The 60948-nt window shown below is 42.8% G+C and overlaps 5 protein-coding genes and 1 long non-coding RNA gene across 7 annotated transcripts; 3 read left to right on the forward strand and 3 right to left on the reverse strand.

Annotated features, from left to right (window-relative positions):
• Positions 1–992: 992 nt before the first annotated feature.
• On the reverse strand, positions 993–4414 carry hinfp (histone H4 transcription factor). Its single transcript, XM_079172142.1, has 9 exons — positions 4063–4414; positions 3606–3832; positions 3332–3443; positions 3092–3244; positions 2913–2990; positions 2361–2481; positions 2115–2253; positions 1906–2030; positions 993–1807 (listed from the first exon to the last, which is right to left on the reverse strand). Exons 1-9 carry the CDS (start codon positions 4220–4222, stop codon positions 1474–1476), a joined length of 1449 nt encoding a protein of 482 aa, XP_079028268.1. The 5' UTR covers positions 4223–4414; the 3' UTR covers positions 993–1473.
• A 783-nt stretch (positions 4415–5197) lies between these two features.
• Positions 5198–9191, reverse strand: dpagt1 (dolichyl-phosphate (UDP-N-acetylglucosamine) N-acetylglucosaminephosphotransferase 1 (GlcNAc-1-P transferase)). The gene is made up of 9 exons (XM_079172147.1): positions 8756–9191; positions 8500–8620; positions 8190–8403; positions 7690–7836; positions 7417–7501; positions 7114–7302; positions 6920–7007; positions 6367–6522; positions 5198–6281 (listed from the first exon to the last, which is right to left on the reverse strand). The coding sequence occupies exons 1-9, from the start codon at positions 8920–8922 to the stop codon at positions 6216–6218; spliced, it is 1233 nt and encodes a 410-aa protein (XP_079028273.1). The 5' UTR covers positions 8923–9191; the 3' UTR covers positions 5198–6215.
• A 1051-nt stretch (positions 9192–10242) lies between these two features.
• c2cd2l (c2cd2 like) lies at positions 10243–26020 on the forward strand (the record flags this gene model as incomplete). Its single annotated transcript, XM_079172137.1, has 14 exons — positions 10243–11181; positions 19727–19822; positions 20005–20124; positions 21076–21186; positions 21734–21847; positions 21987–22086; positions 22175–22307; positions 22591–22655; positions 22889–23010; positions 23521–23692; positions 23805–23903; positions 24349–24482; positions 25015–25228; positions 25776–26020. Exons 1-14 carry the CDS (start codon positions 10807–10809, stop codon positions 26018–26020), a joined length of 2100 nt encoding a protein of 699 aa, XP_079028263.1. The 5' UTR covers positions 10243–10806.
• On the reverse strand, positions 11044–21145 carry LOC306705398. The gene is made up of 4 exons (XR_013767339.1): positions 21056–21145; positions 19360–19406; positions 13327–13387; positions 11044–11168 (listed from the first exon to the last, which is right to left on the reverse strand). It is a non-coding gene; the product is annotated as an uncharacterized lncRNA (long non-coding RNA).
• Positions 26021–28268: 2248 nt separating the features above from the next.
• Positions 28269–29840, forward strand: h2ax (H2A.X variant histone). The gene has a single exon (XM_079172148.1). It carries the CDS (start codon positions 28351–28353, stop codon positions 28780–28782), a length of 432 nt encoding a protein of 143 aa, XP_079028274.1. The 5' UTR covers positions 28269–28350; the 3' UTR covers positions 28783–29840.
• Positions 29841–35105: 5265 nt separating this feature from the next.
• Positions 35106–60236, forward strand: phldb1a (pleckstrin homology-like domain, family B, member 1a). Of its 2 annotated transcripts, XM_079172133.1 has the most exons (25): positions 35106–35222; positions 37181–37279; positions 37696–37819; positions 38844–39014; positions 40705–40830; positions 42146–43221; positions 46844–47080; positions 47166–47297; positions 47557–47694; positions 48258–48386; positions 49372–49527; positions 49630–49740; positions 49860–49949; positions 50077–50208; positions 50673–50795; positions 50979–51137; positions 51338–51478; positions 52084–52182; positions 52266–52344; positions 52556–52700; positions 53082–53172; positions 54305–54451; positions 55469–55688; positions 58661–58746; positions 59349–60236. In XM_079172133.1, the coding sequence occupies exons 1-25, from the start codon at positions 35220–35222 to the stop codon at positions 59487–59489; spliced, it is 4155 nt and encodes a 1384-aa protein (XP_079028259.1). In that variant the 5' UTR covers positions 35106–35219; the 3' UTR covers positions 59490–60236. The 2 variants fall into 2 exon arrangements, with proteins under 2 accessions (XP_079028259.1, XP_079028260.1); XM_079172134.1 differs by lacking the exon at positions 48258–48386.
• Positions 60237–60948: the final 712 nt, after the last annotated feature.

The raw sequence follows: 60948 nt of genomic DNA on the forward strand, positions 1-60948 counted from the left end.
AATCCATCCAGGAAACTGAGAATTGGCTATTTGGAAGGATCCAAACATCAGCAACAGCAGTAGATATGACCTCATGGTGTCCATCTTCAGATTCAATCAGTTCCTGTGAAAATAACTGCAGATGGGAGCTGAGTCTAAGTTACATTGCTGTCCAGCAACATTCTATACATCATCATTCTTGCAAAGTCAACAGACACGAAGCCATTAGAAGCCGTCCCAGTAGAGCGGAGTTCACCGACTGCAGAGTGAAGAAGCAGAGAGCAGCAAGTAACACTTCAACTAAGCTCTGTGTGCTGCCTAATCTTCTACACACTGCTAATGCCACTACGTACTCTACGCCATGCTGCGACAGACACAAGTCATGATTTAGGTCACCTGATCACCACAGCTTTCTTGATGAGAAGATCACATTCAGGTTAGTTATAGAAAGCAGTCATTTTGTTGTTTGAATATCAAATCACTGATATTGTAAGTAAGTACCTTTGAGTAGTAGGATAAAAAAAATAAACAGTATGTGCCCATTTTGGGGCTGAATATATTATTTTATCAAAAGGAGGAAACTAGGAGTGTACCTTAAAACAGTCCATCTAGATATAGTTTATGAGTGAATAATACTAGAGCGACAACATTTCAGTCACCTTATAGCTGTTTGTCAACATTTTAGATCCATAAAATGTCTAGTGCAGCAGAGCCTGATACAATCATAAAATAGAGCTGCAGTAGAGCAGTTAGATTCAGCAGGGGGCGCCATAATGTAGTAAAGTCAGTAAATACTATCAATGCAGCTGCCTGTAAAGCATTTGATTTAAATCTAAGTGATGCATATTCCTCTCTTAATGACTTGTTAAAATGAATAAATACTGTGTGCACCATTAAAGACACATTTTCTGTCTGTGCAACATTAAAAGCGTCTGAATAAGACAAAAAAAAAAATTAAAATGGAATTTTTGCAAACATTTTGTGTCATCATTTTATTCAAGATGTAGATGAAGCATAAAAAAAATACACACTGAACTAATGAGGTATGCCCTCTTAGCTGGATTCCACACATTTTGGTGAGTATTAATGCCAACTTGAAAAAGGTGAGGCTGATGTATTTCTGAATATCTGGGACAGAATTACCATCTAAAAGAGAACGGCAACCCACGAGGCTGCGCACCATTAGCATCCAACTGTCTAAATGTGTTACAGTGTAAGATACAATGAATAACCTGAAAATAATAATCAATACTGGAAAACAGACTATCCACAGGCTCAACATCAGTAAACAAAAAACACAGAAAAACAGGTTTACCTAACATAGGCTGATCGTCACAATGGGTCATCGTGGAGTATGCGTCCTTTCCTTTCGACGTGTTAATTCAGTAATAAGTGTCTCCAGCCCCCATTGAAGGCGTAGAACATGTGTGAAAATGCACAGCTGATAACAGAATGCCCTGTCATGTATAGGACGTGTATGCAGGACTGCAGCAGTCAAACTACCTGCATTCCATGCTGCTGAGCAGCATCGTAGTCCTCCCCTGCTTGTGATAAACCTCCAGTGAGAACGTACAACGTGACCTGACCGCCCTCCTCAACGCTGGCGGCGGGCTCCTCGGTCCTCTGCTCCTCCAGCAGCACCCCTCTCAGTTCTACCTGCAACTCCGGGGGAGCTGCCCCCGGGCATTCTTCCTCAGTCTGGCCACTGTCGTCGTCGTCCTCCTCCGCTTGACTACTTTGTCTTTCCCTCATCAGCTGCTCCGTCAGTTCCACGCTCTCATAGCGAATCAGTTGCAGCCGCAAGAAGCCGTCCTCGTGCTCCTTGTACCTGACGGAGCGATGAAGAGGCCGTCAGTGCTGCAACACCCCACACATCTCAAATTCAGCATTGCTGGGTTGATCTGTTTTTGTCGATGCAAGACTTACCTGAACCTGGGGTGTCCGGAGGGCCATTTGAATTGGTGCTTTTTGTGCAGATGGACAGTTAGGTTGTTGCCCCTGGTGAAGCACTGATCGCACACATGGCACTTGTAGCGAGCTACAAAGTTACCCTGATTCAGAAAGACAACATTTGAGAACTATAAATGACATTCAGAGTGCAAGTTAACGATCATTTAAAAGATTTCCCCCTTCACCTTATGCTCTTTTTTGTGGTGAATGTCCATGGTGCTGAGGGTACGAGAGCTGAAGCCGCAGCCGGGAACATCGCAGTGAAACGACGGCTCGCTGCTGTGAGTATCCAGGTGTTTGCGCAAGTCTATCAGGTTCTTACAGCTGCAAATACAAAGTAAAGTGTAGGACTATTAAGAAAACAATAAGGCAAGAGTGTGTTGAACAGCTTAATCTGGTTTTGCACAGCTGCAACTTCAGAGGATAGACACCTGTATTCGCAGTATTCACAGCTGTATGGCCTCTCGTTGCTGTGGCGGAACTTAATATGGTTGCGAAGTGAAGAGGGCGATGGACAAGTCATGTCACACAGCGGGCATTTGTAGTGGCTCACTGTACCAACAAGAAAAAGAGAAACCAGTGATGGGATTATATCAGCTAATAATACTGCACTGTTATTAAAGTGTAATGTGTATATTTAAGTGAGGAGCGGAGCAGCGAGGTGTAAAAGTATGTAATGGAAATCAGTGGGGGTCCTGAGCTTTGGGAAGAAAAAAAACAAACAAAACCCTGTGTGGTGATATGATGGCTGAAATTTGAGGCTACAACTATAAACGGACAAATACACGGATATAATTAATGGCTCCTACACCAGTGTCTACCTGGCAGGTATAAATAAATGTAAACATGAAAGGAATGGTGTGGGGAAAATGGTTGTAAGAGTTAAAACTGTGTGTGATTTTAAGTTTGCAAAAAGAGCCGTGTGGTCTTTTAAGTCCTCCCCGGCACATGGGAATAACAGCACTGATGAAGGAGGGACTGACCGTGGGTTCTCATGTGGTCTCTCAGTAGTCTCTCTGTAGCAAAGCGTTTGGAACAGTGGGAACACTGGAACCTCTGACCTACAACACACACACACACACACACACACACACAGCAAGATGGTAAAATCTTAACCTGTTGCAAACCTTGTTTCCTGCCATAGTTCTGGCAGGAATGTTACCTTCCATGGCGCTCTGTCGTATGATGTGGTCAAAGAACTTGGTGTTGTTGGCGTACATCCCCCCACAGCCTGGACACGCCACCACCTTCTCTTGGGTGTGGCTGCGCAGGTGCTCCCGAAGCTTAGGACGTCCTTTAGCGGTGGCTTCACAATCTGTAGAGTGAGGCCGTGTCATCTTCACTGACATTTGTCATTTCTAGGATCTATAATCCTGAGATAAATCATGTTAAAGGTACGTACCTTTCCACCCACAGCGTATCGGGAATTCATAGTCTCCCACTGGAATGTCAATGCACAGGCTATGCATCTCCACATGGCGGTAGAAGAACTCTGGGTTTTCATACGGTGGTTGCTTTAACAAATGTGCATAGAAAGAAGAAACACATTTGCATTGGATTACTGTACCTTAACTGAAGTCTGCATTTGAGCAGGTGGTTGAACACTCTACAGTTATAAGTAAACATATAAGTCAACTTGCTTTGCTCCGTCAGCACTGGCCTGTTGTCGAGCTTACCTCACAGTCCTCCCAAAGGCAGATGAAATTGTCTGGGATATCGGGGATGAGGTTGCAGTTCTGGTGGCAGATGGAGCAGGTGCCAGTTTCTGGCTGGGCATTAAGCACCTGCTGACCCAACTGCTTCAGCTTAGTGTGGTAACAGTGAAAGAACAGATGTCTGCGCAACTCTTCAGGACCCTCCACAGAGCAGAAACCACAGTCTCTCCAAAGACAGTTTCTCTCCCCTTGGCACAACAAAAAAAAAAATACAGTTTGCATTATTAGGCTTTAACCTCTTGGGGGCGACGCAATGCAGCAATATCTCTCGCTTATCATCTGTCAATTAATATACTACAGCACGTTGTATGTAAATGAGGCAATAACTATTCGGCTGAAGTGGCAGTAAATTGGGTTTCTGTCCACACAACTTGATGCAGGTGTAAATAAACAGGCAGCTACTTTAACAACTCCCCACCTTCTGTTTCTTCCTCGTCCTCCTCCGCCATGTTTAGAGCACTAAAGTGAACCTCTGCATGATTGCAGAAATTATCCATCCGACTAAACGACTCCTGGCACGAACTCCATTCGCAAACCAATTTCAGTGTTTTCTTATGGATCCGTTTGTTGGGAGGCATGTCTTTGAACCTGGAATTGACTAGATGCAGTGTGTTTCACGCACAGACAGACTGAAGCTGTGCACGTCGCCCAGGCTTGACCATAACCTAGTGCTAGCTAACACCGGCTGCTGGTTGGTAACTGTAACCACTAACCAGAGACTGTTTCTGAAACATTTACCAGTTATTTAACGCTAGAGCTTTAGAAATATCCTCCTGGGACACTTTAACAAACAACAAAAACATATAGTGCGTTATATTCTTACTGGAATAGGAGCTTCAACACAATAAGATGCTGTTCAAAAGCACTGACATGATGTAAACATGAGTTGTTTTGGCCAACCGCGGGCTGTGTGCTGCGCAGATGTCTCCCCAAAAACAAAGTATACTTATATAGTTCCGGGTGTAACGTGTACCGCTGTACGCAGACTTGGGTGCAGAAGTACTTCTACTTTATACTTCCGTTCTGCTCGTTTGCAGACAAAAACGGTACATTTTACACCGCTACATTTATTTGGCAGTTATATTTACAATTTACAGATTAAGATTTGTATGTACAAAACAAAGTTTACGCAGTGTTAGAGGTTAAAACACCACAAGAACACACTATAAAGTAGAAGAAGTACTAGAGCCTTCTGGACACTGACTGACTAGCATTTATTAAGTCAGATGAAAATATCAGATTTCTTTATTAACACAAAGCACAACATAAACAAACCTTGTTAATAGCAATCCTTTTTAAGAATTGTGAACAAGATGTTGGCTATTGATTTTTGGCATTTCTGCACTGCAATTTTGTTTTTGTTGGCCGATATACACACGGATAACAATATCAAATAACAGTATATAGGTGGTAAAAACTTTGATACATTTAGCTGATAATAGGATTGAGAATGCAGGACTTTTACTTGTGGTCAAGTATTTATACATTTTCATCTCGCTCCTTCTAATTAATAAGAAACTGAAACAAGCAGTAACAGTGATGGCAAAATCCTGTGCTTTCATTTTCTCAGCTTTAATTTCTCAATTTTAGGCTTCCATCTCAACAGTAAACAGTTTCTCAGTTGTAGTTACATTCCTAAGCAAAATATTCCAGTGCCATAATTCACATTAATGTCCGCTGAACCCTCGGGGGGAAAAATGCATATCAGTCATAAAAATACAGCTATAATACCAAGAAAGGTATAAACAATTATAATGTTTCTCATCAGGACAACCTTCACCTTCCATAGGCCAACGTAACTTTGTCAACAACTCTTTTAATATCCCCTATGTTTACCTGTCTCCACCTACTTCTTGGTCCTCAGACCGATTAAAGCCTCATCTCGTCACTGCTTTTCTTCACAATGACCATTGTGTGTGCATTTGTTCAGAGGTAACAAAAAAATGATAATTATTATATATTAACTTATTCATTAATATTACTCATGTTGCATGGATTGATAGTCGTGGTGAATTAAGTGTGAGTGGGCACATTGTCCCTAAGCCATGTTTGCTTCAACAGCAGATTCAAGTAATGGAACATTGCAGTGTGAACATTTGATATTTTCCATTACTACATCCATTAGGCTTTTATCAAATCGAAACAATTTAGTGGCATCAACTATTGATGTTGGCTGACCTGAAAACCGAAGGCCATCCCCACTTACTGTACTTTCCTTTAAAAAACAAGTACAAAAATATACTTTCAGGTTGGACACATAAGATCATTAAGACCTTTTTGCTGCTTGTAATTAATGAAATTCAGGAGAAAAACACACTGTACTGCTGTTTATGTCAGACCCCCAGCAGTTTACGTTGGAACACTGTACATGAAAATGTTGTACAAAGTGAAATATAGCTTTGAACCTTCGACTGGGTCTATACTGCAAGTAGAGTCTGACGCAGAAAAGTAACAGTGAGGTAATGGAGCCCGTCAAAAGGCAGATGAACCATGAGCCTGTAAAAATAGTTCCATAAAGCAACATCATATCTCCTCAGTCAATGCTCTCTCCCCTCTTTCCCAGAGTGCTGTCTAGGAGTCGTAGAAGAGACGCACCAGATGATAACGGATCCCGAAAGCCATTACACTGCCCATCACCTGGGAGAGACACAAAAATGAGCAGCCGGTGAAACATTCACATACTTCCCAACGACCAACACTATTCCAGGGTATTTGTTTATACCTGAATGAGGAGCATGATGACTGTGAGGTTTCTCTCGTGGGTGGGGCCGAGTATTTTCAGGACCAGATTTATTAAGGTCATGTTGTTGCACTCGATGAACTCGTCATCTCCCTCCTGGCCTCTTCGCACCTTTTGCAGCTTTAATAACTCGGCCACCTGTTGAGGATCATTGAGACATTATTGTTATAACCCAATAAACACAGAAGTACACCTGCTACTCTACTGTGTGTTTAATAAGCTTTACCAATACTCATTACGAGTACTTTTTATAGTAATAGTCTATTAAATGATTAGAGACAGAGACATTTATTGGCTTTCTGGTTTATTTTCAATTTTGCCAGATGCTTTCTTGTTTAATTAAATTACCAAGTAAAAATGGTAAAAATTCTCTTTTATTTTTTTAGCTTTTCTCGGTTTTATATATTGTTTTTAATTCAATATATTTGCGTTTTTGTTTGTTGGTTGGACATAAGCAATTTGAGGACAATATCTTGGGTAAAATGTAATTTTTCTAACATTAAAATAAGAGAATAAACAGGTGCAAGCGCTTTACCTTCAGAATGAGGTTTCCTAATTTAGAGAGGTCCTTTCTTTTGAATTTAGAGTAGCTCATCCCCAGTTTGCCCGTGTCTGGATTCAGCCTTTCATTGGGAGAAAGTCAAGAGGATGAATGGTGGACATTGAGAGTACATAATCAGCATAAATGATGAATGAAACTATGTCAAAAACAGATTTAACGGTTGTTACCTGGGGAGCCGGTGTCTGGGACAGGGGATGACATGAAAAAGTTGAGGCAAGGAGTAGACAAAGTTAACCACTTGAGGAATGAAGAACAGCAGCATTGTTTTGCTGAAGTGTCCCAGGATGCCGACTACAGCAAATGTCATCCCAGCAAAGTAGCAGAAGGTGTCTCCCACAAACACAGACGACGGGTACCTGTGACAAAAAAAGGGTTGCAAGTTGACATAATTTAGAGGCACTGATGTATAATATAGGCCATTTTCAAACATTTCTTTCAAAAACTGGCCTCAGGTAATAGGTTTGACTTACCAGTTGTGGTAAAAAAGTGCTAATGTGGTGAAGAAGAATGGGATCATGAAGTAGAGGGAGAAAACATGGTCATCCCGGTAATCTCCTGATAAAGACAAAACATGTTCAGCCTTTTGCATGTCATGCAACAGGAAAGAAGTACACGGTGAAACATCATGCAGCATCACATTCAGTCTGACGAGGGTGACACCTGTGCGATACGATAATTCCACACTTATTTCCAAACTATCTTCACTTGTTTCAGGAATTGTGAGAGAGGAAACAGCCACACACCATTGAGCTCCACCAGGTTGAAGACGATGATGGAGCCGGAGATAAACAGGGCTTGACCCGACTCGATGCCATTGATGCCCGCGAGGATGTTGATGGCATTCGTGCAGAAAACCGCAAGCATTCCCATGTAGACGTAGTAGAGAATACCTGCAGAAGATCGGACACGATGCAATTCACAGAGCGACTGCAGCAGTGTCATTTCCTACATCAAGTGAAACGACAACAACACACAGTATCCAGAAAACAAACATAATGTGTTTCCCCAAAACTGTAAGTATGTACATCAGAATAATGGGCAGAAAAGCTAATAGGTAAAGACAACCACTTTATGTTTTCGAGGACGATTCATATTTCCCAGTTAAATTAGTACCCCAGACAAAGATCCCATCTGGCCTGGGAACATCTTGGGAGCTGGAGGATGTGACTGGGGTAGAAAAGCACCCGGACATTGCTTAGCCCGCTGCTAACCAGACAATGTCGCAAACAGCCGCACAACTCACCCAAATCCAAATGCAGCCCCAGCAGGGCTCTGAAGGGCTTGGGCACCACGATGACCGTGTTGCCGAAGTTGGTGAAATACACCATGAGCAGCGGCAGGGAAGCCATGGTGGGAAGCAGGAGCTTGTGTCTCCACCGCAGGTTCAGCACGTCATCAGCGAAGCCCAGGAAGATCATGCAACAGATGGCCAGAAGCGCACCAATCAGCTGCACAAACTACAGAGAAGAAGAAGACAACAACACAGAGAACAGAGTCAAGTATCAGATGTGAGAGAAACAAACAGGTTTATTATTATGCATCAGTCGACCCACCTCATCGTGCGGGAAGCCCATGCACTGATCTCCTACAAAGCAGCTAAGGAAAGGCACTGGGATGAAGCAGAAGAGGATGATGAGGAAGACTGTCCCACTGATGACTCCTTGGGACTCTGGGCTGCGAACAGGAAGAGAAACAAAACGAGAATCAGAGCAGGAAATGAGCACACTTGGCTTCCAAACAAAGACATATTTTTTACCTAAAATAAAATTTAGGCTAACAGATCATAGGATAGATAACACAATTACTCACACTTCCTTTTTGGATGTTTTGTTTAGGTCCATTCCGTACAATCTGGCTGAGATGAAATGGTCTTTGAAAGCAGGGATGAGTTTCAATGTGGCCATGCAGCCGAGGATAGACAAGAAACAGTTGATCACCAACGGTAGGACGGGTACTGGTGCCATGTTTCCAGGCATTTTTGGTGGGTCTGTTTCTGAAAGATCAAGTCACGTTTCTAAGCTAATCTGACGTTTCCCCTTCAGGCGATCGATGAACGAGCTCTGGCTGTCTTCACTTCACTGAGGTAAACACATATCACATCGCTATTCTAAAGCGTAATACACCTCCGGGCTTCCGGTGTCAACGGAAAATAAGTCCATGAGTTACAATGGTAATCCATAACATCTTGCATTACGTGTTATTGCTGCTAATATCTGCTCAATGGTTGTCTGAACTCCACGTCTGTTTAACCATTTCCCGAGTGTTACGGGGAGGTGGAACATCCGGTCAATCTCTTAAAAATAAAATGATATTCAAAAGATCACAGTTGTTGCATTAAAGCGTTTTTTTAATAAATACATATCATTTGTTAACTTTTTTTTTAACAAAATACCATTGTATTCGTGCTGTTTTTAAGACCCTTCCCTCTGCACTACGTTATTGCTCACTTGACATACATGTAAACAAACATTTAGTTTGAACAGCTTCCGGTTACTGCCGTGTTGACACGGAAGTGACATCTTCTGCCGTCTGTAGTCGATAGTCTGCTGTCAAAATAGTTTTAGAGTGTATATGCCTGTCTTCTTTCTTTCTTTTAAAAAATGCCAGCAGCTTAATTTACATTCGTAAATGTACACACAATAAAAAACTACCACTATACAAAAAGGCCCATTAATTAGAGTTATAATAGATCATCATATATTATATTATTAGGTTTATACTTTGACGGTGATGATGCATTAATGTGTAAGACTATTGATTGTACTGGTTGTAGGTCTGTGTAAAAGTTTAATCTGCAAAATAACTAGTAATAATAGTCATGTAAAAAAGGAGAAGTATAAAGTAGCACACAAATTAAGAAAAAAATGAGTACAACTATTTTTAAATTATGTTACATTTCACTTGTGCAGATATATGGGGATGGAGGGATTCATTTTGAATTTTATTTTGTGAACACTAATTTTGTCCATGTGATTAATTGATTGTGATGATAGATTGTGTGATAATTCAGAAGTCAGTTGATATTGTATATTGTAGATAACCAAGACTTGTGGGATGGGTGCAAAAATAGAAGAAGAAACATTTGACAATTAAGTTTGACGTTTCCTGCTTTTATTTTGAAGGCTCTGCCTTTCCCTTCCTTTTTTTCTTTGCGTTCCTCTCCTGCAGCGCCACCTGTGGGCCACTGCTGCTCTTTGTCAAATCATCATTGAAGAGCGGTTACAGAGGCAGGAGGGTACGACCAGCGGAGAATTGAAACCCCTCGATATCCGTAACGCACAAACAGAGAGGAGGAGGCTTTATTCTGAATCGATACATGACTGCAGAGGGACACCGGTGCAGACATCGCTGATGACTCGGCAATGGGTCAAACACATTAGTTGTTGGATGCATATATCGCCATGAAGCCAGCTTCACATTTCCAATGCATTGCTTTTGATTCCCTGCAGCCTGCAGCACGGACTGTTTAAGTTAAACGGTAGGTTGGTATGGAGCCACGATTTGTTCTCTTGAGTTTTGTCCGCTAACACCGTCCTCTTTGCTAATGCACGATTCATTCTCCCTCATCTAACATACGTAACGGTAGCGCAGTTTCAGTATGGGCTTCTGCTTCACACACACACACGTGACCTTTTTTAACGTGATCTAAAAAGAAGAAAATTACAATTAAAGCGGTCATAGCCACCATGTCGGCGCATCCATGGGTTATTCCTCAGTTATAACTTATTAATAACGTTACCCTTTGAATCAAGATGACTGGCTGTCTTTTGCTGCACTCACAGGCTACAGGGGGCTGATCTGCTCTCACTGACAGTCCTGATATTTCCACCTGGACCTGGTGACATGAGAGGCTCCAGGAGATGCTGATGGAGCTGCAGGAGTTGGGCTGGCTGTGTCTGGTGGGTCTCTTTCTAACCTCCTTGCTCATTGTGCTGGGATGGCTGTGTCAGTACTTGCTGACCATACTGCGTCTGTGGAGATCCAGGAAGACAGCAGACAAGCAGGACAGGAAAGCACCAGCCGGGCAGCAGCTCCCCGTCACACAGCCCCACCAGAGCCTGGCTGGAGGTGTGTGGGGATTCCTGCTGAAGCTCCGCTTAGGCCGGGATGGAGGACCTATGCCCGAGGCCGGGGTGAAAGGCCTGTTGACCTCTCTCTTCTCCTTTAAGTCCTTCAGGGAGCACTGGCAGAGGACCTGGGTCAAAGCTCTGAATGAGCAAGCCTGCAGACACGGGGTGAGTTGTTTATTGGAGATCTTATCATATTGCAAATGAGAGCTGAATAAACACGACGGCGCTGTGTAGAGGAGCACGCCTAAGGTTACTCCACTAAGCAGAGGCATAAATAGTTAAGCAAGGTATATGCAGTTGGTGTGCGCTGGAAGTGTGTGTAGGCAGGGAGGTGGAGGTGTCAGAGTGTCTAATCGGTAAGAGGATGGGGGGGCTGAGCGTTGCGTAACAGCTCTGAATCGATGCACATAAGAGCTGAGAGGAGAGACCAGTCAGCGTAGCTGCGGAGTGAACACCCACGCTTCATAAAAATAGTCTGATACCCCGGCCTGTGGTGGGGTGGGGGGGGGGTGGATGTGTTTCGATCACAGTGGGAAGAGTCAAAATCTATGTTGTTGCTCAAGACAGGAGAATGGTTGGCTCAGCTTTCCTCAAAACTCACAACCTGAAGTGAATCCAATTGTATTAAAACTGCAGTTGGCTTCACACAGAAACAGAAACAGTTGTTAGTCTGGCACATATTAGAGGCTTAGAGCAAGTTTCTAAAAGGTCTATTCTCCTTTCAAATAGTTCTTTGATCCGTTGGACTCAAAGTCTGACACACAGTCGGATGCTGTGAGCACCGAGAGAGGAGATGGATCCTCTGCACACCCCACTCAGGAATTCCGTGTGTTTTGAAGATGAGTTGGCGGGGAGTTAAAAAGGGGGTCGGATCAATCCACAGAGCGAACGTGCACAACAAACAGCACTCGATAATGATTCATATGGGTCACCTCACCGTGGCTGATTAACAAGCCTCACTCAGATGTTCAAGTGAACACTTAGGAGAAAGGCTCAATCAGTGATGGTGCAAGTGTTGTACATCGGTTTGGAAAAAATGCATTCTTGGCGCGTAACAATGCAATTAATAGGCCACTGCTTGTTTAGCAAGATACTCTTTGCTTGTTTGTTTTAGCAGCCACATAAGTAAGATGTCCAACGTGTCTTTTTTTACTCTGCGAACAAATCAAGTAAAAATTATATTATTATTAATATGTTTGGGCCATAATATCATTCATTAGTAGTGCATCGTGATGAGGTAATCATCATGTGTTGTCATTTTTACAAGATTCTGCCAAATTAATGATTCAGAGCAAATTATTAATTTAGATTTTAAAATAATTGTTCATGTTTTATCTGTTTTACTAAAATTGTATGACTAGACGTGTGATTTTGTGTACATTTGCCATATTGTGATGTATGTACATATTGGAAATATAGTTAATGTCATGATTGTGATTTCAACTAAATCACCCAGCTCAGTAAATCTTGCAGATTCTTTTTAACCTTTGGAGGTATAGCCAGGCTAGCTGTTTCCCATCTTTTCCAGTCTTTAATGCTAAGCTAAGCTAACCGCCTGCTGGCTCTAGCTTCACATTTAACACATGAGAGTAGTATTGGTCGTCCCATCTAAGTCTCTGCGAGAAAAAGCACATTTCCCCAAATGTCAAACTCTGCCTTTAAAGTCTGACACAGTGTTTGTGTGAAGAGTACAACGGGGAGGATACACGACAGTCACTCCAATATACCGTACAAACTGCTAAACAGACATGTTCATGTTTCTTCGTGTGAATCCTTCACGGTTAGAGGTTCTGCGTGTATTTGCTCTGCATACCACATTATGTTTTGGTACGCAGCATTCATCCAGCTGTCTCTGTTTGCATCAAAGTGTTACATATTCTTGTGCTGGTGATAAGAGTTCAGTGGGAAGAGCAGTGGGAGTCTTCGGAACTGCTTCCCTTTGATATGTGGCGATAAATTGGAGCGTGCCAGCTGAGTTATCTTACAACGGCCTAATTAGTTGATCCATTGTGACCTTCTTTGCTCTCAGTTTACCAAGAAACTCCACATCACTGGAGTGAACCTTCGGTGAACTTGGAAGTGTTTAGTGAGAGTCAGATTAATGAGGTTTCCAGGTGAGGAATAAATTAAAACACAACCTAGTTGCTAGTTGCTCATAGCACAGCTACTCTGTTTGGGATATAATTAGTAATTCAATAGCCGTTTGGCAGAACTAAACACATAAGAAAGGCTTAGTAATTCAATTTAAAGGGGATGTTTTTTCAAAAAATAGGTTTGCGATGGATATGTTTGTACGTAAGAACCCCATACCTTCATGCTCCTCTGTGGGATTACTCTATGATGACTGTCGGACCTTCAGGCTTTTGAAATGCTGAAAAAAAAAAAACAGAGTGATGAAGTATATCATGTTTATTGTAAGATAATTCTCCAGACTGAGCAAATGCGTCAGTGTTGGAGGAAGGAGACGGAGACAAGCGTTCAGTGTCTGTCTGTCCATGTGGTGTTTGGTTTGTGAACCGAGAGTGTGAAGCCAAAGCTTCCCGATAGCTTCCACTCGTCACAAGGAAAGATCTGCTAGTCATTGTGTCTGCGTGCAGAGCAATCTGTTATTCTACATGTGTCTGGGCCATATGCAAATCACGTGCGAGGATGTTAATGAAACCTTGAACTTGATATTGAGATAACAAATTACAAACATGTCTCGTTGAATAGATATCCCTCCAGGAGTCCGTCTAAGAGCCAGCGTGGCCTCGTCTTGTAACTTAAAGGTCACACGTTGGGCCTCCACGGCGTTCATTATTAAGTTGTAACATTATACATCAATGTTATAATAGCCAGTATACTCCGTCCTTTGGTCTGTGCTGTTTACACTCAAGAGTTGTAACTTGGTTTGTTGTTGTGGTGTTTCACCTCCTCACTAACTCTCACACACAATAAGCACCTGCCAGGCATGTTGCCATGCCTCTTCGAAAAAAAAAAGACACGAGAGCAGCCGGCCCAAAACGTAATCCCCCAAGACTCACGTTCTCCTCCAACTTGCATTTCCTGATTATGTTTCTACATCCGGCAAAACATGAGCTTCTCAGCAGGAACACAGCACCCAGATACGGCTTCGGTATCATCACGTAGGGATTAGCACGCAAATCCTTTATAGCATTAACCTAAGTACTTCTGCAGCATTTAAGATTGATGCTGACAGAGGCCTTTAAATAATTAGGTTGAAATTTATCCAAATAAAAGGCAAGTTCAATTAGCCCGCATGGAAAGTTGGCAAGTTAGCAAAAACCTTTCCCCCTGCAGACCTCGTTATGTTTGGTCAAGCATTAAAGTGGATTTATTTTACTCAACACCTTGTGAGACCCCAAATAATAAAGACTTTTATTAGCAGCAGAAACATTACATTACAAATATCCACCTGTATCCTCCATGAAATAACTATATGTAGAGCAGAATTCATTGACAGAACTATTTTGACAAAAGGATTAGGTGATTAAAGGATGAGCATTTTGAGGAATACTTCTCATCGCTCTCTTGCTGAGGATTAGATGAATGAGTATGCCATATATTATACCATCAAAGTCTTTTGAAGTATAAGGCCGTGTTTTTGGGCTCTCTGGCTTTCCGTAGATTAGGCAACGCTATGTGAGACTCTAACTCAAAGAGTAGGCAACGAAGGATGTAACACTCAAACTGGATTTTATTTCATTATATCACCATTGTCTGTAGAATTATACACATAATGGTCTTTAATACAGTCTCTCTTGGGATCATTGTGAAATATGATATTCATTTCAGGATCTGTGTTTTCCGCACGAATCACACATGCCATTGTATTCCAGGCACTCTGAGCGCAGCTGTTCACAGTAATATGGATGAACATTATGGATATTTCAGCAGCAGTCAGGAAAGGAAGTTTATTTAGCTTTTGTTGTTAACGCTTCTACTGCGGCTATATTTGGTATTCATGGGGCTTTACCTATCTTCTCTCAATCTTATTATGAAGATTTCACAAGTGTCAGTGGGTCACTCGTGCGGCATAAGCCAGGAACTCAGCAACACTGATGTGTAAACGCCACTCGCTTTCAGAACAGCTTATGTTGTGACACTAATGTTGAGTGTCGTCAGAATGCTGTATGACGACACTCCGTCCTGACGGGAGACCCGACCCTGACTCACAAATTCCAGTCTTCAAAACAGCAGGACAAGACTAAAAAAGGCTTTGGGGGGGGGGGGCTGAATCGTGACAGGACGGTTGGGGGGTTGTTACATAAATATAGAAAACAGCAGCAAACAAGCTAATGCGTCATTTAGGTTTGTAGGGACAAGAGACATGGTGTTAGTGGCAGTGCCCCATTCAGCTTCAGCCTTGGAGATATTTAGCCAAGATATTTGTATTTTTATCTCCGCAATTTAAATTCTGAGAGGAAAAATACTGAATTTGTATAGGCGGAGGAGACGGTAAATGCCTTTCCTAAGATATAGATTAGAGGAGACAATTGCTACCCCAGGGTACAAAGCAGAGTGGGTGAGATGGGTTCATAGCAATTTTGCAGATATGTCAAGTCTAGACCCCCCCCCCACGACAATGTTAATAAAAGGATGCCCACTTGCTGCATGAACAAAATACACGTACATGTGGTGATTTCCATGGAGTCACGGTAGTTCATTAGATTTACTTGTATACCCTTGAACACTTTATTAAGTCAAAATAAGCATAATTCTGATTTAGCTGTATGCGTTCAAAGATTAGCTTGGTTTGCACACCGTGGTTCCACTGAGCCTTTCAAACAGAGAGATTATAGACACCTGAATCTGTTCAGAAGCATAAAAAGGCCCTCCTGCTCTTTTTTGGACAGTAACCTCACGATGCGGCTTGTTTCGCGGCTCGCTTGTTTATCCAGAGAAAATGTCTTGTCTGCTGAAGGATTACTGTGGAAGCCTCTGGATATAATCTTGCCTTGGCATGAAGACTTGATATGGAGCTATTCAGATGTCTCTGGCCCGAGTATTTCGTGGCAGAGAGGCTTGAAGAACTGCTTGGCCTCTTCAGACCAGCAGATCATAATAGCATCGCAAACCGTGCGTGCATCTGCAGCTGACACATGATGGTATGCCATTGTCACTGGGTTCAGTGGGCGGTAGAGGAGGACTAATAGAGCATACGAGTGTGCATCTGCAGGGAAGGAAGCTCCCTGTCCATTCAAGATCTGCAATTATAAAGAGCCTGGTGATTATCTTGAGGGCCACAGTTCACTTCTCCCCTCTCTGATTGTGAGCTGCTGGTAGATGATTAATGCTGTGTGATTATGCTCAAGTAGATTTCTTCTTAACGACGAGGAACGTTAAGCACTCAGCACTCATTTGCAATGACAGGGCAGGAAACTAACGTCAGTCACTCACAGCTGTTGATGAAATTCAACTTCACCAGAAAGTTCTATTTTAACGACACAACATTTCTTTTGATTTTACAATCTTTCTGAGGCAGGCATCGGTCTCCAAGGTGGCTCCTCTGACTCGGCATTTAAAGTGGAGACACACATTGCGCATTATTCTAATATTATTTTGTACCTGACAAAAATATAAACTGAAGCTAAATTCTAAATGCTTCACATAGAAATCCTTTCAGTCTTGTTCCTTCTCGTTATCATTTTAATCAACTGTACTTTTGGCAGATTACATTTAGTAGTTGTACGTACACTGTAGTTAGACCAACAGTTTTCAAAACATTACAATAGCCGACATACCAAATTTGAAATAGAAAATCAATTAGCAACATTAGCATGCTAACATGCTACCAATGACACTGCTAGCATGCGGATATTTAGGAGCAGGTAATGTTTACCATGTTCACCAAATCAGTTTAGAATGTTAGCATGCTAACATTGCTAACACACATTGCCATCCCTCCAGCCGCACTGCTACTATGGGTCATTCCAAGTCATGTAGCATATGTAGGCCAAATGTATAGACTGCTATGAATCACGAAACATGAACGTTGGATGTTTTACTGTAAATAGCTATTTCGACACCACAAAGTTTGTAGCCTTTCGTAGCCTGAACCTGAGATACACAGTACTGAAAAGGAAGGGAAATGAAGATGAGGGTCAACACAAGCCATGGGGGGGGGGGGGGGGGGGGGGGGGGGGGGATTTCTGGTTGACCCACATGCTTTTCAGAGGCGTTCAGCCAGGCGAACCCAAAGGGGGTGACTCTGACAAACCTGAAGTGACACCATGGATGTCCTCAGGAACAGTCTCTTTCCAGAAATACCTTCCACACACACACACACACACACACACACACACACACACACACACACACACACACACACACACACACACACACACACACACACACACACAGTCTAACAGCGGTGTTTCACAAGGACGAATCAGAGGTCATGCTGCTAGCGTTGCCCTGTCCATGACAAAATTAGCTCTGAAGCCTCTGCCAGGAGGATGCACAACACCACAGAGCACCAGATGGCTACCTAAAAAGCCAATGGATGCAAAATATCTGAGTGAACTCCCTTTTAAAGAATAGAAAACCATAAACCAGTTAGATATTCAAGGCTTTACCAAATGAGTAAATCATATTTAGAAATATCCAACCATATTTAATTTCAGGGTCCAAAACAGACCTCAAAACTGCAATTCTAATTTGCAAGCATGTACGCTTATGTTAAATATAAGATGCTTGGATTATAGTTCAAAGTGATTTTAAAAGTATATCAGTGGAAACAACAACCGACCCAACCTCCCTTCAGGCACGCAAGATTTGGACTGACACACATTGGCAAGCCTGTGCTGCTGTGTGTCCTGAAGTGATTTGAAAACAAAATAAAGTTGTCCGTTTGTGTTTGCCATGTTTCACATAAAAAAACACAAATCTGTGCTGTAAATGCACTGTGGCTTGTCATCAATTGTGATCTGGACTTGAGGCTTTTTAGGCTTAAAAATAGCAAAAACAGGGCAACACTGGGGAGCGTCTGGTGGCCCAGTGGTGATGTGTACCAAATAAGCGTTACAGACATTTGTGCATGTCATAAACTGTATATAAAGAGTGTATATAAATATTTTACATACACATACACATTCATATAAATATTTCTATATAATCTACGGTCATACCGCACAAGCTCTCCCCCCCACGTATTTCCTGTTTATGTCTACACTATCAGATAACTAATGAAGGCAAAATGACGAAAACAAATCTAAAAATGTAACACTATCTTGCTCTCATTATGCTCATTATTGTGGAATGTGAGTGTCCCAAAAAATAAATACTGACATTTAGGAGTATTTGCTCACAACATTGTACTGACTCCAATTTGCCTCATTGAAAAGATGCCAGTGGGGTTTGACTGCAGTGACACAAACCTTTAGTAATGCCGATCTATGAGCCACACACACAATCACAATATTGTGATTAATGGATTTCTCACATCATATTCGTTCTGCACTTTGGATGTAATGAACGGTTGGTTGGGTGACTGAGCAGTTTTAGAAGCTCCAGCCAACCGAAGTAAACACAGCCGGTAGTATACGCTCTCGTCATGTGGCTGCAGTGTTGGTCCAGGGAACCTATGTAAGCTTGCAGCATTGCTTTTGGCTTCCTGCCCTTCTTGCTAAAACACTGACACACACACACACACACACATACACAAACACGCCTGCACATGCACACAGACACACACCAGAAACTTAGTTATATCATACTCCCACCTCTAACCCGCCTCCACTACTGTGTTTGATAGAGATTGGACTTGGAGCTAGAGGAACATATGCCCTGACAATAGGGGATTTGTTTTCTCTCACTTGCATCTCTCGAGCCAGTCGAAAGCCGCCTATTGAAACAGATCCTCTGGCGCGCACACACACACACACACACACACACACACACAGTGATAGTAGGCCACTGGTGTTGGCGCGGTTCTGGTGACTCTTTTCTCACAACTGAGATTCCTTTCGTTAGGGGGCGTCTACCAAGTCCAACAGTGAAAGCTGCCTCGCTGTAAGCATGACTAAGCATTGACTGATGCAGTCTTCATGATGGACGCTGCTGTGGGGCTACGGCAGCCTGATCAATCCATAACTTCTGCGTAATGATCTTCGCATAATAACTTGAACATACTACTTACCACCCTTTGGTCAAACATATGTTGTGCCAGTGTCAGTGTTCATCTGAGTGCACATATCCACAGATCTGCCTGGACTTAAAACCACAGTTGTGCTTTGCAAGCCTCGTGTTTGTTTGCATAGACATTATAGCACCTTACAAGAGTATTGAGTATTGATTTGTGTACATTTTCCGCATGAGACTTAATGAATAATCTTGACTCACAATTTGCCAAGAGGAACATTTCTGTTCCCGCGAAGCTCGTGAGGTTGCTGTGGAAGGGAAGCAGAAGCATTGTGTGATTAGCATTGTGGATGAGGTGATCAGGAGCATATGTGAGTTCAATCACTCTGAGCAAAGATCAATGAACTACCTAGTTGTCTGATACCGAACATGCTTGAAATTCATGAAATTCATTTATTTGCATACTAATTGAGTAAAGATCCATAAGGATGGTGACTAACTGCTTCCCAGCTACATTAAAGGCTTCATCACTGCAGCACAGAGTCGTTTCTGTCATCCCTCTGAGTGTCACTCCTCTTTCTCTTATGTAATATTTAGGACATTTGTTCTCTTCCTCCGTCTCTCCCAGAGCTCCATCCAGATCACTTTTGACAGCAGTCTCCAGTTAACTGCTGCCTCTGCAATAGATAGTGTGACCTGCACTGACAAATCGGCACACCAAATGGTACGTCTTCTTCGTAGTCTCTGTTAATTACAGCTGTAACTAATTCACTTATTTAGCCCAGTCACCCAGTTTATTTGAACTGGGGCAGTACATGACAAAAAAAAAATCACATTTTCTGTCAAAACATGTACGTTTTCTCCCATTTCTGTATTTTCCTTTGACAGCCTCTTCTTGTTTTACAGGTTTTACACTGTAAATGTTGGGTGGACACAGTGACGTTTCCTGTGACGGTCACTCAGCAGTCACCAGCTGCCATTTCCATGGAGACCTATCAGATCACTATAGCACCGATGGTGGCAAAGGTACGAAAGCACACCACATAGATTTTTGCCAATTTGCACATTTGAGGGCAGGCCTCCAAAACAAATGAGAATCTCAGAGCGTCATTTGCATTGTTATTCAAATGTAGAGGATCACGTGTAATCCCGCCATCACTGTCACTGTCATTAAATGAAGAGTCTTAAGTATATTTTACTATTCATGACAATCAATAGCCTCTCTTATTTCATTAGTCCTGCTGCTTTCTGTCTCAGAGAGCAACTGGATCGCTCAGAGTCTACTACAAGCAACACATTTAGCAATTTATTCAGACCATCAGGGAAAAGCCACGAAATATATTCAAATATATTACATTGTAATTCATTCCCAATGCTAAACACAGTGCCTAGTTCTTCTGGCAACATCACAGGGTCTCTCCCTCTCCTCTTGCACCGTCGCTGCAACCGACAAAGCCGCTCATCTTTATGCAAATGAATACACCATGACATCGCCGATATGCAAATTGACCTTTGACGTCATCTGGTGACTTTTAGCAGTTTAGCGAGGTAGTGCTGGCTACTGCACGGGACACAGTGCGTTTTGTTTTCCACGACTGTAAATGGAGCCTTAATCTTCCCGGGAAATCGTCACGGTGGAAGCGAAGCTTAGAGGGAAGAGTATAATCATGTGATTTCCCAACTGTGCATCCCTCCTTACACAATCTAGCATGATGAGAAACTTTTATTTTTGTAAATAAAGTGTTTTCTGCTTGTTCGCGTCTTACAAATGTTGCTTTATTATGTAAGTGTTTTGTAGAAGCTAGCAGAGACGGCCAATCTTCTAGGAAGAGTCCTGTTCTACTAAATCATCAAAATTAAATAGTGTGGTGATTATTTATTAATGAGAAATACTACACGTTTTAATCCTTTGATATTATTACTCTTATACTCTATCGTAAAAGCATGTCGGGTTAACCTGCTGTCGGTCTCCGTCAGGTGGTGGTGTGTCTGGAGGAGGTGGAGGACGAGGGTCTGCTGATGTCCTGGACTCTTTCCAAGCAGCCGTCATTTACTCTGAGCGTGTCTCCATGCAAGCTGCAGAGACAAGTGAGAATATCAGATACTGACACCACTAATATGATACGTCCGTCTCATATACAGTCAGCAGAGGCCTCGTTTCTCAACCTGTTTACAAACTAGGTTGCATGCATATAAAATGCATAATTATCTTTACATTAACGAGCATTTAACAACACCAGTAAAGTAACATAAAAACATATATTAAGCAGAAGAAATTGCCAAAGACAGTTATTGGGCACACCCAGTGATTATTATATATAATATATAATAACCACTGGGTATGCCCAATAACTGGTAATAATGGTTCAATTCCCCAAAGCTGCTTTTTTGAACAAACTAAATGGCTTTTAGATTAAAGCAACAGTAAACAATTAAAGTCTGTTTGTTCCTCTTGGATATTTTCTGATTATCATCATTAATAATCTTGCATGTTATTATATATTATGTAGTAAGATAATATCAGGCATACAAACGCATTAAAAGCCCCAGTTTTCTCTATAGCTGAGTTTGTTGACCTCCCATGCTTTGGTTTATTATCATCAGAGAATTATCAGCTGCTTCTTTTTCATCTCAGGGCACCGAGGGGGGTGCAGACCTGGACCTGATCAAGGGACTGATAGAGGATACTCTGTTCAGCACTCAGCCGGCCATGGTCCTCAACCTCAAGACTTGTGCATCCAATCCTCTGGTGAGAAAATATGCTTTGTGCTACCTTCGCAGCAATAAGAGTAAATAACAAGGATCTTTTTTTTAAACAAATAACTTGCTCTGACTGGATACTAAATGATAGAACCTGTACCCTTCACCCTTTGTCTGCACGCTCCCAGGCTCCCATGGACCATCTATCAGTGAGATTGAACTCTGTTTCCCAGAGTGTCTTAGTGAAACGACTAATGCTCCGTCAGCTCAGGGCGACCTTAAGTAAAGGTCAGACATTTTCCCTCAGCGTCAGATCATTTCTGCCCCGGCTTCCTGCGGAGAGCCGAGGTCTCACTGTCTGGCTTTCTGCATTCAGGTCAGTGGTCTAGATCGGGGGAGCTGTGCTGTGTCCTGAGCCTGGACCAACCCTCCACAGAGAGGTCAACGTGCTTCCTGCCCGCGCCCAGCAACCCCAACGCCCCGGTGGAATGGAGTGAAGAAATCACTCTGTAAGATGGCAGCCATGACGCCTAACTGCAGTTAATGAGTCATGATTGTGTACATTCGTGCCAAAATGTTTTCTCTCAACCAGCTAGAACAGTTTTGGTTATGTCACATGACAGATTTATGTTTTTTTTTTTTACTTTGACTGTTGCTTATATAAGCAGGACTATTAATGTTATAGAATATTATTTAAGATTTGAAGTTTTTCAGCTTGAGGAAGAAGTCACACTGTTTGCATAGTGGGGGTTTTACTTGAATTCTTACACGGTTGTTTGCTTTGTGTTGAAGAGAGCTGGGCCTAGAGACCAAAGAGCTGAGAGTAAGACTTCTGGAGCGGAACGGCAAAAGGGAACGTAAGGCATTGCTCGATGGCGTTTTAGTATTGGCTGCGTCTCAGAAACCTGATCAGCAGGAATGTTTAGACTGCTTAAGCAAAATCTTCATGCCCCAAATGCACTGTTGGCAGGCATGTATAAAACGCCAGGAGATGCTCCCATTATGGCCTCAGAACTACAAAAAAGAAACTGCTTTCACGCTTTTTTGTACAAGTGTGTTAAGACTTTCCTTTTGTTTTAAATCTGGATAGAATTCCTGCCCGGCCACGCCTGCATCGCCTTGGACCTCCGGTGCAAAGTTCCCACTGGACAGCACACGCTGTCAATAAGCCCCGGCCACGGCCTGGCACCCAACGCTACCGTCACAGCAGAGGTGGGGAACAAGATGCAGCTCATTTTTCTGTGGAAATAATGGAAAGCTCTCTCAAAGCCATTGTCATGCTTTGAAGTGTACAGTTACATCACACGTTATTATCTAACATCAAGCAGGCTGGAATGAAACAGAGATTCACCACAAAAGGACAGGGAGTGTTGCATAACAGCTGATACATCGTCCATTGTCATACCTGTGATTGCTGTCTCAGATCTCTTCTGACCTATTCATCAGCCAACTTGTTGCCTTTCTTTTTCACTTCTTGCTATCAACATATTTCTTTAAAGACGACGTGAACATCTGCTTCATCTCTGCAGGCTAACTGTTCATATTGGTACACTCCCTGTTGTCCTGTACCTCTCCTGCAACCTGTTGTGCCTCCACTGATAAGTCATCTGAAATTTGCCCGGCAGGTCCAGATGTCAGTTTAAATGTGCCACCTCGTTAATAAAGTGCCCACCCCCACTTTACGCTTTATTAGCTAAATGAAGATTATTCTTAATCCTCCAGCTGCTGTATGTGGAAACAGAGGAGGCCCGCAGCGCCCACAATGCTTTGCCGCTTCGTTCCTCACTCACCCCCACCAAGAAAGTCGATGTGGACCGAACCATCATGCCAGATGGAACCATCGTCACCACTGTCACGACCGTCCAGTCTCGACTGAAGCTGGACCGCAGTCCAGGTAGATGCACAGAGTAAAGTATTACATCGTGCCAGGGTAGCTGTACAAGAAGATATGAAATAACGTTGTGATGGTATTAACAATGACATAAAATGTTTGTGATGCCTTTTAGGTGATTCGCCTTTGCGTTCGCCGTCCAAAGTGGAGGTGACTGAGAATAAACCCACCATCCTGTCAGATGGCAGAAGCAGCACCAGCCCCAACCTCAGCAGTGAGTTCTAGACTGAAAGGCCAGATGTTGTTTTACATAACAAATGCAAAGTAGGATAAGCAGCAAGCTGCGTTGTAACACAAGATGAGAGGAATGCAATTTTTAGGACACATTATGCACTCTCGGTGTAGGAACTCCTGTTTGAAAAACCTTAATTTTTAGTTTCACAACAGGGTTACGCAGAGAAACTTCTTGCTTATCCAAAGCAAAGAGCAAAAAAAGCATGATAAGCACGATAGATAACGTTCGACAGATCTAACGACATTTAAGATTTCTGTTTTTAAATACAATACAATGATCGGCTTTTTGTGTATATTTCTGATAAACCATACATTTTCTAATTGACTTGCATTGCAACCAAAATATATTCAATAAAGTGCACCTTTTTATATATGCAGTTTACTAGTATAGTGCTGATTTACATGTTTGTGTTTTTGTTGCTCAGAGAGCAGCCGCCTCTCCAACGGCCTGGATCCTGTTGCAGAGACGGCCATTCGGCAGCTGACGGAGTCCGCCTCCAAAGTAGCACGGAAGACGCCAACCAAGAGGAGCACGCTGATCATCTCGGGCGTGTCAAAGGTCAGGGAATGGAAACTTGTGTCAAATGTAGTGGATTGTTGAATTTGTGCCATCACCATTCATTAAAGACATGCAGTACAGTATATTTAGAGCCGTTAACAAACTCTACAAAATCTACTGTAAAGGTGCTCAATACGGATTGCAGATTATATAGTTTGGCCCCAAACGGATCTCAATGGGGCGTAGGTGAGCCGGCGGCTCACAGATAACGGTGCTAACAGCTAATGATGCTAACAGTGCAAACAACAGAAACCGTGCTGTCAGTGCTAACAGTGTTTACCTGAGGAGGAACCGGAGGGTGGGTGATACGCTTCTGCGATGACTCCGTGGGTCAGGATGGCGTTATATAAGCTGTAACCGCAGTGCACATGACAGGGTTCCCACTGGTCCTGGAAAACGTGAAAAAAGTTTTAGTGATGTTAAACACATGGAAAATGAAAAAAAACCCTTATCACCCTTATAACCCCTTAATTAATCATGCTAACATTTTTTGAAGGAAATAATTTGAATTAATTATCCTAACACTCAGCAGGTTCCACTCTCAGAAGATGACTGCGCGTTATCGAGCGGCTATGCGGCAGCCATGGACGCAGCCATGCACGGCAACCATTTCGGGGCGGGGCATCATCAGGACCCAGATGAAACCACACCCTCCGACGTGTCGGAGCGTCCGTCAGTGGACGACGTGGAATCAGATACTGGCTCCACTGGCGCCTTGGAAACCCGCAGCCTCAAGGACCATAAAGGTAACACAGTCGTCATAGTTTTTAGAGGTTCACTTTCCACTAACACTGATCAGTAATGTCTTACACACAATATTCAGCCATTCAAATATAATTTTTGCAGATTGTTTAATTACATGTTGCCACTTCGCTAGATTTTGATTTATTTGTGTCCATGTGAAATACGTTTTTATTTTCAAAGCCCACTGCTATTACGTAAACAGTTTATTTCACATGCAAACACATCTTTTTTAGCCTTACATAACATCAAAACATCAATTGAGCACAGTGCATTTACAGATTTTGGGGCCATATAACATGAGGGACCCTACTGCCCTCTGGAGGCCATGCTGCAGCATGCATCCAACCACAACAGAGTGGTTTTGAATGGATCAGAGTCTAATGCTATTTGAATATCAACTTGATACGAGAGCTATCTCAGGAAATTGGTGAATTCATTCATAAAAGCAGTAGTTGAGTGATTGGCTGGTGTTTTTCAACGAAGGCCCCAATTCTGTAATTGTGGATTGCCACTGAAATACAGTGACAGGATTCCCTGTGCTTCCTCTAGTGGGCTTCCTACAGAGTGGGACGAAGCTGCTGTTCCGCAGAAGACATCGAGAGAAGGAGTCCTGCCTCAGCCAATCCCATGAAGACATCTCCAACATGGGCAATAACTTTGCTGCTGCCACCAACATCAGCCGTAAAAAGTCTGCCAGCTTCTCCCGGCGTCTCATCAAACGCTTCTCTTTCCGCTCATCCGGCAAATCGAAAGGCAAAGCTACAAACGGAGGAGCGAGCTCACCGGATAACTGATTATCACCCGTTAGGGTCGGACATGGGTTTTAAGGCCTCTGTTATTACTGTCAGAAGAACAAATAAACCTTACAAGAGTCTTTGACGGGCTGAACACCGCAGGCGGGTTTTCACCTGTACATTCCCCTGTGAGGGCTTTACTCTGGAGAGAAATCATTGCACCTTTCAGGAGAGAGAAGTCCTGTTTAATCACATCGCTGAAGTTAAAATGTGATGATGAAATCTGTTTAATTCTAGGAGAAATCTGCTGCTCGAGGAGAAGGTAATAATCACAATGAAATGTCTTGTGCCCCGTTTGAACACAAACTATAGTAGGAGTGTTTGATTGTGACAGATGGAGGAATCGCTCTTAAACTATTTCATGATAAAAGATGCCAGTACGATGCTATTGGTTACACTTACACGGTTTTTGTAACAGCACAATGTACAATTCCTCCGTTGTATAACGGTAATTTATTATTGTGTGGTTCTCATAAAACAAGTGCTATTTATTTTACCCCCCCCAAAAAAAACAAGTCATCATAGTTGCATTGCACTGTAAAATAGACATTGCTGTGTGTTTTTCCATGCAAATGTAATTTTAAACACATAATTAAGTAAGTTGACAAAAACCTGTCTTAATCTAGCAGTCCATTCATAATTGCTAATGTATTGGTTTTAGAATGTTGTTCAATGTTGTATCTTAGATAAGAAGAAGAAAAGCTAATATATTTATTGTACTTTTTATTTTATAAAGGTACTTTCTGTGGAATATCATAATGCATTTCAGTTTGCTTTTGAAACTACAAGCAGCCAGGATCTCCCGCAGGCTCTTCAAGCCAGGCAATAAGTTTAAACTTGTTTCTGTCAGTAAAAAAAAAAAAAACAGGTCTATTGACCCCAATGAAGTTTATCACATTAACCGCACACATTATGGACACTTCAGTTGATGCACATGTGGACATTTCAATATTGCAATAACTATCATCATGGTGCAGCAACACCATATCATATAGTGCGAAATGCCTCGCATGGGTAGCAGGCAAAAATCGTTTTACAGGAAATGCTGACATGTGATCCGCTCATAATCATAAACTAAATATAGCAAAACCTATTCTGTATTAATATTCAGGAGCATTACATAATGCATTTCTCATTGACTGTATATAAGAAGGCATTTCTTTTAGAATATATGTAGGTCTCACATATAGCAACAGCTCTGCAGTTTAAATTGTAAAAAAAGGAACTTTGAGGTCTCTGTGAAGGTTTCAGAGATGCTCTGCTGCTGATGCATTAGGAGCAACAATTATCAAAGTTTACGACAAGGTGCTGGGTGGAGTGGATATACTCAGGGCTAGAAATGAAACTGCAACTAGCAACTTCAGATATGAGGAAACCTGCTGTACCAAAAGCGAACAGAACCAGTATGTAAACATGTACACACACTTTTGTCCATTTAAGTTTTGTCAGAGAAAATAAAAATATTTCAACCGACTTCAAAACAATAAAATTAAATGATTTTGATAACGTTTCCAGGTTTATTTGCATCAATAAAAGGAAAGCTGATAAAAGGGATCACAGTGGAGCCTGCAAAAGCTTAAGATATGTATGAATTCTGTTATATTTGAAATGTTTAATTTATTGCAAATAAATTATTTTTGGAGCATCAGTAGATTACTTCTGGCTATCTTATTATTTTGTTAGGCAGTAACATACATTTTTTTTTATCCCAATACCCTGTGTAGACAATGTTACTTAGGTTAAAATGTGCCAACGTTGTCATACAAGTCAGACAAATAACGTCACACATCTGGCCTGCTGTTAAGTTTATATCTGATCACGAGTGTATGAGTTTCAATCGCTCTTTCCATGATTTCCATACTCTCACAGGCAAGCTACACTCAGGGGATGTACCAAATATGTAAATGATCTGATAATACACAACCAATGTTTCTCATTTCTATATTAGATCGGCTTTACTTTTACTGCATAACGTATAAAAGCGCCAACAATTTTAAGGCAGGAGGGAAGATACTCGATTGGTCTTTCAAGTCCGCCCCTTCACATACGACCACTCACAACTAACAGGGGAAACAACAGCCAATCTTGTTCCTTCCTTATGGCCCATCGTGATTGGTTTAGGACCGGAGCAGATACACCAATAGTCATGGACTTCCGGTCCCCCTCTGACCTAACACAGCCAATCATTCTTAACTATGTTCACTCCAAGAGCCAATCGCGTCTTAGGGCGGGACACATCTCAGGGTTTATAGGCAGGTTGTGCGGCTAGTCTTTCATCTATTCCTACGATTGCAGCTACTTGTTTTGGAAGATAAACTCGACAACCGACAATGTCTGGAAGAGGCAAAACTGGAGCAAAGGTCCGCGCTAAGGCCAAGACCCGCAGCTCACGCGCCGGTCTGCAGTTCCCCGTGGGCCGTGTCCACCGTCTCCTCCGCAAGGGTAACTACGCCGGGAGAGTCGGCGCCGGAGCCCCCGTATACCTGGCCGCCGTGCTGGAGTATCTCACCGCTGAGATCCTGGAGTTGGCCGGAAACGCCGCCAGAGACAACAAGAAGAGCCGTATCATCCCTCGTCACCTCCAACTGGCGGTACGCAACGACGAGGAGCTGAACAAACTGCTCGGCGGCGTGACCATCGCCCAGGGCGGCGTCCTGCCCAACATCCAGGCCGTCCTGCTGCCCAAGAAGACCGGCCAGTCTGCAGCACCGAGCTCCGGCAAGGCGGGAAAGAAGGCCTCCTCCCAATCACAGGAGTATTAGCTTGCTGGCTAATAACTCTGAAACCAAAGGCCCTTTTAAGGGCCACCCAATCCTCATCGAAAGAGCAAATTATCTGTCTTGTTTCCCCTTTTTGCTTTACTTTTATTTAATAAACGCTTGTTTCGTAAAAGTGGTCCGCACCATTTGTTGATCAGTTAAGCTAACTGAAGCTACATGCTAATCCTGAGAAAGTTTTGGTGGTCAGTAACTGGTGAATGAATCCTTTGTTTTAACCTTTTCAGCATAGACCAGATCGCAATAGGCCACGAGAGCTTCCTGCCTTAAAGTGAGTATCTGAGGCTCGTAGGTTAAGTTTCTATACACTAGAGTGAATCATTCAGCAGGCCCGTACAGGTCTAGGTTAAACCATGGCGTGCTCTTCATCCGGTTCCTTCTAGCATGATTAAGCAGCTTTTAAGAAATTGGATTTCTTTTTTAATTCCTTAGCTAAATCATTAAGCACCGATAAACACACTTTCAAATTGGGCTACATGGCTGCTCACTGCAATTCAGAGTCTACTTGTCTACACCAACTTATTATACGCACAGAGCTAAAAGTAACCCAGTGTAGTCCAAAAATAAATGCACCTTAAAGAAAGATGTCCAGTCACTGTTGAAACTGTGAGGGATTTAAGTTTTAGAGCATTCCTACTGCTGGATGTTATATGTTAGTTTACTTGTAAGAGTTTAGACCAAGAAGTAATTTCATCATCGGAGGTAATTTCATGCTGTAAGAGGAAGGTGTGAGGAGTGTACTGGAAGCGGGTTTGGCGAATCAAAGGAACTGGCCCCAAGAATCTAAGGTGTCTGCCAGCTGGGGTTGGAACGAAGCTGGCTGACCTAGGTGAGAAGAACAGAACAATGGGGCATCTGCCCAGGAGGGGCTTATTGGATGAGCCAATCGTGGGAGCTGATCGATAGGCTCAGGGATGTAACTTTGGGGGGACAGAGCTGTGAATCCCAGGAGATAGTCAGACTTCCTTGGGGCCATCCAGTGAACACACCAGTTTGCTGGGAGCCTGAACGGGGTCTCACATTTATGGAATATTATGTTTGTTTTATCATTCATGGTGTACTTCAGTTTGCAGTTGTTTTGGCTTCTGTTAGTTATTAAATATCTCGTGATTTTGATTTGTACCTGCCGATTCCTGTCCATCGGAATGGGAGCAGGGGGGGGGGGCTCTCCTCTGGGCTGCTTTTCAACATGCCGCCTTCCACAGTTCTGAGAGGTTCTGAACCTAACAAAACCATCAATTTACGTTTCTTCTGGAGGCTGTGGTCCAGTCATATGTCCATCCCAGCTGAAACAAACGTGGTAAAACTAGTCTTCAAAAGGACCATAATGCTAAATGACACCTAAAATTAGGTCAACAAGAACATAGCTTTTATGTAGGTGGGAATAATTGCAGCACAATTGTCTTACATTTCATTAGTTGAGTGTAAAGGAAACTGACTGCGTGTATGAGACTTATAAACCCATTTTGAGATCTAAGACAAGTCTGTTTGAAACACTGGGATTTTATTATAAACGGTTGTCCTGAGTGGCGTGTGTGCATCAGTGTGGTTAAAGCCTACATAACACACTAACGGCTCTTCCTGATTGAGCTCCAGGTGTTTCCTTGTTGCATATGAAGAAACAAACAACTGCAGCTGGTCTACAATACAAGCTTGAGCACAGTGACATCTGATCAAGGACATGTGGCTCTAGTGCAGGAGGCATACATACCAGTGTGAATCAATTTAATCCTCAATAATGCACTCTACATTTTAAACTCCACCATCCAGATCAATAGTATATGAATTAGAAAGTAAATTATTTATCTACATGACACAAGTGTCATATAGAAGCATTTGGATTATTTGGATTAGCATTTGGAGTACATCATGCTAGTCATGAGTAGGGTAAGATTGCCATACATTACCATTTGTTACACTTTATAAAATACGTAACTGACAATTAGCTCTCAAACTGTACCATGTGCAGAATTAGTGTTTATAGAGAGATGTAGGTTAACGTATGTTGTCTAGTCTGAACGGGATGTGGTCTAATTACACAGGGATCAGTGCAAACCCCAAAGCCTCAGCTGGCCAAATAAAACCTTCACTGCCAGAAAACTTGCACTCTTTGAGCTCCATGTCAACGATGCACACTAGGTTACATATATGAAAGTCAAGACTTCTGACACCTTGCCAGACAGCTACACAGCACAGTCATCGGACTACAAACACATCCAGGAGTTGCAAATATAACTGGTACAGTTAGCCTGACCACACACAACATGTCAGACACAGTCATGGTGGTCTTGATGGTGGCAGTGTGCACTTCACTGACTTTGCCACCAGGGGTCAATTGTTTCATGTCTGAAAATCTGGAGTGTGTTTCCATTTAATAACAATTGAAGACAGCTCACTGCACGTATGGTGCCAACAGATATTCAACACACGAACCCTAACCATAATAATAGAATAATGGACATTTTCCAGCTGGGAATGAAAGACTTGGAGTCATCACCAGTGACATTGAAATAGTAAAATATCTGAAAAACTATCTTGAGTCCTGCCAACAGTCATACTTAACCCTTCTATGTGTGGGATTCATAAGAGACGGGGTTATTTTAATGCCATCTTTGGTGGGGATTACTTGTTTTCTCATTACATCTTTCACATATGCAGCTACAAACACTCATAACCTTTCCACAGGAGGAGAGCCTGCAGATATTTCTGTCTGTTTTATTAGTGGCAAAAAACAGCATGACGCACCAGGGTTGAACTGAGCCCAGGACAGGCAGAACCAATTACCCAGGCCTTGACAACGTGTCCAACACCGAGCTAAAAATTCCAGCCCAAGAGGAAAATCTTGAATGTCCATTGGCTGTGACAACTATAATTTTCTGACTGGCACTCTGTCAAAGACTCTAAATGTACCAGCTCTTCTCAGCTGTTTGTGACAAAGCAAAGCAAACACAGTGATACTCAGTCTTTCTCGGTTTACCTCTTCTTTTTCTGTGGTTGGAGAGTATTTATGTAATTCTAAGCTTTAAAAGTCACAGAAACATTTTGTCTTCAGAGAAAGTATGTCTGTGAAATCTCCCTCTCTCAAAGAGCAAACAAAGGTAATGTAACCCCACATGAGTTTGAAGTGATCTCACCCGGACACTTTTACCACGCTTTGTTAATTACAGCTTGTTGGGGGTGACAAATGGAACAAAACAAAAAAAGTACTACTTAAAGCCAGATAAGGGATATCGAAGGGAAAGTTTTCACCAGGTGTTCACCGAGTCTGTAGATCAAATCTGTGGGAATCAGAGAGCCATGTTAGATCACATCTGAATGGGAAAAAGGAATGATAAGTGCGGGGAGAAAAAGGTCCGGAAAGAGGGGAGGACCCGGTGGAAAGATGTACGTGGATGCTCCGAATGTTTCACTTTGAAACTGTCCCAAGAGCAGTGAAGTACTGGCAGCGTGTTTGCATCCTCCAGGAGAAAACTAGGAGACCTTTTCTCATGGAGAGTTGGGAAGATGCCTCGCTTCGAGTGTTTTTAATCTTGGACTGAATCAGCCCACAGACAAGAAGATGTTCCCGGCCCGCTCTGGTAATGATAAACAAACATTTTTGCTTCATGGTGTGTGTGTGTGTGTGTGTGTGTGTGTGTGTGTGTGTGTGTGTGTTGCAATGAGAGACTAAGTGGGAGAGAGTAAGACATAATGGGGCTATTGTGGCAGTTCCCTCTCAGGCTTTTCAGCCTAATATGACCCAGTTATCGCTCACTCATTGTACACTGTGCGTGACAGAGTTTACATACTTTCATTATCATTATCTTTTATAACATTACAGAGCGGTCAGAGCAGGTGGAAGTCATCTGGTTTCACAAAGAGAGCGAGTTTTAGGGGCAAACCAAGCTTTCTCTGTGAATGGACACTTTTTTTGTGTGTGTGAGATCCGGCTGCCTTTAGGGCTCATGCATCCAGTAATGCACTTTGGTGGAATTACAGGCTGATGAAGTATCACACCTACAGGAGTGTGAGGCGCAGATGTGCCTGAGTGAGTATATTCATAAAGTGCCCAAAACCTTCTAATGAGACGCATTTCAGTGCTACATGGGATAAACCGGTAAGATTTACTTTCTGATTACAACTTGTTTGCATGTAGATGCTATGTACTCTTTCCTGTTCTTAAGTGCATTGTCTCGGTGTGCTGATAAATGATGGTGGACAGTTGTTGCAAAGAGAAGAGCACATCAGTTTGATAGGATATTCTAAGGAAAAGTTTGGGGAATATCAGCAACTTCCTGCTGTTTCTTTGGGGTTGCGTCTTATAGTAGCATTTGGCCCATGATGTGAGTTGGTGCTTTCTGTACTCTGTGGCGATTGTTGCAATATATTTGAAAGTGTGTGTGATATCAGATCAGAAGATTGAAATGGCATTCATGTGGACACATTGTTGATGTTGGGCTGCATGACAAGATAGGTTTTGCTCTTTTTGACAATGTTGCAAAAATGAGGCCCAAACTTTTTTCCTGCTACTACATCTGGGTCTTTGCTATAGATGATGTTAATCTATTTAACCCATCAGTCTTTTATCACATGATACATGGTGAGTCTCACATGCAGCATTCCAGCCAGCCACAACATGCTCCACCACTTGGTGGAAATGCTCAAGGTTAGGGCAAAGCTCATGTTTTGGCTCGTCAATCTTAGCGGAAGAGGCAGGATTTGTGCACTGCTGAGAGGAAGTGCTGCCTGGGGTTCAGGGCTAGGACGTCCCTGTTACTTGAAATAATGCGAGAAGGAAAGTGAAAGCTGTTTCTCATCAGTCTTCCACACATTCTTCAGCTTCATGGATTGTGAGCTGCTTCTACCTCTTTGACTGCATCCTGCTCAAACATTTTACACTAAGCTTCCGCCTGTCTTGTTGTCATGTGACATGACATCATGCAGAGATCTACAGACATCTGATCCACAAGTCAGGTTAGACGGTTTAGAACCGTGTGCATCTCCAGACTGTACAATCTGAAGCTCCCACCAGACCCGTAAGAAATCATCAAACCAGTGCGATCAGGAAAATACACCCGCTGATGCTGACGGTGCAGCTGGCAAATCTTCTTAGTAGTGGTGAACTTCATCATCCTCGACTCATAACTTGTTTGAATGCTGAGGTATCGCTACAGTCAATTCAGGCTTATAATCAAGACCATGTAGGGAAAATAGAGTTGCATAACGACTTTGAAGACTAGATATTGGTGTGATCTACATTAGAAATCACTATTTAAAAGGACATTCAGCAACTTTTCACCCCTTCTGCTTAACTTCCACATCAACACCGCGGGCGACTGACTCAGAACATCAACCCTCTCTGCAGACTTTAAGTCCATCTGGTTACTTAGCTGCCTCTGTTTGTTTGTTTTTATTTTCCTCGGTGACTCATCATCTGCTTCACTTCCTCCATCTCCTCTCTGGCCCCTGACCATGGGAAAAGCCTTGAGAGATCAATAGTGGAGTCGTTCTCCCACTCTCTCTCTCCCACTCTCTCTCCCACTCTCTCTCTCTCCCACTCTCTGTCTCTCTCTCTCTCTCTCTCTCTCTCTCTCTCTCTCTCTCTCTCTCTCTCTCTCTCTCTGTCTGTGTCGGCCAAATCGTTCCTGTGGGACTCCTGAAGAGATGGCTCGCATGAGTTTCGCTCACTTCCTGTGGAACATGGTATTTCTCTCTCCCATCCTCACTGATGTATCAAGCACAGTGGACACATTATAATCCACCGTGCTTAGTCATATTATCAGAAACTGTTATCAACAGTTTTCCAGAGTGACTAAACGCGTTCGACAGTTTGTTACACCAGTGGCACAGAGCAGGAAGCCAGAGGACACATGGTCTTTTAAATCTCCTACTCCTACACCACGTTGCATTTCCTCCCTGGATCAGACTCTTAACACCTGCTTAACCAATAGACAAAGCTAAGGAGACTCACGGCATTGAAGGGGTTTGGTCTCCAGCCTCCTCCTCTGATCATCTGGTGCGGTCCAGCTGATCTTTCGATCAATGGAAATCCTGTAGGAGGGAATACGTCTCAGGGACTCTCTGAGGAGGATCTGAACTTTGACACGAACGCCTCTCTTAATATAGAGTTGATTTTCTTTCCTCATAGGGTTTATCTGCCAAAAAAGGAAAGAGAAAGGAAGTCATTAAAAAAAACATGTACTTTAGTGAGATGTAATAGCACATTTTAGAGGGCAGTGCCGATGCCGGGTTCCCCCTCTGTAACTCTGCTCTCAGGGAGGAGAAAGGGTTGGGAGGAGGGAAATAGCAGAGGAACTCAGTGAGTGAATGAAGAAAGCTAGGAGCAAGACATAAACAATTATGTGGACGCTGCTCTGTGGATAAATACACTTCAGACAAACCCATGGATCTAGCTGTTGTCTGGACGCTGTAAGAGTAGAGTAATGGTAAGAGCTGCATGCCTGTCAGTGGAGTAAGTAAACTGTTGATTATGTTTGCAGCACTGTTGTGTTTGTAACTTGTGTTCTGCCTGTTTTTTTTTACATCATCCTTTATAAAAAATAACACTCTATTTAATTTTATTCATCATGTTAAATGTCAACTTTGTCAGTGTTCGCTCTGAGCAGAAATCATTTCTCTTTAAAAGTAGCAGCCCAGACCGTGTGGCTGGCGGTGTCTATTTTCAGAAGCTCATGGCAACTCTGAAGGGCATAACTGCCCCCATAATCACAGGTTGCAGTGCAAGGCCCTGCATTTGCAAGCACTAAAACTATTCTCTGGCCTGGGTGTGTACGTTCAATCACAGAGGCTTGTGGGAGCAGGAGTATATGTGTGCACATGTGTGTGTGTGTGTGTGTGAGAGTCAGACAGCCAGAGAGACATTACTCTGCCCACTGTCCTGTCCTGTGTCTGACTGCGTGGCTCAAAGAGGGCCAGTGTTGACAGCCAGTGGGCTGACAGCAGAGGCGTGAGGGGTCCAGTGTCAGCGGTGAACAGAGGGGACGGTCTGTTCTCCGTGCCACTGGGTCCTCTGAGACCCACACACTGGACGTGATTGTCAGACATGTGTGGTTTCATGCGGCGGCTTCGTCCGCAGTGACATCAGACGCGGATAGAACGCCCTGTTGTCTCAGCCGGGGCTAAAGTGGGAGCACAGCAGCTGTGGGTGGTTTTTGGCAAATTTGTCTTTGTTTTTTCAAGAATTTGACTTGAACGGTGATGTCAGCGTGGAGCGACAAAGAGCCCAGGCATTTGCCTTTGATGCAACGGTCATGTGTTGGTGTGCAAATGGGCTGATGTGGTCATTTCCTGACCTACAGTAAGGTGTGAAATCAAAGGAAAAAGCAGAATAAATGAGAAACACTGATTATTGAACGGTTTGATGAGTATGAACGCAATGTGAATCATATACTATTACCTTATATTCAACCCAGTGGAAAATATGTTCAACACAGTCAGACGTCTTACTCCACCACCGCCATCAAAGCACCAAACACAGGAATGTCTTTTGGAAAGATGTTCGTTCGTCCGGTAGAGTTTCAGAAACTTCAGTTTCAGACAGATCATTAAAATAAAGACATCTCCTTTGAAATGTCAAACAGTCAAACACGACAGCGATTTAAGTTTGGTCATGGTAGACACAACAGACACTAGATAGTAGGCAGTTGTGTCTATTTCAGTTTGGCTTGGAATGCCGAGCTGATACGAAATCGTTGCCAGGACAAGCAACCCATGTGGGTGATAGCGAGAGACGCGGATACCAGCCTTTAGTAGAAAAACATGGTGAGTCATCTGGGCTGCGTATGTGTCTGTGTGCGATTGTTTGAGGTCCGTCTAGTCCTGTTTCCCTCTCGTCTCATGTGAGCCGCGATGAGCAGACAGCTGGATCAAATCTGCAGCATCTGTCTGCAAACATGGAGCTTGTGTGTGTGTGCGCGTGCGTGTGTGTGTGTGTGTATGTGAGTCACAGTGACTCATTGTGGGCCGGGTGTGCGGTGATCAGACCCCTGATGTGTGAGGGACCTGCGGAGCTCATTCATACCTTGTGCTCCATCTCAAAAGTACAACTGTGATGATACTCACATAATAGCAGGCTGTTGTCAAATGTGGGAAACCAGTAATCTCTCTCAGATTGAGGCATACATCTTCTAGATGGATCATTTTGTCTGGTGAAACAATTACCCAGTATAATAGTTTGGTCACATGGGCTTACAAGTGGGGCAGGAGGTTGCTAAGGAAAGCACTGTTCCCATTGTAGTACAACTAGCAGTATTCCCAGAGCTCCCATTCATGCCCTGCTCTCCCTCCCTCTCCCTCTCTCCCTCTCTCTCTCTCTCTCTCCCTCTCTCTCTCTCTCTCTCTCTCCCTCCCTCTCCCTCTCTCTCTCTCTCTCCGCTTGCTTCAGGATCTTCATGTGTCAGATAATTCTGACAGTCCAGACGAGATGGAGCGCGTGAGCAGGAATAAAGCCGAACATGGGAGACAGACGCATCAGGTCTTACAGGTGAGTCATTTATCAAATCATGATTGACAGTTGATACAACTGCGGTGCTGAATCATGAGAAACTGACTTTATTACTATTATATATCTGCTGTGAGTCCGCCTGTTACTCAATATAATGAGGAGTGAATGATTTGTGTAAGGATTTAAAATTGTTTTAAGGACTTAAAAGTGTTTAGCAAGAAAATCAATAAACAGATGAATCTACCAATCCGTGCTTGTAGTAACAATGGACATATCTACCTTTATATATCATTCATATGCTCTGTCTGTTATTAGAATTATACCGTGTTCAGTCATCCATTTGCAGACAGACACTGTGTGTTGAGAAGTTTAAAATCAATATGCTGTGTGTAGAAAGTAACTAAGTTTTAGAATCGTAAAATAATGGGTCTTTTTTATTGATTTTGTTTGGACAGAGCACACCGTTAGACCTGATTGAGACAGGCAAGTCCCTGAAAGTCCAGGCAGAGCGCCCCCACCTGGTTAGTTTGGGGAGTGGACGCTTGAGCACAGCCATCACCTTGCTACCTCTGCTGGAAGGTGAACACCTGTGTGTGTGTGTGTGTGTGTGTGTGTGTGTGTGTGTGTGTGTGTGTGTGTGTGTGTGTGTGTGTGTGTGTGAGATTTGGAGTGTATGTTTGTGTGTTGGTGGGATGGGTGGATATCAAACACGAGTTTAAAATTATATATTTTTTCATTTAAGTTATGCACCACTTATTTCATAGATATCTTAATGTCCTTGTAGAATAGGACATTAGACACCTCATTGAGAGCTTGTTAAATTGCCTAATCATGCTGCGCCATTACCCTGTTAACGTGCCTAATGTGTAAGAGGAGCTAATAAGATCAGGATACATGCACATCGTTTTAACCTACATGGTAATCTACAGTCTGTGAAGCCCAGACATCTCTGTACTGACAGGCTCGGTAATCTATGTTATTGTTTTGCACATGTAGACACTTCCACAAGCATGTTATTAAAAATAAGTTGTTTGTTTTTTAATATGTAGGCAGCACAACTTGTGATGAATTGACAAAAACTGATGACACCTTACCTTCTCACCATCTTGTTACTGCCCCACAGTTGCAATTAGACCCTTGGCTGGGATTTTCTTGCAGCACTGAGCCTAGACACCACCGAGGAAGAGAGAGAGAGAAGAGGCATTGACTGCATAACTCCAGAGAAAAACCTTCTGGGATTTTATTTGTGTTCCATCAGCTATCACATAAAACCAAATAGTGTTACAGTTAAATCGCTTGCACTCTGACAGCAATATAAATACAACCGATGATCAAACTACTACACAGAAAATAGTTGATGGGTGTATTCATTTCCTCGAACAAGATTCCTTTCATCTGCCGGGCTCCGCACACCTCTTGAAACTAACACCTGTTTTCCAACATTCAATCATGGGTTGTGACCTTGACCCCTGAAATGACACCCGTACTTCGAACTGTACCCAGGAATACTTCACTGTACCCAGGAATACTTCACAGAAGTATTCACAGGTCCACATCGTGTTCCTGTAACTGATGCTGAGAAAATGTTTTTTTCCTGTTGCAGGGAGAACCACGCTGGGCAGCGGGGCAACAGACATCCCTCTGCAGGGCCAGGGCATCGCAGCTCAGCACTGCTACATTGAAAACCGAGCAGACAGCATCACCTTGTACCCATGTGGAAACCAGTGCTCTGCAGATGGCCTTCCCATCACCAAACCCTTTCGCCTGACACAAGGTAGCTCTGTCACAGGCTTAAGCGATGATTGTTGGTCTTAAAGCCGTTTCTAAACAAACACAAAAATGACACCAAGCAGATTACTAGTGATTGTGTAGGACAGTAGTGTATATTACACTAGCCATCCTAATTACCTCACTAATGCCTTGGCTTTTTTCGCAACCGTTAGGTTGGCATGTTTCACTGTAAGTGAAATGTCTTACAACCATTGGCTGGAGTGCCATAAAATGTTGTCCCCTTCTGGACGAATTGGAATAACTTTGGTGAATCCTTCACATTTCCATCTATTGTCGTCATCAAGTCAATTTTCAATTTGTTCGCTACTTTAGTTCCTGACTAAATAATAGTAAAACTAATGATTTTCCCATCAGTCTCAGCTGTACTCTGTCATTAGTGCAATTAGCAAATGTTAGCATGCTTCATGCTAAGCTAAGATGATGATTATAGTAAACATCACACCTGCTTCCGATCGGCATTGTCACTGTGAGCCTGTTAGCATGCCGATGTTAGCATTTAGCTCAAACTATTGGCTATAGAACTTTAGTTATCTATGAAATCACGCTGATGTACAGTCAGACGACTTGTATTTTATACTCCTACATAAACTGGGTTCTGATGAGTTTTAAATTCACTGAAAGCAAGGTGGACGATAACAATGCCTGGCATCACAAAAACAAAACAGTCCCATGTCTTTCCAGTAACATGCCTACTTGCCATAAAAAAAGACATAGCAGTCCCGCCCCCCCTCAGTCCCCTCTGCATGGGATCCAAGCCAGCAGCTACACCAGCATGTCATTTGAAGCCGGGTAATCAGCCAGTGTGTGTGGAGGCAGCAGCTGCTGAACAGGAATACTTCAGGCTTCATTCAAAGGACTCATGAAATTCTGAATTAAACAACCCAGGAATGGAGGAAACTGCTTAATTTCTATCATACAGAACAATTTTGCAGCCATGTGGACCTTTGACTACACTTTGAAGGATGAGATAAATATTAAACTCCTTGTGGAATGTCAAGAACTGGAAAGAAAACTTCAGCGTTTGACTCTCAGGGAATATATCAGGCATTCTTGAAAGCCACCGGAGAGGAAATGCAGGAGAAGGAGTTGATTTCACTTACTGGTTAATTACACGTGAGTTCAATAGTCCGTTTATTTATGTATGGTAAACTGCCAATACACCTCTAATCGATTAGGAGACAAATGAATAGTAGAAATGTTGAGCTCTTTGCCATGTCTGTGCCACACCAAAGGACTGTTTCTTCTCTCATGCTGGATTACCACTTGCTTTCACTCTTCGATCAACTTGTTTTTATCAAATGTCAAGCTGCAGTGTTGAGTACATTCACGTTGAAATGAATCTTACTGAAAAATCGGTCTTTATGCTCACGCCTCCTATTGTATTGATGATGTGATGCGGTTAATCAGGACAATATTATGAAATTGTTTGCATAAACTCAGGCCTGTAAAAAAAAAAGTGACTGCAGCCGTTATAGACATATTTAATTAGTTAGCCATTTAAATTGAAAGCTGAGGTTACTAATAATTACTAAATATGAAAAAAGCGCAGATAATCAGTTAGTTCAATATTTCAACGCATTGTATTTATGTTGGTGTCGATGCTTTTCCTCCTTGAAGATGTTAACTAAGTTATCACTGACAGCTTTTACCCACACGGTCTCCTCTCCTGGCAGGGTGCATGCTGTGCTTTGGTCAGTCGGTCTTTTTCCGCTTCAACCATCCGGAGGAGGCCCTGAGGATGAAGAGCATGCTGCCTGGAGGGAGCCAAGGACTGAGCGCCACAAGAACTCACCCTACAGGTAGGAGAACCCTTTGCTTTGATAATTACACAACACCTAGCATCAGATTGTACAGTTCCTGTGAGTCAGTCGGGGAGGTTGTGTTCATACTCATGCGTGCATGGAGTTAGTGATAATAACTAATCAGGGACCCGGAAAACGCTGGTATGTATGAAGGTTGTACAGTTTCTTCAGTAGTTATTCTGGGCAGAGTAAATGCTTTGGGCTAATAGATATTTAGTCATAGTTGGGTTCCTTTTACCTTAAATGTACAAATCAAAAACTTCTGGTTAATGCTGAACCATCGTACATCTGTAATTAAGAGACCTTGGGTATGATGACATATTGTACATGATTAGCTTTTAAAACTATCCATGTTTTAAGGCTTACGTCCTAACAAATGATTACTGAGATGACATACAGTAAGCATGATAAAGAAAGAAAATGTTTACGTTAAACTCAGAACTGACTTTGACATTAAACTTACATTCTGATGTCAAAAGACTTAAAAAAGGAAGTTTTTCTGCTACTCAGATGTAATACCAGTTTTATCAGCTCTTGATTTTTATATCTGCGGCACAATTGGTCTTGAAGTCTGACTGCAACATTGGTCATTAGGATGCAGAAATAGCTTGTTCAGGGCTAATTATCTTTGGCCTACATTGTGATCTAGTTCATTTAATTCTGTGGTTTTTCGCTCAAGGTGTGACCCCATTGTGATTGAGGATTGTTGTAACCTTTCTTTTTACAGTTACATTCAGATGATGTTATATTGTTCTGTCCCGTTAGCTGCTTTGACTTTGGCCTCGTGCTGTGGATGATATTTAGAATCCATTCTCCTCTGACCTTATTGGTTCGGCTGTCAGTGCTTGAACTGTGCAGTAAGAGCCACCACACCCTGCCCTGTGTGTATGGCGCACTCTTTCCTGACCAGGCCCTGATTTCATCTGCTCTGAATGAGGTAGTCCGCTGCAGCTTTTATATTTAGCAGCTTCAGATCCCTGTAGGATTACAACACAACTGAGGAGCGCACTATCCCGACTGCTGGGTTTGGTTCATACAGGAAAACATGGGCTCCAAGACTTTTATCACTATTTAAAGTGGGCAATCAGGACAATGTGTATGTTCAGACATGTGTATTTGTCCTTTTAAGGGCGACCCCCTTTGTCCTAAACAGCAATGACTGTGTGGTGGCTGTCAGTAGGCAAAGACAACACAGTACAGATCCCTCCAGCTGTGTTTGTTTATGTGTGTTTTTACAACTGCCTTTTAGAGTGTCCTCTTCCTTTATTCAACAGGAATGCTCATTCACAAGTGTTTCTGTCTCCCTGTGCAGACTCTCAAAGTGTCCTGAACGGGAACCATCGGTCTTTTTCGAGCAACGGCGACTCCAAAATCAGCAACATAGCAAAGAACCTCCAGGACTCTTTGGTGCTGAAGGCTGGATCTGGTAAACAACCGATTCCTCAGCCGTTTCCTCCAAACATGCTCATTGGGAGAAACGGCTCCATGACCGAGGAATCCATTTATGAAAACAGCAGCAGCTTTCTGGGCCAGAACCTCGGCAACAAAACCCCTCCAGTACCAGCGCGGTCTGCTCATACGAACCACACTCCCGCCCCCCATCCACGGACCTCACTCTCTGTGGCTTCAAGCGGTACTAGTGGTGTTCAGTGGGCCCAGGAGAGCCCAAAGCTTCTTAGAAGCAAAAGAGCAGAGGCCACGTCAAGCCTCACACCGCCTAACGGGGGGTCAGGACAGGGCCCAGACAAATTTTCCCCAACGGCTCCATCCAGCCCTCGAGTAAGAGGTTCTTCCCTACAGAAGAGATCCCCAAGTCCAATGCGAGACCAGCACCTCTCTCACGTTGAAGTCCCTCAAAGGCTCAGGACTCCAGAGCCGATCGGGTCCACCAGCCTGAGAGAGCTTCCTCCTCTCAGCCCTTACATGTCCCGCAGAGCGACTCCAGGATCGCAGGGCTCGGCTTCCTCCCTCGCCTCACAGGGCTTCACCGTTAAACCCTTTCCAGAGGGACCCCAGGGCCACCTCAAACTCACAACTACTTCAAAAGAAGAAGCCGTGAGGGCAATGTATGCCCAGGGTCCATCTTCATTCTCTGGGCTGGAGAAGGAGTCTGGAGGCAGGCAGTTAAGGTCTGGCCCGGGGAGTGCCATCATGTCAAGCCTGGGTTCTCTGTCTGGTTTATCTCCTCTTGTTAGCCCTCGTAGCAAAAGAAAGACCTCCTGCATGAACGTGACAGGATCCTCCAGCAAAGAACAGAGTCTTGTGAAACCCTATACCCGCGAACGCAAAAACAGCATCTCTGAGATCAGTGACAATGAGGACGAGTTGCTGGAATACCACCGCTGGCAGAGAGAGGAGAGGCTGCGCGAGCAGGAAATGGAGAAACTGGTAAGTGATATTTTGGATATGACTTCACTGCAGGTGTGACCGTAGAAAATAATTTCACCATGATAGGTTGAGTCCCAATCACGACGCTGATGTGAACGTCGCTCAGGAAGTCATAAAGAAAACATTTGCTGCTCTGGTTTGTCCTCTATGACTGTTTGTTTATTCTATATCCTGTGGACCGCCGGGATTTGTATATACTTAAAATCTGCTATAATCTATTTTTTGGCCAATTAGGTGAAAATCTTCAAGACAGGTAGAGCCACAGCTGTATCCGGGCGTACAAACTGTTAGCAAAAAAAGAAATATTTAAAAAAGAAATATTAAACTTCCAGGCAGGCACAGAGGAACAAACACATGCGACAGTTAAGTGAGGGTGCTGAGACCGCTGGCTTGGCAGACTCTGTGTCTGCATTCAGATATCTTGTCTAAATCCCCTGGCATACATCCACTAGCTCATCTCCCCAGAGCATTACTGGCATCGTCAGCCCATGTGGCCCGACTAACACGGGGTGAACATTCCTCCACCGGTCTTAAGGTCCAGAGCGGAGGGCGAGGCTGCATATGGCTCAACACTATATTTATCAAAAGGAAGAGTGGCTTTTACTTTCAACGCTCGACTGAAGGCTCTTTCTTATTCGTACCCACGCTAGATCATAGTCTGCATACTTGTTATCCATCCTGAGTCCACACCCAACACCCCCTCCCAGCCTGCTTCTGACAGCTGAAGGGACCATTGGGAGAGGAGGGGGTGGGGGTTCCCGCCCCTTCGTGTCCACAGACTATTTCGGGAACCAAAAGGTTTCTGGTAACAAATAAGAGAGTTACCGACAACATGCAACTGAGTTGTACTGATAAGGGTTGGACTGCTGCGGATACAGTATGGTCCGTGTTTGTGTTGAGTCATCCACTATGTATAGATAATTTAATCTCTGATACATTAGTAGAAAAACAGCTGATATTTCTTGGCTGAAGAAAGTGTTGATTAGTGTTTTTGCTTGTGATCCATATTTGGAATTTCTTCCAAGCTTTGATATTATGCTGCATTCATAAAACATACAACGATCTAGCTGTAATTTCATATTTTGAGATTTGTTTACTGTTGGCTGAGGGTTGTTGTGTTGCTGGTACTTGACAAATGCTGATAATAAGGCTTACTGTATGTGTATTTATGATAGAATATGTGCACACCTGCACACTAATAGGACACACGTGAATGTAGATCACCACTGTGTGAAAAAAGTTGCTTATTGACACATTAAACAGTAAATTACTTCATTAGCGTCCCAGAGGACAAATCATAGAGGTGGATGGAGCTTCAGAACTTGATGATATCAAGGCACCTGTTAAAGGAATAGTTTGACATTTTGGAAAATGTGCGTATTCACTGGTCATGTTGAGCATCAAATAAGAAGACTGATACCAGTCCGTCCAGTAAGTTTGAAAACAGAGCCAGGAGATGGTTAGCTTAGCTTAGCATGGAGACTGGAAGGAGAGGCAAACAGCATGACTGGGTCAGTTAATCAACACCCCTTATTAACACTGTATATGCCATTTGTTTAATCCTTCCAAAAACATTTGTAAAAATGACAGATTTTACTATGAAGATAGAGCAAGGAGACGGTTAGCTTAGCTTAGCAGAAAGACTGCTAATATGTGTCAAATTTGGACCACAGAATAAAGTAATGATATTCAATGTGATAATTAATGAGATTTAGAGGCGCTAGTCTTTTCCAGTCTATGATAATTCTCCTAGCTGTCATGTTAGCTTCATAGTTAGCGTACAAACATGAGAGTGGTTTAGATCTTCTCATCCAACCCTCTGGAAGAAAGCTAAGTGTATTTCCCAAAATGTCGCTCAAGAAAAAAAGTACTTTAAGGGGCCCTGCATTATTAGTCTGGCAGCCTCTATGCTTCCAGTTATTCATGTTGCAGTTGTGTTTAAATGGTTTGTAGTCCTACATAAAATGCATTTAATGACAAACCAGCTGATGTGAGTTTGGGGTCCCTGACTACGTGCGTGGTTTGTTTGGTACCGCAGCCTTGAAAGAAGCACAGAAAACAGATCAACTGTAGACCTATAGATGAGAGAGACAAAGAGAGGATTTCCTCACAGTGGAATGAATGCACTACATTTGGCACACTGCTCTCTTAGCACAGTTGGCACAGCCATGCAGAATTTCTTTATCTCACTTTACTGAACCCAACCTACATACATAGATGTTTCTGCACTTTAAAAAGCCCATGCTGCAGTTTATCTCTCAGCAAAAGTAAAGGGCATAGCTAGAGTGGAAGGGATGGGATTGAAAAGTTAATTTTAGCATCAATTCCACTGAGAGGAGGCCAAACTGTGGGTTTGCAACAGAGTTCAAATATTTATATTGTTGAGGTTCTGGTTAATTGAGAAGATTTCTATGGTGATGCATTAACACAAAATATTGAAATTGTAATGAACAACATCATTTCAGTAATAATGAGGCAAAGGAGTTTATTTCAGTGTTACACTATTTTGCTCCAGATGACCTGCATTTTGGGAAGTTTTCACTTTCTTGCAGAAAGTTAGATGAGAGGGTCGATACCACTCTCATTTGTGTCTATAACAAAATCGGCCTGATATAACATAACTAAACACAACACAACATCATATAACATGTTAGTTAGTCAGCTTAGGTGCTGGTTGGCAGATTTTTTTAACCTTCAGATGGAGCCAGACTAGCTGTTTCCCCGTTTCCAGTCTTTGAGCTAAGCTAAGCTAACCAGCTGTAGCTTAAATTGAACAGACATATATTTGAGGGTGGTATCGACCTTCTCATCTAACGCTCTGCAAGAAAGCAAATGAGGACATTTCTCAAAATGTTGAACTTTTGCTTTAAATCATAATGGTTAAAACATCTGTCAAATCAAAAATATTTGGTTCATTGTAGCTTTATATTTCTATTTTTACGTCCATATTTTACTTGTAACCCTGCCAGTTTAAGTTTAAGTAAAAACAAATGAAGCAGGCAAACAGCATAAATAACTGTCTGGTGTAAATCTTGCTGATAAAGTCATGTGGTTATTTCAACAGCCTGAATCATTTAAATAGCAGACAAAGGCATCCTGGTGGTTTTGGACACAACAATAGGCACAATTCCTGGTTGTGCCAGATTCCTAATTATTGCTTCACATTCTGCGCTGTTATTCTGGTAGATCAAAGCAAACATCTCATTGTTTGGAGTGATGGGAAACAGAGGACTGGCCACAAGCTAGAACCATGTGGCATAGAAAACAAATACAAAACACGATGAAGAGACAAATCTAAAAAAAGAGCTACATCGAAAGCCTAAAAAAAACTAAATGACAACTGGACTGGTGTAGTGCAACCAAAACTCACCAGTGTCTTACACTGATGCTTCCTGTCAGATTTTGTTCTCATAAACAACTTTGGTTTTACTATGAGCCCCCTCCCGAGAGACAAACTACATCAGCTTCGGCCCTCCTGCTATCAGGTTACAGTTGTCCCATGCCAGTGGCTGAGGGACAGCTGCCTAAATGGGACAATGTCACACAAGGACACTTGCAGCTTATCTGCAATACGATCTATAATGTAGGACAGGCCCACTTACGTCTCACATCTCTTCTGTAGGAGCGACAGAGGCTGGAGACCATCCTCCATCTGTGCGCGGATTATAATCACGAGGACAGTGCTGCGGAGCTGGCTGAGGTGGTGAGAAGCGGGCTGCTGGGCGGCGCCAGAGCAACCTGCTCGGACGCAGCGGGGGGGATGTCCCTTCAGGGAGTAGACAGACCCCAGAGGCTGCGAGAGAACGATGAGGAAACCCAGAGAGAGGAGTCCAGCAGCACAGAGAGCACACACCAAGAGGTAATAAACACATTCGGGAAGGCATGCATTGGATTACGTTTTAAAACATCTTAAAACAAAGTTGTATATATATATGTTCCCTCAGTGTGAAGAGCTGTTAGCCGGTCAGGAGCAGGTCTACATGGAGGAGGAGAGGAGCAGGATCTTGGCCAGGGTTGATGACTTGAAGCACAGAGTCAGTGAACTGGAGCTGCAGCTACAAGAGACCAAACAGGAGGTCAACACACACACACACACACACACACACACACACACACACACACACACACACACACACACACACACACACACACACACACACACACACACACACACACACACACACACACACACACACACACACACACACACACGCCTTTAGCTTGTAGACTCTTAGATCAACCTTTAAAGTGAGAAGAGTGGAAGCTGTTTCACCTTGAAGTATTTGGTGAGCTTGACAGGTGGTTCGCAGATTCTGACTCCGTGTTTGTCTCTAGGTGGAGATGGAGCAGGCCCTGCTGCAGGCAGAGAGGCGGGCCGAGCAGGAGCAGGTGGAGGCTGAAAATGAAATCATCTCTCAGCTGCAGCTCAAACTCAGCCAGCTGGACAAGGCCACCCAGAGAGAGAAGGACAAGGTGGGCACCCAGGAGAAAAAAACAACACAGTAAATGCTGTCGGCTTGCTTAGAGCCATTGGTCTTCTAAGTGCAGTTTGCACGTGAATGTTCCTGAACATCTGCGTTTGAACATGCGAACAGTCTCGATGTCTTTTTCTCAGATCTCAACTGACATGCACTGCTTATCCATTAGCTGTCTGTCCTAAAACACAGAGCACAAACTGTCTTCTCTTTGAAGCTTTTAAAGCTTTTTAAATAGACAAAAAACATCAACAGTGGAAATCTTCCTTACATGTATGAGGCTTTCAGCTGGACGTGACCAACACTAAAATGTTGATTCAGATCTGCATATACTTTATTTTTCTCCCATTTTAACAATGTGTGGAGCATTGCGACCTCTTAACACACCTGGCAACCTAACTTCTGCTTCAACCCTTTAATACTCTAACTGCTCTGGCCTGTTACCTTGGCTGCATGGATTTGAGTTATTTGTGATTTTTTTCTCCCTGGGGTGGTGTGTGTGTGTGTGTGTGTGTGTGTGTGAATGCGGACCCAATCGTGTGTGTTTCTATGTGTTTTTAGGGGAGGGCTAATGTGTCGGCTGAGCGGAAGGCCCTGGAAAAGCAGAGGAATGAGTACAATGAGCTGAAGAGGCAGTTTGATAAGTGCCCCTTGTCTCTAAGGGAACAGTTACAGGAGCAGCTCAGCAGGGTCAGTGTTCTCACGCAGCCCACTGGCTGGCAACAGTGAGTTATGATATGCCAAATACCACAGTTGTGTATGATCTGCACAAGAAACGACCGCAGACATAACGCTGACTCGGTTTTGAAGCACTCAGCGCTACTCTTAAGTGTGCCAACTGTGCATTTACCTCTTTTTTTTCTGCTGTTGCCCCTCATTATCTAAAATATATATATGGTTATAAGTGTAACTAAACAGTAAGCAACGCTTTTGCTGCTCCAGCAGCTCTTTTAGACCGTTGCTTAATCTCTGCTCTCCCCTCATTCTGGATGCTTGAAATGTCAAATGCAATTAGTAATAATTAATAATGTCATTAACAGCTCTGCTCTAAAAAAAATGCATGCCTTTTACCAGGAATGATCCAATTCACATACGCACACTTAATGATTACAGGCAGATTATTGTCCGATTTAATGGTATAACATTTTGACTACTTCATCGTGGACATTAAAGGACAAGGCTGGTATTTTGTATACATTCTCATTCTCATTGTGAACAAATCCCATGAAAATGACAAAACCAAGAATGTGTCAGTCCATCCCTCAATGCTTTCCGACCTCTCCAGCCAGAAGAAACCATCAGCAACCATAGCAAATGTAGATACATTTAAGAAGGCAAAGGGGTTTTCAATCTTCAACAATTGAGTACTGTAGTTTTTAGCAAAACGTTACTCAAAAAGGAGTAAACTGCTTTTGGTAGGGACTATTTTCAACTGTGGATAAATATGTGGTAGTGGGTATTTACAGCAGTTTGTGTTCATCATAAGGAAAGGTAATAAGATATATCCAACTTTGGAAACAATACTATCAATAACCATTGATGGTTTTGGTCTTTTCACGGGATTTTGTTAACAATAAGAAACCTACTAAATATTGCAAGTCACATCATTTGACATCTCTGTCTGACTGACTTCAAACAGTGTGAATAACCTGCATGTGTATCTGCACGTGGACAGACAGCTGAAGCTCTGGAGTCTGGGACCAAGCAGTTTGAGGAGCTGGAGTTCTGCCAGCTGGAGGAGGAGAGCAGCCTGGAGGAGAAGAAGGAGACTCAAAGCTCGCAGCTTCACCAAGAGCGAGCCGAGTATCACTGCAGCGTGGCCAAGAGGAAGGTGCGGACACAATTGTAGCAGAAAATACGTATATATGTGTGTAAAAATACGATCACCGACTTGAGATTTTATGTCAGCGTGACATCCAGGTTTGATTTGCAGGAGAAGGTGACCGCTATGGAAGCACAGGTGAAGCAGCTGGGGTTACAGGCGGCTCATGACTGTGACAGGATGGCGAAGGACAGGACGGCGGCTCTGCAGCTGCTCCACAAGGTTAGCCTTTCACCGTTAATAAACCCGTCCTACAGGAGGCATGTATTTATTAATTCATGGTAGCGATGCATGGCAAGCTGTGAAAGCGCCTCTATGTCCATGCTGGTTTTGCCTTTTAGGAGCAAGACAGGTTGTGTGCCCTGGAGACGAGGTACCACACCTTGACAGGAGGGAGAAACTTCCCAAAGCCCAACAGCAGCATGAAAGAGGTGAGCAGGAACATGTGAGACGTGATCGCACAACCATCTGTGGTTACGACGCTAGAGGAGGAGTACAACAAAAAACACCTCCTTTCAAGTGGATTTAGTTTTAACTTAAAATGAACTTTTTAAACAGGAATTTCTACACATCAGCGAACCTGACCTTGTTCATGTGGACGGTCCTCCTCATAGCCCATGTCCCTCCTCTGCCTCCTTCTCCTCCTCTCACATGCCCTCCCCTGAACTTTATCCTGTTAGGCTACAAGAGGTAATCCTCGACAAAATCCAACACCAAATACAACACCTAACAAATGGCTAATAAATGCCTGTGCTGCCGTTTCTACAATATAAAAAAATGAGCATGTTGTTGGGTTAGCAAATACTCACACACAACAGCAAGCTTACAGTTTGTTTGTTGTTGGGTAAAGTTCCTGCCTTTCAATGTATATTATGTTTGTTTGAGGTTTCTACATTCTCCAACTTGTAGGGTTACACTATCTAGAATTAAAGCAGTAGATGATGCAACAAAAAAAAAAAAGAAAAACCTTGGAAGATGACCTTTGGGATGATTAAACTGTAACGTGACTGCCATCCATATTAATTTCAAAGATGGAGACCGAGGGAGTTGTGATGCTCACGTGTTTGCTTTGTGCGTCTCTGCATGACTTTTCTAAGTGTCGACTATTGCCGCCCGCCTCCTTCTTATCCCTGTTGTTCTGGCTGTCGCTGCAGGAGTACCTCAGGCTCGCTGATGTCTATAGGATGTATGGAAATGCTGCTATGCAACCTCACTCTTCCTCTCCTGCTGCTCTCCACTGCCTCTCCTTCGCTGTAGGTCCGGCTCTGCCATGTGAGGTAGACACCCCCCCGCCTGCTCTCTGCCATACTCTCTGTTCCTCTGACTCGCCAGCCGACTAAACTCTGAACCCACTACGCACATTTGCAATATCTCAAATGATCCTTCTTAAAGATTCAACTTCTTAACGTATGTTTCCTCTTTCTTCTCTTTCCCTGTTCTGTAAATGTGTGTGTGTGAAGGAGTACATCACAGTCAGTCAGTTAAGCCAGATCTTCGGGATGCAGAGAGTTGACCCTTCCTCTTCTTCCTCTATTCCATCATTCCAACTCGCCTCCTCTGAATCCACCTTCTCGTGCCACTCAGCTGCATGTGGTCCTTCCTCCTTTCTCTCTGCACAGGTTTGTTATTCTCTCTAAACTTGCTCTTAAAAACCGGACGACACCATTTAAATTTTTTCCGACACTGCAGCCTTCCACTGAACAATTACTATTGCTGCATCGTGTGTATCTTTCCTACCTGCTTGTTGCTTCTGTCACTGATGCTGGTGCTGCGCTGCTCTCCTCCCCTCTCTTTGGCTGGATGCTTTTCATCACCTCAGAGCCAGCCTGAGCTGAGCAGGAATGCAATGCCTCCTATTAACCTCGAGCGCTGGTACCAGGACATCATGGCCGCTGGAGAGCCTCAGTCATGTCCACCACCACTGCCTGCAAAGTCTTTTTCCGCACGCAGACACAGTCAGGTAAATGATCCACTCTTTCTCGCTGTGTGTTGCTAAAGGGCACTAACAGCAGGCCACATTGCATTGCCAACACACTGTCCTGAACCTCTGAATCCAGGGGATCCTCACACTAGCCACTCCATATTTGTATGACTTGGAGGCCCTCTAGTGGGTTAAACAAGACAGGGCAGTATTGCTTTGCTTCGATTTGTCGCTGACAGATGCTAATATTGGGCTTATCATCAGTTGGGTTCTTTATCCTGCAAGCATTAAGCAAAGCATGTTATAACTTCCTGCAAAAAAAGAAACATTGCAAGCTGGAAAAGGAAGTCTAATAAATTAAAGAGTGCTCCATATAGACAAATAATGACGTTCAATGTTGGGCTCAGCTGAACATGTGAGAAACAGAAAAAGACCAGGTATGAATGTGGTGGAGTAGGAAGTAGCAGAAAATTTAAATACTTGGGTAAAGTACAAAAACCTCAAAATTAAGTACAGTAGTTAATGAGCACAGCAAGTCAAAAACCCCAAAACAAATGACAAAAAAGTGGAAGAGGTAAGGGGTTTTTGGGGGGGAGCAAAAGCATCATCTTCCTCTTCAAACCGATCTGTCGTTCTTCTCTCAGCTATTGAAGTCCAAATCAGACGGTGAGGTTGCGCAGGCAGCATCATGCACACTGCCCCACTCGAGTGGTTCTGCTCATGCGAAAAATGCATCCACCAAGGTGGGCACAACCGTTTAACACATGGAAATTGTAAAACAAATCTTCTATAGCTACACACGTGATACTTTCGATGTGTTTTTCAGGGGCTACAGTTAATGCTGAGAGAGATGTCACATCCGTTAGACATGGACTCCAGGAGGAAGTTGGCTCTGCAGAGCAAAGGTACGCGTCTCATCTATTCAGCACACCGGAGGGTTTCACCTGGGCCTCCACTCAGAACATACGTCTGGGGGAATGGATACCACCAGTCTCCTTAGTTCAACATGCTTTTGGATGTGATTATAAGATGCGATTATCACCAACCAGTAGCAATGAGTTGACAGTGTCAGTAGAGGGCACTGTGAGTCTGTGACAGCTGTCTCTGCTCCCACAGATCTGCCTCCGACAGTCCATCACTCCATCCTGCATCACCGGGCGCCGCCGAGTGGCAACCAAGCGTACGACACCCTGAGCCTGGAGAGCTCAGACAGCATGGAGACCAGCGTCTCCACCGGCAACTCCGCCTGTACCCCCGAAAGGTGAGAGACTGGAAAATGAGCAATCGGCTCTGTTTCCATGGGAACACTCGAGTCTGCCCCCGTCTCCCAGGAGAAGGGTCACTGCGCTTTGTTCCCGTGACAACATGTTTTTTTTGTTACATGTGTGCTGCCCGTGACTATGGCACACTGGCTGTTGCCATGCCAACCAAGTTTTCAGTGTTTTTCGTGAAGTTCAGAATTCAACGGCTCTGTTTGGTGTTGGTGGAGAAAACCCTCTCCTCCTCCATCTCTCACTGCCGGCAGTGATTGGTTTCCACGCGTGTGTGTGTGTGTGTGTGTGTGTGTGTGTGTTTACCGTTTTTCATCCAAAGTGTAGTCGTGGCCGTGTCATCAGACGCTCCTTCCCTCTGTGTGTTGTAGCGCCTCCGGGTTAGAGGCCCAGAGGATAGAGGAGATGGAGAAGATGTTGAAGGAGGCGCAGCAGGAGAAAGCCAGACTGATGGAGAACCGAGTGAGTTCTATTGTACTGGACTGTTGTCACTTATCATCGGTTATCCCATCACTTCCCCCACTCATTTCATATTTCAACACAATTAGTCAATTACTCGATAAACAGAACATTTATCAGCAGCTATTTTGATCATCTATAAATAATTTTTTCAAAGAAAAAACGCCAAGAATTTAATAGTTCCAGTTTTTAAAATGTGAAGATTTGCTGCTTTTCTGTGTCATATATGATAGTACACTAAATATATTAAAGTTTTGGACTGTTGGTCCAATAAAATAAGTAGTTTGAATGCATCCTCTATGGGCTGTGGGATATTTTTTCGCCCATTCTTCACTTCTTTTTTAAACATTTTATAAACAAAACAGCTTCCTGATTAATCAATAATGAATAGTGTCGTTAGTTGCAGCCCTAGTGTGAACTGTTAAAACTGATGCTAGTGCCTCACCTCTGGTGTGACGAGTAGAACATATTTAAACTGGTTTCAGAGGCGAGTATAACATTCACTCACCCACACTTAAAAGTAATATTTATGTTTCTGGCAAATATTAAAAACATTATTAGATGAGATTATTTTATGGCCGCACATTAGGGAAGGGCCTTATCGATAAAATCATAAATTTCAATATACAGTATATGGCAAACTTATGCAAATGACATATGAATAATCAATGCAATAAACTCACAATTTGTATGAAATACTTCATTTAAATTGACCAATTCCCCTGAAAGTTGATGAGCAATACCGTCGAATTCTCGCAGGAGTCTCGTGTTTCTCCTGCTTAATAGATAAAAAAGTGATTCACTCAGCTCAAGGTGTGGTGAAATGATGTTGTAAGTAGTTTGTTTACCTTTGTATTATTTCTACATGTTGAAACAAAGTAGACCTGTACGCAAGTATCTGAAAGCTGCCGAGGATCATTTTACGTCAGCAAAGCTTACCCAGACTTGAGGGATATATTTTACAAAACCCTGGATTGGGACCTGAATTCTCATGAGCCTCCTCTGACAGTCGTTCACTTTGTATTGCAATATTTGCCTACCATTTACATATTCTCCCCGACTCCCTTTTGCCCCTGTTATTTTTCTCCTCTCTTCTCTCCATCTGTTCCTCTGTCTCCTCTCCCGACGCTCCCAGGAGAGGGAGGTGCAGGCTCGGCGGCAGATGTTGGAGGAGGAGCGGAGGAGGCGAGAGGAGGCCGAGAGGAGGCTTCAGGACGAGACGGCCCACAGGCTGAGGCTGGTGGAGGAGGAGGTGAAGATGAGAGAGAAGCACTTCTCCCAGGTCAGTGGAGCAGCGGGAGGAGACGAGAGAGAGGAGGGGACGGGAGACTTGGGGAAGAGGATGAGAGGCGAGACAATAAAGAGAGGCTGGGAATACGGGAAGATCAAAGATTGTCAAGGAAGGGAGAGAATGGAGGGGAGGGAGAGAGGAAGAACAGAGAGAAAAATGGATTGGGGAGAGGGGGGAATATAATATACACATAATTAAAGCTTTAATCTTGGCAGAGTTTGTTTAATTACCAGTCGTCTGTGGTATAAGTACGTAAACAAATATCCTCAAATCACCAAGTACAAATGCACCCTGTTCCGCTGGAGTCCTATTTGAAGCTGCTACAATTAAACATTTTCAAATTACATTCTCATATCATACATCAAATGACTATGCGTAATGTGAAAGAGGCCGCTGCGAGTGATGAACCCACAGCGTGTTATTACCGGACTTTGCGGCTCAAAAGAGCATTTTAGCGTCTTTTAGCTCAGGCAGACAGCTGTTTCCTCATATGAAGCTCTTAACACCCACCGTCCACTACCTGCTCAGCACCAAACAGCAGACGGACACAGTTTGGACTAGCTGGTGAACACAGGGCAGCAGTTAGCAGCTAAAGAGACTGGGGAGTTGGTAAAGACCAAAAAAAAGAGCTTAAAGTTGAGTGAATACTCGCCCCGTATTCAACAGAACCACGACTCAAAATTAATGTTAATGTTGCTCTGTATCAGGATCATAAAATGCGCAGAGTTTGACATCATCGAACTTAATATGTCAGTGTTATTATTAACAGCTTGCTTCCACTGCCCCCGAGTGATCACAAATAAATAGGCTTGAACTTGAATCCTTTAAGACTTGACCCGAGACTCAAAAGCAACCTTGTACAGTAACACTATGAACTGTGAAAGGATCCATGTAGAAGACACAAATAACAGCTTTGTCGTTTGAATGGTCAGCAATCAGAGACCCTGAAACATCTGCATCTTGACTTGGTCAGCAGCGATGAAGCATCATGGATCATTTTCTCCACAGGCCCGGCCAATGACGCGCTATCTGCCGAACCGTAAGGAGGAGTTTGACCTGCGAGGCCACGTGGAGTCGTCCGGCCACAGCATAGACACCTGCGCCTTCGTCAACCTCACGGAGAAGATGTGCAAGGGCCACCTGGTGAAGATGGGCGGCAAAATCAAATCGTGGAAGAAACGCTGGTTCGTTTTTGACCGCATCAAGAGGAACTTCTGCTATTACGCGGGTGAGGATACGACGACATTTCATCATGGGGGTATATTTGTTGAATTATTACTGCTGATTCGTTAGTCCAGCTTTATTTACTCAGGAAGTCTACCTTGTAACGTGGCTGGTGTAGGTGGAGAGAGAGTTAGCAGGAGCTAATATTCACTAGTCATACATGAGCAGTGGAACACAGCACAACCTGCACCAACTCAGTTATCTCCTATGGTTGTCGGTCAAAGTGGTAGTGTCTTTTCCAGTTCAGAGTTGGTACGGGGAACTTTTAAAGTGAACCTGTCACTATAGAAGTACACACTGGTACTATTACCGAGTACAGGGCGAAGTTCAACATTTGCAAATACTAAGAGAGATGAAGAAGCCAAGAGCTCACTTAGTTTCACGTGCAGCAAAAACAGGGAACCACTAAGGAGCTCTAGAAGATGAAACAACTGATCACAGAAAAGAAAAGTCTGAAGCAAAGTCAGGAGAGGAGTTGTATTATATTTCAACCTCACAGGGTCATCATCAGAATGGAAATAGTAAAAACAGACCGATTACCCCTGATACTCTAGATAGACAATACACCACAAACAGAGATGTATATTTCAAAAAACATAATGAAACTGTCTATCAAAGTCCATTTTAAAATCTGCAAATTAAACAAAAGAGCAACTTTGAGGCCTAAAAGTTACAGTCTTTGTTAAATACTACAGTGCCCTCCGCACCAGCAGGATCCCAATACGTTCACGTTCTGCTCGGCCTGTTCAATTCAAGGCTCAAGCCTCGTTTACAGGAGGTTAAAGTGGTCAAACCGGTTTGCTCACATAAGAGCCCACTCGTCTGTAGCATTCGTGAACTCAAGAACTTTATGTTGAAGAGTTGCTGCGCGTCAAGCCAGGACCTGATTTATTCAGTTCACCCGGCAGCGGTGCCGAGGCTCTTCTGAGAAACGTACACTTTGCTCTCTTTGCTGTGCTTTTTTTCTCCACTAAAACCCGACTTCTGTCCCGACCGGCGTTTATTCATCTGGAACCAAACACTAATTAAAGCTGCACTAAGTGGAATTTCCCGCCTCGTTCTTGTGTGTTAACAGTCAGTTTGTAATTCGCGTCGATCAGACTGTCCCCCGAATTTGAAACGAGAGCAGTTAGTTTGCTGAATAATTCATGAGCGTGTTTTTTGAGGCATTATTTTACAATCAAGTTGAAAATAGAACCCACGTATATATTTTCGTTACTGTGGCCCCTGTTCTCTTTGCTCCTCTCTCTCTCTCTCCACTCACTTGCCTAGCCTTTTCACCCCCTTACTCCTGACGAAGATGATGGTGATGATGGTGATGAAATAAGATGCAATACTTTCTCTAGATGTGTTTTTCTTGGGGAGGAGGCTAGCTCCTGGCTTGTTCGTGACTAATAAAACGAAACTCACATTTCAAAAACATTTATCTCATTACTAAGCAGATTTGACTTATGGAAAAAGGGGGAAAGCAGGAGAAAGTGTCAGACGTATTTCAAAAGATTGCCTTTAATTGTTGCTGGATGTTTGTTTCTTAGCCGGGCGCTCCAGTGTGCACGGAAGACACAAAAAAAAGACCAGTGTTTATTTGAACAAGAGTGGAATCCAGAAACTCTTTGAACCGATTTCATTTGAAGAAAATTGATCTTAGACGTGAGAAAACTTAAATGCCTACAGTTTAGCCCCGAACTAGAGAAACCCATCAGTCCACCGACTGCGTCCGTTGAGCTTCAACCGCAGGTTTCCCTGAAACAACTACCAAACTCCTCGGCATGGAGTGACTTTAACACGCTCAAAGATATTCTGCGAGAAGAGAACAGCAATCTATAGCACCAGACACAAGGTCTGACCTGCTGGAAGGGAAGTTGTTGTGCTGATCTGATATACAAAAGAGAGGCATTTCTTTTTAAGATTTCACAAAAGATCTCAAGTCGTGAACCTCGCCAGCGGGGAAAAAGCTGAAAAGAAAACACAGAGACAATCCAGAAAGTACGACTGAAGAAAACAAGTCAAATTAATAGGACGGTAAAGACTTCAGGCATAGCTTGAAATAGACTTGCACTTGTAATTAACTTTTACTGTGACACAGTGCGGCTCATACCTATTCATGGGTTATGTGTTGCTGGGAAAAAAAGAGTTAACACCTTTCTGCTTTATTGTGTCTGGTTTCTCCAGATTTAAGTTAGAGTTCCTCTGTTTCACTTACAAGCTTATTTTATGGCATGATTTTATCTTTTGTGGAAGTTTCAAAAATTATATTTATGAAATGACACAAAATGTCTCATTAAAGTTATATGATTAAGTCACAACTAACAATCCTCAACGCAATTGACCTGCTTCGACCTGCGAGTTTTCATTCAAGTCATCGCTGATAGAAGAGGCAGACGGACCTCTGTCCAAAAACAAAGAGTTTTTGCTTCAGCAGGAAATTTAAAAAAAAGAAATAATGGCTCATCACATGTCGGATCTTGGATAAATTACTCGAATGAACAACTTTTACTCTCTGCTGGTACTCACCATTATTGTCCTCACACAACACTTGATCCACTCGGCATGGGTTTACATTTTCTGTCTACCTTGTTTGATAAAAAATATGTTTTTGTGCCTCGTTTTTATTTTATTTTTCTGAAACAATTATTTCTAAATGGATATTTTAGGGGCACAAGGAAAAGTGTAGTTTATTTGGTTGTTCTGTAAAATGGCTTTAATGTCATCGAAAAAAGGTCACGTTTTCAGATAGAATATTGTAAAATAAATTATGATTTGTGATCATCTAGGATCTACAGGTGTGTCAGAAATATTTGATAATAGAATAAAAAAGACTGCCGTTTATTATTTGACCAAAGACAAACATGAAATGTATCGCCACATCACTGGCTGATTGCACTGTCTGCTTGGGCTGACAGAGGTCTTGCATCAGTAAAAGGCATATTGTAATGTATCATAATATGTTTTTTTTCCCCCGTTTTCTCCTCTCAGACAAGCATGAGACCAAGCTGAAAGGACTCATTTACTTTCAGGCAATTGAAGAGGTTTATTACGATCACCTACGCAGTGCCACCAAGGTAATCCACACTCTTTTTTTTACATTTCTTATCATTCAGAACTTTGTCCGCGATTTTATAATGTTTGAAATAGATGTTTATTATTTTTAAATGTATCAATGAACGTAGTGGAATAAAATCTGAAGGGTTTAATACAGATTCTCTAACATTTCCCCATAATAAACTTTATTTCAACCACATGTATGATTTTTCTTTTGTACTATAATGTTATAATTTTAGAATAAAGCTGCATTTTTACAGTCACTTACAACTGTGAAAATATTGTCAGAAGTTGTTTGTGAGCAGCAATTAAACACATAATTAAAATGTCCTGCTGCCAATTTGGTCTGTTGCATCATACATCATACATAAAAATGTGAATGTTTTCAATTGGGAGGTTATTTTATATGAAAGAATCCATATTAGACTGGATTAAGTTAAATGTAATTGTCATATTATAAGCATTACGATTTAGGCAATAATAAAGGTTGAAACAGACTATCCGAACGTTATTTTATGCCATTATATATTTTGTATTTCTGACAAATGCCTCTGAGGAAAAAGATGCAACAGGTGCAGCTCGCAGTCTGAAAAGTCTCCCCATTCTCTCCGTTATCCTCCAGAGCCCAAACCCGTCTTTGACCTTCTGTGTGAAAACCCACGACCGCCTCTACTACATGGTGGCCCCGTCCCCGGAGGCCATGAGGATCTGGATGGATGTCATAGTAACGGGCGCCGAGGGCTACACACAGTTCATGAGCTGAGGGACCACTGGGGGACAGATCTGGAGGACGACAGGGACTAAGCGAGCAACACGGACACCTGCAAGTCAACCTGTGCTGCTATACCTGCCGGAGCCGGAGCGGAAATACGAGACACGTGGCCCGATGGTGTGTAAACGGATGGACGTTTGAAGAGATTAACTCTCTGGGGCTCTCGTAGAAAGCCTGATGCCTAAACGGGCAAATGAGGGCTTAGCAATGACAGCGGTCAATTTTACAGAATTCATGAGTTGTATTTATCCTTCAGCCACTACGAGAAGGAAAAGAGTTTGAGCAACATGCCAATGGATCTGTGAAGGGAGCTCTCAAAGTTACCAAAACGTATTGTTGATATCATTTTTTGAGGTTTCAGGAGGAACACTTCTTACTTCATATAAGCTCAAACTGTGTTCACCTTGAAGCCGATCTATGCATGCAGTGTTTTCACTTTAATCGCTGCCTTTTTTGATACGGTTGTACTTTTCTCAGATGAAAGAAATAATCTCTTGATATTTCAAAACACTAAAGAGTTAACAGATCTTAGTCGCAAATATTCTAAAAACATTTTAAAAGTCATATGTTACTTATTCAATTAAACATTACTTGGAGCCAAATACTTTATGTAATGTTTTGTCAGATTTTTACGACACAAATGTTAATATCACTCTATATATTGTGTTATATATTGTTTTATTCAGGCATATGACACAACATTAATGTGTCTGTATTTCACGTAAATATGTCAAAGAAAACCTTCTATAAGTATTTTAACAAATTTCATAAATTATAGTCCTATAATGATATTGTAAAACTACCATGTACATGTAATAAATAAAAATATACGATGTATCTGTCTGTTTGTTTGTCTAATTACCTAGTTTGTTGCTGACAAATTGGTTAAACTGAGGACATGCAGCTATAAAAAAAAAACACTTCTTGCTTCCTTAATTTGTTGTTTCTCGCAAACAAGTCGTTAATTACCAGCTTCCGTTAAATAATCTCATCCGCCCTAACGAGCTGCTAGCGTTCACATTTCAAACAAGAGCACACAAGAGGTGTTCCATTTAAAACACTGCGGCTCCTCTATTTACATAAGAACAGTCAGGTGGTTTAATTAGTTAAGTTGCTCGTTAACTCTCATTATCTACTGGAGTTGTATATATTACATGTATTTCTGGCACAGCGCAATTAAATCACATGGCTCGCCCCTACACTAGGTCGGCCACATGAAAAATAAAGAAACATGAAGTGAAATTACATGCAACTTAACATGCATGATTCAACATCGAGAAATTTGAAACCACGTAAAAAAAAAAGAAAAAAAAAAAAAGAATCTCATGGAGAAGGAAAAATGTCCCCGTAAACAAGTTCTTGTATGAAAATAGATCCACGTGGTGTATATGTTGCCGTGCTCTCAGTTCACATCAGTAACAGAGATGTGCATGTGCAGATAGATAATATA

Source organism: Pholis gunnellus (genome assembly GCF_910591455.1).
Source record: "Pholis gunnellus genome assembly, chromosome: 13".
Lineage (NCBI taxonomy): Eukaryota > Metazoa > Chordata > Actinopteri > Perciformes > Pholidae > Pholis > Pholis gunnellus.

Coding starts and splice junctions, on each gene's coding strand:
- hinfp (XM_079172142.1), bottom strand. CDS start 4,222: ATGCCTCCCAACAAACGGATCCATAAGAAAACACTGAAATTGGTTTGC. Junction 3,245..3,331: donor GATACGCTGTGGGTGGAAAG/GTACGTACCTTT, acceptor CTCACTCTACAG/ATTGTGAAGCCACCGCTAAA. Junction 2,031..2,114: donor ACCACAAAAAAGAGCATAAG/GTGAAGGGGGAA, acceptor TTTCTGAATCAG/GGTAACTTTGTAGCTCGCTA.
- phldb1a (XM_079172133.1), top strand. Junction 49,741..49,859: donor CTCTGCAGCTGCTCCACAAG/GTTAGCCTTTCA, acceptor TTTGCCTTTTAG/GAGCAAGACAGGTTGTGTGC. Junction 53,173..54,304: donor CCAGACTGATGGAGAACCGA/GTGAGTTCTATT, acceptor CGACGCTCCCAG/GAGAGGGAGGTGCAGGCTCG.
- dpagt1 (XM_079172147.1), bottom strand. CDS start 8,922: ATGCCTGGAAACATGGCACCAGTACCCGTCCTACCGTTGGTGATCAAC. Junction 8,404..8,499: donor TGGGCTTCCCGCACGATGAG/GTGGGTCGACTG, acceptor TCTTCTCTGTAG/TTTGTGCAGCTGATTGGTGC. Junction 7,008..7,113: donor CCCAGACACCGGCTCCCCAG/GTAACAACCGTT, acceptor TCCCAATGAAAG/GCTGAATCCAGACACGGGCA.
- h2ax (XM_079172148.1), top strand. CDS start 28,351: ATGTCTGGAAGAGGCAAAACTGGAGCAAAGGTCCGCGCTAAGGCCAAG.